Genomic DNA, 72,089 nt, shown 5'->3' on the forward strand with positions numbered 1-72,089 from the left:
TGGTGCATTGAGAAGTGTGTGAAGCTTGTGGTACAGATAGTTGTATGTAGCATTTGTTGAAGCCTTCACTCACCCTGACCACCCGTGTGAGCTCGTTAAAACTTCCTCCTGCACTGGGTGTGGGACCTGGGGAGCACAGTGCTGCCCGTGACGTGGTGTGCCAGCTCCTTCCACATAGTCCAGCAGACTTGTGGCAAGGGCCTCCTGCCAGTTGGTGGGTACAGGACCGCCTGCCTTCTCTCCACCACTAAAACCAATGCCTGTAAAACTTCATCGGAAAACCCCTGGGCTCTTTCTCTGGGGCAGCAATCTGCCATCAGGATATGTAAATAAGTGCTCCTTCTCCTTGTCCTTCTTCTTATGGTTGTTGAGGCAGCTGCACACCCAACAATGCTGAGAATGAGGTGCGGCAGCATCAAAGAACCTTCTCTTTAAGCAGTGAAAAAAGCCTGTGGCAATCATTACTTGAGTTTAGACTGCCCCCGATATTGGTCCATCTTTTCAGTGTAACACCAATGAGCTTGGGTTTTTAGATGAGAATCATGACTGCAATCATTTTAATGAGGCGTGAGGATAAATTTTGCGTGCAGCCTAGATGATTTTCAACTGGCGTTACTTAACCATTTTTAGTCTAAACAATGCCCATTTCTTGGCTTTAACGAATTTCTAGCCATATGATTCTATGGGGGCTAAATTGGGATGCGTAGTTCCCATTTTTTAGGCGCTATGCAGCCACATAAGGATCTAAAATTGGGTCCAAGATGTATGCTCACACATCTTTTTTTATTCGTTCCTGGGATGTGGGAGTTGCTGGCAAGGCCAGCATTTATGCCCATCACTAATTGGTCTTGAGAAGGTGGTGGTGAGCCGCCTTCTTGAACCGCTGCAGTCCGTGTGGTGAAGGCACTCCCACAGTGCTGTTAGGGAGGGAGTTCCAAGACTTTGACCCAGTGACGATGAAGGAACGGCGACATATTTCCAAGTCAGGATGGTGTGTGACTTGAAGGGGAACTTGCAGGTGATGGTGTTCCTATGCGTCTGCTGCCCTTGTCCTTCTAGGTGGAAGAGGTCACGGGTTTGGGAGGTGCTGCCGAAGAAGCCTTGGCAAGTTGCTGCAGTGCATCTTGTAGATGGTACACACTGCAGCCACGGTACGCCGGTGGTGGAGGGAGTGAATGTTTAAGGTGGTGGATGGGGTGCCAATCAAGCGGGCTGCATTGTCCTGGATGGTGTCGAGCTTCTTGAGTGTTGTTGGAGCTGCACTCATCTAGGCAAGTGGAGAATATTCCATCACACTCCTTACTTGTGCCTTGTAGATGGTGGAAAGGCTTTGGGGAGTCAGGAGGTGAGACACTTGCCGCAGAATACCCAGCCTCTGACCTGCTCTTGTTGCCACAGTATTTATGTGGCTGGTCCAGTTAAGTTTCTGGTCAATGGTGACCCCCAGGATGTTGATGGTGAGGGATTCAGTGATGGTAATGCCGTTGAATGTCAAGGGGCGGTGGTTAGACTCTCGCTTGTTGGAGAGAGTCATTGCCTGGCACTTGTGTGAATGTTACCTGCCACTTTTCAGCCCAAGCCTGAACATAAGAACATAACATAAGAAATAGGAGCAGGAGTCGGCCATTCGACCCCCCGAGCCTGCTCCGCCATTCAATAAGATCATGGCTGATCTGATCTTGGCCTCAACTCCACTTTTCTGCTTGTTCCCCCATAACCCTTGACTCTCCTGTAGTTCAACAATCTGTTTATTTCAGCCTTGAATATATTCAATGATTCAGCCTCCACATAGAAACATAGAAGATAGGAGCAGGAATGGGCCATTTGGCCCCTCGAGCCTATTCTGCTATTTAATGAGATCATGGCTGATCATCCAAATTCAGTACCCTGTCCCCGCTTCCTCCCCATATCCCTTGATCCCTTTAGCCTTAAGAAATATATCTAACTCCTTCTTGAATATATTTAATGAATTGGCACCAACTGCCTTCTCTGGTAGAGAATTCCACAGGTTCACCACTCTCTGGGTGAAGAAATTCCTCCTCATCTCAGTCCTAAATGGCCTACCCCTTATCTTTAGACTGTGACCCCTGGTTCTGGACTCCCCCGCCATCGGGAACATCCTTCCTGCATCTAGTCTGTCTAGTCCTGTTAGAATTTTATAAGTTTCAATGAGATCCCCTCTCATTCTTCTAAACTCCAGTGAGTATAAGCCTAATCGACCCAATCTCTCCTCATACATCATTCCTGCCATCCCAGGTATCAGCCTGGTGAATCTTCGCTGCACTCCCTCCATGGCAAGAACATCCTTCCTCAGATAAGGCGACCAAAACTGCACACAATACTCAAGGTGTGGTCTCACCAAGGCCCTGTACAACTGCAGCAAAACATCCTTGCTCCTGTACTCGAATCCTCTCACTATGAAGGCCAACATATCATTTGCCTTCTTAACCGCCTGCTGCACCTGCATGCTTACCTTCAGCGACTGGTGCACAAGGACACCCAGGTCTCGTTGCACTTCCCCTTCTTCCAATCTATTGCCGTTCAGATAATAATCTGCCTTCCTGTTTTTGCCACCAAAGTGGATAACCTCGCATTTATCCACATTATACTGCAATTGCCATGCATCTGCCCAATCACCCAACCTGTCCAAATCATCTTGGTCTTGTTGCATGCGGGCATGGACTGCTTCATTATCTGAGGAATTGTGAATGGCACTGAACACTGTGCAGTCATCAGCAAACATCCCCGTTTCTGACCTTATGTTGGGGGGAAGTGTGCAGGATGCCATCTTGGAATGTGCCTGATATACCTATCAATTCGTCCAATAAAAAGCGACGAGTTAGGAACGTAACTAAAGGTTTTTATTGACTAAATAACAGAGCCCACCCTCGTGGGTGATCGGGTCCAACAAGGAGGAATACCAGCCAGTCGACTACCTTTATACCTGGGCAGGTAGGTGGAGCCATGGGCGGAGTCGGAGGTGGTCAGCCCAGGTATAACAGCGCGACAAGAGGCGACCTCGTATCGTGATACAACAGTGATAACGGTGATAACAATACAACAGTGATAACTATAGTGTAACGATAAAAGTGGTTTACCACAGTGCCTAAGGGCTGCCAACAGCATGCAGAGCAGGAGCGGTGAAATGATGATGCGAATGAGTGTGCAATGCTGATTTGAAGCCACTGCTGCCATTTTCAAACTCCATACTCCAGCCAATGACCTGTCTTAACCTCGCACAGCTGAACATGACTTGAACATGACTTTGAACAGAATGAAGGATCTCCCATCAATGCTATTTTAGGGATCATGAACTATTTACAGGTTAGTTGCTGGATTATTTTTTCTGGCTGTTGTGCAATTGTACACATTTTTAGAGCTTTCCTATACTTGGCTAAAGTTTGAATACTCTTCAGGGCGTGGTGTGGCTGGTCTTGAAGTACTTTGTTTGTCAATTAAAATCTTGTGCTGATGAAGTTGTTTCCAGACATGGGTGGCCTGGTAGGGCTTCCTCTGGTAATTGAACATGACTGGGAGAATGAAGAGAGGCCACGCGGAGCAGGACAAGCTGCGGAGGTGGAGAAGGGCACTCAGCAGGAGGCTATATCCGCCAAGGGTCTTCAGGGACCTTCAATTGAGGAGACTGCAGATGACCTTGGAGGATGACCTCAAGCAGCTCTGGGCCTAGTGGGCTCATCTTAAGACTGCACCATCTCAGCCTTGACTGCAGCAGTCTGGACTGGCTGGTTGACAGGCAACAACAAGGGTGCTAGCAGACTAGCAGGGGTGAGAGCAGGAATGCTGTCATCCTGAGAGAGGATAGCAGGTTTGTGTTCATTGGAGACACTGCCACTTTCCTGGGGCAGTGTCTCAGCAATCCTGCTGATCTGTTGGAGAACAGATTGATGGACTGCTGTGACGACCTGGAAGCCCCTTTGAACAGCGGTATCCAGAGCCATGATGGCAGCAGTCTGAGCTCGCAAGGCAGCAGTCTGAGATTTCACTGCAGCACCTCGACCTTTGATACAAGCTGTTTGTGCTGCAATGGAAGCTGTGACATCAACCATCAGACATTGCATCATGATGGGCTCCACAGGTGTGCTGATGGAGGTGACCACCCGTTCCATATTGGAAAGGATGGGCTCCAAGCTCTGCGCAAAGCTCTGTGCCAAGTTGGTGCTGGACTCCTCCATGCTCCTTGACATTGTGCGCAGGCTTTCTGGCAGGCTTCCCAGTGCACCAAGAATTTGTTGTGTGGTATCTGGTCCATCAAAGTCCTCATCTGAGTCCCCTGCAGCAGAACAAATGTGTAACCTCACCCTCCGGCGAGCTGGCACCTGCGCTTTCCTTTCCACTCACCCTGGCTCCTGCGCACTTGTGCCCGGTGTCTCATTATGTGCAGTTCTCTCCTTTGTCCTAGCATCTAATATATGCGCAGTGTTAGTATCTGAGCTGGTGGCTGTGACTGTAAGATGGAGTGACGGTGTCTCTTCACCTTCAATGTCTTTTCCTCTTTTCCCTCTGACTGGAAGGTTCCAGTTCTTGGGTATCTGAAATGAAAAAGGGACATGTGTTGGGTTGTGGTAAGGAGAGTGGACAAAGTAAGAACTGCATGCTTACACCATCTTCAGCTTGTGAGTCAGTAGAGATTGTGCGATGCCCCTTCTCGTGATGGCCAGCACTGTCTCTTCCATGGGGGTTAAAACATGCTGGCACACTTGTCCTCTTCAAGTTCTATCCTGCTGTCTCCTGTTATGCGCCACCTTCTCCTACAAGAAAGATGGAAGTGTGTCAGTGAGTGTTCTGTAATATGTTTGGGTGATGAGGCTATCATGGTGGAATAGCTGCCAGTGCTTGCGAGCTGTGAGTTGTGGGTGCGAGACTTGCAACAGTGCTAAGTGTGTGAGGGTGAATTCAAGGGTTGAGTACTGATTGATAGAGATTGTTGGTAGGTGGGTAATGGGAGTGTAGTGAATTGAGCAGTGAATGAGCTACTGGTGCAGTTGATAGGATATGCCATTTGAAGATTGAACTTACCTTGACAACTCATGTCTTGGAGCTACATCCCTGGCATTGACCTCTGCTGCTTCTTCTTCCCACTGCCTCCTGAGCATGTCTGGAGGGATGCCTGCCCCTCCTGCAGATACAGGATGTCTCTCCTTCTGCTGCGCCAAGACGTCCAGTGCATTATCGGAAAACTTTAGTGCATGCTCTCTCGCAAGTTCAGCCATTCTTCAGTCTTTCACAGCACTGATTCAGTTCACAAAGGACTCCCAGCACTTCTTCCAGCCACAATGCACCTCTCCTCTAAGAGGTGCAGGCTGCCTTTAAGTCGCACTAGCCACCCGCAATATTGGGCCCCCTGCTGACACGTGCAGCCAATGAATTAGCACTGGTTGCATGCAGCAATTATTTAAAAAAGCAGGCAGCACGAATTTAATGCGCTACCTGCAACGCAATGAATGGGCGCGGGCTAATCGCATGCCCCTTTTCATCGGTTATCCAATTTAATCTCCGCTGATTCTATGAAATTGGATACCACCCCGTGAGACTTATATCCAATTCATTATACAGTTAATGCTCTATCTATGAAGCTAAAAGTTTTGAGAGTGTCAGTTTCACATCAAATGTCACACTTCAAAGTGCTAATAGTATATAAAACAGAGAAAGAAAGGCAATCATTTCATGCTGCTTTTTTTCTAACCTGGAGCTGGAAATTTACCAGAACCTTCCAATCTGTAAACCACCTCTATTAAACAGCAATTAAATATTAATTGCCCTGCGGCTGTGTTTACTTACAGCAATTAGGTTTTGTGGTGTTAAAGGACAGGCCACTTTAAACATACTATACCTCGACTTTAGCAGTTGTGCATTACATGGTGTAATGCCTCTGTTGTTATACAACAGCAAATCCTCTGACTTACCGTGAACAATGCCATGGAAGATCCATTAGTTTTAATCAAATGTTTATTGGCAAACTGCCAGAACACTGGGGCTAGTATATAATAAAACCTCGAGATCCAATGAAGCAGCTGCACCTTATGACATATTTGGTAGCAGCTCCGCTTCAGACCCCACAACCCAGGTGATCAAAGGAGAGTGTGTGCAAAAATCGGGAGCTGCAGCCAAAGTAGCCAGCAAGTTAATAGTCTACTCTTAATTCAACACCATGTATTTCAAATTATCTGATAACTCAATGTATTTAGCACTAAATTCCCACTTTGCTGTGTTACTTACATTGCTTAATTCAAAACGATTGGCTAATTCCATATTTCTTACAGTGCAAAATGTGATTTCTATAATCAGGAGCAGACACCAGGCTGGTGCCAGCATTAGTAAATCCATCAAGTTTCACTTTGGTGTTGTCACTGGCTAGCAGCTAGAGCACCGCAATAGAAAAGTAGCTCTTATTACAACAACATTACAACAGTGACTACACTTCAAAAGTACTTCCTTGGCTGTAAAGCGCTTTGGGATGTCCTGAGGTCGTGAAAGGCGCTACATAAATGCAAGACTTTCTTTTTTTAGAAACAACAACCACTTGCGTTTATGTAGCGCCTTTAACGTAGTAAAACGTCCCAAGGTGCTTCTCCGGAGCGTAATCAGACAAGAATTGACACCGAGCCAAAGAAAGAGACCTTAGGACACGCGATGAAATGCTTGGCCAAAGAAGTAAGTTTTGGGAGGAGGGAGAAATGAAGAGGCAGAGAGGCTTAGGAGAGATTTCAGAGCTTAGGGCCTAGATGGCTGAAGCCATGGCAGCCAATAGTGGAGCAAAGGAAGTGGGAGATGTACAAGGGGCCAGAGTTGGAGGAATGCAGCAGTTGCTTTCAGCTACACCCTAATCTTGTGCAAATTAATTTATAGAAAAAAGATGTTCTTCCAAAAAATTAAGATCCATTCTTGTGACCTACGAACAATAGTCTTCACACATTCCCTCCTTTGTCTGGGCACATTTCAGTTTTACAGTACCAGATAAAGCTTAGCGTTAAACTGAGTTACTCGACAACAAGGCCCTTAAACAACATTCTTTTCATGTCAATAACTCAAGCATCAGTCTTCCTGGTTGGCCTCAGAGAGGGCAAGGGATCTTAACATTTCATTAAAAAAAGCAAATCTGGTATTTACTGAGTTAAATCCTTTATTTAACGGTTGGGAAGGTAAACAACAAAAAGTTGTTTGTGAAATAAGACCATGTTGGAGGACATCAATGGACAATACAGAACATAAAAAACTGCAGGAAAAGATATTGCCACTAAAATAAATGCCCACAAACCTAGAAGAATTTCCTTTTTTCCCCTCTAACTTCAAATAGTAAGGGAATAGGATTCAGCGGGATGCAAATCTCTTGCCTGCACGCATTCATTGCTGTATATAAGCAGAAGGAAGTCATTAACCTTTATGATGGGAGGTTACTGCATTTTATTACTTTGAATATACAAACTATCTTAGATAAAGCTATGATAGCAAAATCATGCACAGGCATGCTAAGTTCATCATAAACAAACTAAGTGCTGCCTGCATTCTGAAATCCTGTAAACAGGCTCACCATACAAGCTAGGTGTCAGCTGTGGCTCAGTGGTAGCACTCTTGCTTCTGAGTCACAAGGTTGTGGGTTTAAGCCCCACTTTGCTACAGGTGTGGTACTGGAGGACTGCTAACGTGGTACCATTATTTAAAAAGGGAGAAAGGGATAGATCAAGTAATTACAGGCCAGTCAGCCTAACCTCGGTGGTGGGAAAATTATTGGAAAAAATTCTGAGGAACAGGATAAATCTTCATTTAGGAAGACACGGATTAATCAGGGACAGTCAGCATGGATTTGTTAAGGGAAGGTCATGTCTGACTAACTTGATTGAATTTTTTGAGGAGGCAACAAGGAGGGTCGATGAGGATAGTGCGTTTGATGTAGTCTATATGGATTTTACAAGGCTTTTGATAAGGTCCCGCATGGCAGACTGGTCACGAAAGTAAAAGCCATGGCAAGGTGACAAGTTGGATCCAAAATTGGCTCAGAGGCAGGAAACAAAGGGTAATGGTCAAAGGATGTTTTTGTGACTGGAAGGCTGTTTCCAGTGGGGTTCCACAGGGCTCTGTATTGGCTCCTTTGTTTTTTGTGGCATATATCAATGATTTGCACTTGAATGTAGGAAGTATGATTAAGAAGTTTGCAGATGATACTAAAATTGGCCGTGTGGTTGATAATGAAGAAGAAAGCTGCAGACTGCAGGAAGATATCAGTGAATTGGTCAGGTGGGCAGAACAGTGGCAAATGGAATTTAATCTGGCAAAGTGTGAGATAATGCATTTGGGGAGGGCTAACAAGGCAAGGGAATACACAATAAATGGTAGGACTCTGAGAAGTGCAGAAGATCAGAGGGACCTTGGAGTGTATGTCCACAGATCCCTGAAGGTATCTGGACATGTAGATAAGGTGGTTAAGAAAGCATATGGGATACTTGCCTTTGTAAACCAAGGCATAGAATACAAGAGCAGGGAGGTTATGCTTGAACTGTATAAAACACTAGTTAGGCCACAGCTGGAATACTGCGTGCAGAGAGGTTTAAGGAGGGAATTTCAGAGCTTAGGGCTTAGGTAGCTGAAGACACGGCCGTCAATGGTGGAGCGATGAAAATCCTAGATACGCAAGGGACCAGAATTGGAAGAGCGCAAAGATCTCGGAGGGTAGTAGGCCAGGAGGACGTCAAAGAGATAGGGAAGGGCGAGGCCACGGAGAGATTTAAAAACAAGGATGAGAATTTTAAAATCCAGACATTGCCAGACCGGGAGCCAATGTAGGTCAGCGAGCACAGGGGTGATTGGTGAACGGGACTTGGTGAGAGTTTGGATATGAGCAGCAGAGATTTAGATGAGCTCAAGTTCACGGAGGGTGGGAGGCGGGAGGCGGGCCAGGAGAGTATTGGAATAGCACATTACAACAGTGACTAAACTTCGAAAGCACTTCATTGGCTGTAAAGCGCTTTGGGACATCTAGAGGTCCTGAAAGGCACTATATAAATGCAAGTCCTTCTTTCTTTTAGTCGAGTCTAGAGGTAACTTTGGCATGGATGAGGGTTTCAGCAGCAGATGATCTGAGGCAGGAGCAGAGACGGGTGATGTTACGAATGTTATGACCTTCAGTGATTTAAAAAAATTGTTAACCAACACAGCATTAGCTGCTTTAGCTGTGAGCCCACTCTGCACCTCATGCTTTTCTAGGGGAAAAATCTTTAATCTCAAGTCATGCTTGAAGTTTGTTAATTTTATATTAATTTCTTCTAGTTCTGTGCTTGAATGTGCTTTATCTGTGTATGTACCATTTCAGAAATCTGAGCTAAAGCTTTAATAACAGCTTGATAATTGGTTGGAACACTGCAGTATTGCTCCTGCCATCTGGGTTCGAATGACTTTGATAAGCTTAAGCAGTCCATGCCAGTTCCTAGTCACCACACAAAACTGCACAAAGTTGGCTATCACGGGGCAATCCTACTCATGTCGTGTTTATATTACAGGATCCCTTCAAAGAAAACAGGTTGTAAAAAGCCTTAGGTTCCCAGTGCTGTGGAATTTGCCTCATTTGTACTGCAGGTTCTAAAGTGTTGGAATAATGTAGTAACTTTGTACGCTGTTTGGAAGTTGTGATTCGGGAGATATCAGAGCTACCCTGAATGGCTGCGGAAGGTCCTTAAGGCCAATGATTGGAAAACACTGATGGCCTATTTGGGCTGAGCACTCAGTTTGCCACAGCCAGAAAAAATGTGGTCAGTGCCAATAGAGGAAGCGCTTACCATGTTGCCCCCAGCAGCAACAACAAAAAGCCACCTCTTCAGGTGGACCTCGGCAGCTCTAGATTTACCTTACAGTGCTGTTATTGGCAGCGGTGCTGTATGGTAATTGCACATTCAGAGAGGCCTTATGAATGGCAGATGTGGGGAATGGAGATGTTACCGCAAGGCATGCTCTGAGATTGTGGGACAAAGTGGAGCTAGGTTTGCTCCACATCCCGTACTATACCTGACCTGAGTGCAAAACTGGGAAAAATGGTCAGGGAACAAAATTTACCAAGATTTATTATGAGGAAAAAGTAATTTAAAAAAAATACACATAAGGAAAAAGAAGGCAGACAGGCAAATTAAATAACTTTATTGGGTGGGGCGACTAATCAGCACCGTAGTTACTGCAACAAAAGAAATAGCCCTTGTACTGGCTGCCGGAGTACCTCAGTGAGCTCGGAGAATCGTATCCTTGTTAGTTGGAAACATAGGTTTTACTTTCTATGCCAGGGAGTGATTGAAAGGATAATACCCACCCTAAGCTGCAAATGCAAGGAAAAATATTTTTTTCAGCATGTTTGGATTAGAATGTCAATAAGCATTCTGTTTTACCAAATTCCCATTAAAAACAGAAATAAAATTGTCTTCCTACAAGATATTATCTTTGGTACAACCTCAAACCATCTTGTTTTCATTGTTTGGATTTTGTCATATTAAGTTGAAAAACAGTCCAAAAGTTAAAACAAATATAAATTCCACAGCACTGGGAGCCTAGGGTATTACAAGCTGTTTTCTTTGTTCCAGAAAATTGGTTAGCTCAACGGGCTAAGATCCTAGACTTGAAAGTGGTTAGTATAATAGTAGATTCACGATCATAGAGTTTTTTTTTTGTTTTCTGTTGTGTTGTGAGATTCTTGCTTCTCAGGGCTCCCAACTCCATCCCTGACAGAGATGTCAGCATGCTGACCAGCATGTCACTTGCTCTCAGGCCTATCCCAATGCTGCTCTGGGACTAGTTGCTCGGCAGTACACAAGAATGATTTACAAATAGTCTTCCTCTGGTTTGCCTTCCTTTCCCATGGGAATGTAGTTGGATTTCACTCCTAACAGGATTTTGATTATGTTATCAAAGATCAGCATCATAGCTGTCACGATGTTTCAGAGTTACAGATTCTGACCCCAGTATTTGGAGTCCTGTGATCTGCTGCTTTAAATTCAGGGGGGTTGTGGCAGGACCTCCACCCTCTTCTTCTTAGGCAGTCCCTCGGAACCGAGGATGACTTGCTTCCACATTAAAAATGAGTTCTCAGGTAACTGATGAGACCTACAGTCTCTGTCACAGGTGGGGCAGATGGTGGTTGCAGGGTCGGGTGCTTGGGTTGACGTGCGCTCCTTGCGCTGCCTGCGCTTGGCTTCCGCTTGCTCTCGGCGAAGAGACTCGAGGTGTTTGGCGCCTTCCCGGATGCTTCTCCTCCACTTTGTGCGGTCTTGAGCCAGGGATTCCCAGGTGTCAGTGGGGATGTTGCACTTTTTCAAGGAGGCTTTGAGGGTGTCCTTGAAGCGTTTCCTCTGCCCACCTGGGGCTCTCTTGCCGCGTCGGAGCTCCGAGTAGAGCGCTTGTTTTGGGAGTCTCGTATCGGGCATGCGGACAATGTGACCCGTCCATCGAAGCTGATCGAGCGTGGTCAAAGCTTCGATGCTGGGGATGTTGGCCTGAGAAAGAACATTGACATTGGTGCACCTATCCTGCCAATGGATTTGCAGGATCCTGCGGAGGCAGCATTGGTGGTACCTCTCCAGTGCTTTGAGGTGCCTGCTGCACATGGTCCATGTCTCTGAGGCATACAGCAAGGCGGGTATCACTACTGCTCTGTAGACCATGAGCTTGGTGCTGGGTTTGAGGTCCTGGTCTTCAAACACTCTCTTCCTCAGGCGATCGAAGGCTGCACTGGCACACTGAAGGCGGTGTTGGACTTCGTCATCGACGTCTGCCCTTGTTGACAGTAGGCTCCCGAGGTATGGAAAGTGGTCCACGTTGTCCAAGGCCTTGTCATGGATTTTGATAATCGGGGGGCAGTACTGTGTGGCGGGGGCAGGTTGGTAGAGGACCTTTGTCTTACGGATGTTTAGTGTAAGGCCCATGCTCTCGTACGCTTCGGTGAAGGTGTTGACGATGGTTTACGAGTTCGACATCTGAGTAAGCGCAGACGCAAGCGTCATCTACATACTGTAATTCGACGACAGATGATGGGACGGCCTTGGATCTGGACTGGAGGCAACGGAGGTTGAACAGGTTCCTGTTTGTTCTGTAAATTAGCTCCACTCCAGCGGGGTGCTTACTGAGGGTGAGATGGAGCATTGCAGCAAGGAAGATCGAGGAGAGCGTTGGTGTGATGACACAGCCTTGCTTGACCCCGGTCCGTACGTGAATTGGGTCTGTGGTGGAACCGTTGATCAGGATCATCCAAAGGCTGTGACACTGACCCTGCCAGAAAATGCAGGGTCACCTAATTTCAGTATAGCCGGGCAGCTCAAAAGCATGTATCTGCCAGCAATTGGTGCACTGTGACTGGGAGGCCCAGATAATTTATGCGGGGGAAGATATTCTGGGGGCACAGCTGCAGATCTTAAAGCTGGCCTGCACTTAAGGCAGAACCAGTGGGTAGCAAGGTGCAGAAATGGCAGCAATAGGAACAACTAAAAGAAGAGCACAGGAGGGTTCTAATAATGGGAATAGGTGGCAATAGACCTGCCATAATAGCAGCCAGAACACTGTGTAAGGAAGTGGCACGGGTAGTGAGTGGCAACTACCTAACCCCCCACCAGGGCTCTGCTCCAGTAGAGGAAGAACTTTAATGACTGTTTTTAGCCATTTATACCATTTCTCTGGGGTTTCTAGAATTATGATGGGTTAGAGATGGTAGCCTTACTGAATCGCAGGGCCTATAACGGTATAATCCTGTGAACTAAATGAACTGTACAGACTCCTTCCCATGGAAGAAGGAAGAAAGAACTTGCATTTATATAGCGCCTTTCATGACTTCAGGATCTCCCAAAGTGTTTTACAACCAACAAAGTGCTTCTGAAGTGTAGTCACTGTTGTAATGTTGGGAAACATGGCAGCAAACAAGGTCCTACAAACAGCAATACGTTAAATGACCAGATCATCGGTTTTAGGTGTTGGTTGAGGAAATAAATGTTGCCAAGACACTGGGCGAACTCCCCTGCTCTTCTTTGAATAATACTATGGGACCTTCTACATTCACCTGCGAGGACTGACGGGTCCTTGGTTTAACATCTCATCTGAAAGACGGTACCTCCAACAGTGCAACACACCCTCAGTACTACACTGGAGTGCCAGCCTAGATTATGTGCACAGGTTTCTGGAATGAGGCTTGAGCTCATGACCTTTTGACTCCAAGTACTACCAGTAAGCTACATCTGACACCAGAAGTAAATTATACAACTGGAGAATCCTGTAATGCATGCATTCCCTTCAAAGAATCGTTGTATCTATGGGAACTCCATAATAGAAGTGATAAGAATCCTCCAATAGTTGTCAAATAAAACAGTCTGTGCCTGAAAGTAACAAACATTCTGTTTTCATGCAGGAAAAAGATTGCCCATAATTCCTACGGACAACAAGCTACAGGAGGAGGATTGATTGACTCAGCAGGAGCAAGAGACCATGGAGAAATTGGAATCCCACTGAGCTGAGGTACTCGGGGAAGGCGATATGGGAGGACCTGCGCCCACAGATGGTTTGTGAAGAATAAGTGCTAAGGTTCAAAGATTAAAAAAAAGTTTTCTGACACTTTGGCCAGGATTTTCCTTACCTCGGCGGTGTGGTGTATGTAACCTGTACCACCTTAAGAGACTACCTTAAGAGATGGACTACTTTCTCTTGGCTACTGTATATTGTAGTACCGGTGGTGACCACACCGGTATATAAACTCTGTGTAGTAATTTGCTAAGCAGTTCAGCCCTGACCTTCGATTAGTAAAGACCTGTTTAAGTTATTCTTGTTGTCTGTGTCCAGTGATTTAGAATAAGCACATCTGGGACACTCAGACTCAACAGGCGGGTCCGGGCGGGCGATGTCGGTGGCGGGTCACTGTAACGTATATATGGAAAGTATATACCTTTAAGGGGGGAACTACTTTTTACAGCTCATGTATACTGCAGTACCGGCAGTGACCACACCTGTATATAGCACTGAGTAGTAATCTGTACAGTTTAGTTCCAGAGTGAGCCACGTTGAGTAAACACCTGTTGTACCGTTCTCCTGCAGTCTTGTGTCTTACTACTGACGGACACAACATTGGCGACGAGAAAAATTCGATCCTACCTGCAACTCTGCATCACCTCCCAGGGATTCGTTCCTGGAGACCAGAAGATTGGAGGTCAAGGCCAGAGACACGGGCGTCGACCACGGGCAACCGCCCAGTCATCCATCAGAGCAGCAGAGACTCGAGAATTGCGGGGGAGGCTGTTGAGAGCCAGGCTTGGCTTTCCAGTTGTGGTGGTCCAGCGAAACGGGCTGGCAACAGGTAGTGCGCAGACCCTTCCCGGACAGCGGCGGGCTAAAGCCCGACCGAGCGGCACAGCAAAGGGCCGAGCAGCGTCGACGGGGGAGAGAGAGAGAGGGCAGAGTGCACAGAGCGCAGCCGGTGTTCAGGGGCCGAGCAGCGTCGAGGAGAGGGAGTGAGATGCGCAGAAACCCGCGAGGCGCCGCCATTGCCACGAGGATCGCCGAGAGCAGCATTGGTAGCAGCGTAGGAAGGCCCGCGGAAAACTCGTTGGCAGCAGCGGGGAGGAAGGAAAGCGCGGGAGACGCCATTTTAAGCCATTTTAAACCACACCCAAAATGCCGAAGAGTGGCAGTATCACCGCATTTGACAATGAAGTCGAAGATTGGACTACATATGTCGAACGAATAGAGGTATACTGCAAGGCAAATGAGGTGCCAGATGACAAAGCGCTGGTATTGTTAAACTTAATGGGTGCAAAGACGTATGTCTTATTACGAAATCTAGTAACCCCAGCGAAGCCAGTGGAAAAGAGTTTTGGAGACATAGTGATGATACTACAGGAACATTTAAACCCCACACCGCTGCTGATAGCAGAAAGATTCAAGTTTCACAAACGGAACCAGCATAAGGATGAAAGCAATGCTGAATATTTAACAGAACTGCGCAAACTATCGAAACACTGCCAGTTTGGAATGGGACTGGCAGATACCTTAAGGGACAAGTTTGTGTGTGGGCTTCAAAGTGAAGGAACCCAGAAACGGCTTTTACCTGAAAAGGACCTTACGCTGCACAAGGCTTTCATCATTGCGGTATCATATGAAGCAGCAGCACGGGGCGCTGCAGAGATACAACAGAGACCGCAAGAATATGGCACAAACGAAATGTCATACAGAACAGAGAAGTGCTATCGCTGCGGCAGAACACACGACCACAATGATTGCTGGTTCAAAGACAAAGGCCTAGAAATTCATTATAGCCACTTTTGGGGCGGTAAAGTCGGGCGGCCGCTAAAGTTTGCGCCCGGCGCAAAGTCGAGGCCACTTCGCCGATATTCAGTAGCTTCGCCCTAAGAGTTTGCTCGAGCGCTAAAACTGGCGATGCACGACTATCTTTAGGCGCTAAGCCAGCGGTGCTGAGCGATACCGCCGAGGCCGGGCGCAGCGCAGGTGCGGTCATTTCTTGATTGACAGCAGACACCCTGGCGCCGGCCAGCTCTTAAGGGGGAAGGGTCGAGTTGGTCTGCTGCCATGCCCTGGACACTGCAGCCCTCCAGCTAGGCCTGAACACTGCTGCTGGACCCAAATAGCGCCTGAAAGGATGGAGAAGGCCCGTGAACGAGTGCAGCGCTTCTCAGAGCATGATCTGAGGGTGCTGGTTGGCGCTGTGGAGAAGAGACGCCATATCTTGTTTCCGGACAATGGGAAGAAGCCGGCGGCCCGCGTCTACCAGAAAGCCTGGAGGCATGTCGCCACCAGGGTGACATCCAACAGTGAGGTCCCCAGGAGCTCTGTACAATGCCGCAAAAAGCTAAATGACCTCGCCAGGATTGTCAGGGTGAGTACCCTTTCCAGTGTCCTCCTCATCCTTGCATGTGCACCTCACATTATGGGCAAAGGGACCTGAAAGCCCTAATGGCCAGCCCTCATGCAGCAGCTATGGGACAGTCATGAACATCAATTGCACATTCTGCACTTAACACACTGGCCAAGCTATTCGACCATGGGAGGCAGTGCACACAAGATCAGGGCTACACACTGGCCAGGCTATTCCACCATGGGAGGCAGTGCACACAAGATCAGGGCTACACACTGGCCAGGCTATTCGACCATGGGAGGCAGTGCACACAAGATCAGGGCTACACACTGGCCAGGCTATTCGACCATGGGAGGCAGTGCACACAAGATCAGGGCTACACACTGGCCAGGTTATTCCACCATGGGAGGCAGTGCACACAAGATCAGGGCTACACACTGTACTTAGAGGCCGTCCTTTCTCTTGCAGGCCAAGCTGGCCAATAATAAGAGGAGCCGGACTGAGACCGGGGGAGGCGGACCCCAGATCCAGCAGCTCACCGAGCTGCAACAGCGCGTGGAGCACATCATGGGTGCCCGGATGATTGGCCCCGTTGCATCTGGAGATGCCGATCCTGTTCTGGGCACCAATGGTAAGGACATCACCTTTTGGACCTCTCTCGTCCCACTTGCGCATCAGATCTACATCCTTTGCCACTGTCCGACCAATGCGCTGAATGCCACCACTCATGCATCCCTCGCTGACGCCCTCTCCTCACTCTAAAGCTACTCTTGTGCCTTCCTGCCTTCAGATGGTGAGGAGGAGGTCCCTGAAGTTGCCAGTGACAGCCCCTCAGAAGAGGAGGAGGAGGAGGAGGAAGAGGAAGGCGGCCCATCAGGGGAACCGTCAGCCGCGGCAAGCCATGCCAATGTAGGGGACACGTCTTCCCTGGAAGGGAGCCTGGGGGAAGTGTCGGAGGGGAGTGTAGCTCCTGGGACCAGCGGCCTGCAGCGACGCGGGAGGGGGGTGGAAGCTCAGCGGCCTTCTCCCCAGAGGGGGGAAGGTTCAGAGGGGAGTCCAATTGCTGGGCCCAGCGGCGTCCAGCAACGCAGGAAGGGTCGGGCAGCTCGGCGGCCTTCTCCCCAGAGGGAGAGTCTGGCCTCCAGTCCGGAGACGGTCACCGCCGAGGAGCTGCGCCTCCTCGAGGACATGTCCGCGGACTCGGGGCGCCGGCACACGGAGCTCATGGGGGTAGTGGCACGGATGCCTGAGGCCATCGAGTCCCTGTCTCGGAGTGTGACCAAATTCGGGGCCTCACAGGCCACGAGTTTGGCGGAATTCGGGGCAGATCAGGCAGCGAGTCGGGCGGAATTCGGGGCAGCTCAGGCAGCGAGTGGCCAGGTGATCAGTGGTGCCATGCAGTCATTGGCTGCTCTGATGCGGTCACAGAACAGGGCAACACGGGCACTCACTGCTGCCACACTCGCTGCGTCAGCCAGGCATCGCCAGGGCACCCGCCGCGCTGCAGCAGCACAGCGGTCTGTCCCTCGGCAGATTGCTGCGCATGCTGCAGTGCTGGCCCGGGCGAGTGCCAGTGTCTCAGGCGACCAGCGAGCGCCTGCCATCCGCCAGCTTGCCCCCATTCTTCCAGCCGCCACTGCCACTCCCCCAGTGGAGCTGCCACGAGCTGCTGCAGCGACTGATGCTGCCCAGCCACAGCTGCAGCATTCACCAGCCGGCCCCTCGAGGGCCAGATCTCGTCTAGGCCGACCCCCAAGGGCATCTGCCGTCACGACATGTGCCCCTCAGGAGCCTTCCCCCAGCCTTGCAGCAGCCACTGGCCTCACTTTGAGGAGGAGCAGCAGGGCGTGCAGGGCCGCCAAAGTTTGCAGAAGGCATCGCCCTCGCGGGCCACAAAGTAGAGGGTGTGGGCAAATGTTTTGTTTTTTGGAATGGGTGTTTTGTGAAGGCCGAGGATGAAGGCTATTTTTGTCTACATCTTTTGTTAATCCTCCCCAGGTTGTGGGAGTGAGTCATGTGTGTAAGTGTTTTTTGGGGGTTTCGTCTGTTTTTGGTTTTCATGTGGGAAGGGCCCTGAGTTTGTACAATAAACCATTTTATTTATTCAGATTGTCCATGTTTGATCTTTGAAGTGTTTGTTGCCTTAACCGGCTGAGGGCTTGCGGAGCGGCTGCAATCATGTTCTTTCATTGGCACAAGCCATTCCCTGACAGGGGGCCTAGAAGTGACGTTCAATAAGCCGCCGACGGGCGGCCCTTGGACCTTCTGCCTCCCTCCTGGGCTGGTACTCCTCCTCCTCCTCCTCCTCCTCATGCTCCTCCTGCTCCTCCTCCTGAGGTGGTGGTCCAACGTGAGGTGGCAGTGCCTGAGTCCTGCAGATAGTCAGGTTGTGCAGCATGCAGCAAACGACGACGAATTGGGAGACTCGCTCCTGCGAATACTGGAGGGCTCCACTGGAGCGATCCAGACAGCGGAACCGTTGCTTCAGGACGCCGATTGTTTGTTCGATGATGTTCCTGGTCGCTTGATGGCTCTCGTTGTATGCCTCTTCAGCAGGGGTCCTGGGCGCGCGGAGCGGGGTCATGAGCCAGGTACACAAAGGATAGCCTTTGTCCCCGATAAGCCATCCTCTTGGGTGAGGCTGTGCCTGGAACATGTCAGCCACAGTTGTCTGTCGCAGGATAAAGGCATCGTGGCTGCTGCCTGGAAAGCGGGCATTGACAGCTAGGATGCGCTGCCTGTGGTCACACACCAGCTGTACGTTGAGGGAATGGTAGCCCTTCCGGTTGCAGTAATCCTCGACATGCTCCAGAGGTGCCCGCAAAGCCACATGCATGCAGTCAATGGCGCCCTGCACCATGGGGAAGCCCGCTATTCTTGCAAATCCCACTGCACGCTGCTGCTGCTTGTCCAGGGTCATGGGGAAGGAGATGAATTGACGTCTCCTTCTGAAAAGGGCATTGGTCACCTGGCGGATGCAGCAATGCACGGCGAACTGGGAGATGTTAGCGATGTCCCCAGCAGCGGATTGGAAGGAGCCGGTGGCATAGAAGTTCAGAGCCACCGTCACCTTCACTGCCACCGACAGAGACGTCCTGCGCCTCAGCTGTGGATGCAGATCTCTGTGAAGCAGCTGGCAAATCTCTGCAACCACCTCCCTTCTGAATCGCAGCCTCCTAACACACTGCGCGGCAGACATGTTGAGATAGGAGAACTGCTGGCGGTATTCCCTGAGTGGGTAAGGCCTCCGTTGCCGACGCCTGTTGCCCCCTCTGCGTCTAGCCAGGGCTGCCACTCTCTCACGGCGTCTGTGAGCCCTTCGGACATAATGCTGAAACTCAGCGTTGGCACCCAATGCAGCCCCCATAATATGCTGGCAAACACTGAGATCTCAATGAAGGCAAAGAGAATTGCAAAGCTCTGGCCTGAAGCCAAAAATACCTGTCCTAGTGTTGGCCCAAAGCAGTAAGCTCTCTTCCTTGGTCTCTCTCCAAAAATCCGTTGCACAAGAGTGAGTGCTGCAAAATGGCTGCCCTTTATAGTGCAGGGTAAGTGCCCTTTAATTTGCGCTCCCCGCGGCCCGCCTCGGCTGTGTACCGTTCCACTTCACAGTCGTTCGGGCCGCCAGGCGCACAATGGGGCAGCGCGAGTGAAGTTCCGGTTCCGGGCGCACAAAGGGCGTTGCACGACGAAATGACGTCATGATCTGCGCGCGCAGATGAGCGCGCGCAATGACTTTGCGCCGGCGCTAAATGTCTACTGAAGTTGGGGCGAGGCGCAGATCGCGCTGCGCCCGGGCGCTAAGCGCCTAGCGCTCGAGATCTACTCCTCCTAAGGCGCTATCGGCTGGCGCAGCCAACTGAATTTCTAGGCCAAAGAGTGCAGACTGTGTGGAAAAGTAGGACACATAGCACGAGTCTGCAGGTCGGGAAAGAAAACCAGCAATAAGAAATCTCCAAAAGAAAAGTACAAGAAGGTACATAAGGTGATGGAGAATAGTTCAGACGAACAAAAGAGTGATACCGACTCCGAAAGCAGGGAGCTGAGTTGTCTGAAACTACATAATGTGATCAAAACAGAGGATCACTGAACCATTTGGGTCACTCTCAAGATAGCAGGAGTCCAGGTAAAAATGGAATTGGACACAGGATCAGCCCTAACAGTCATAAACCGATGGGACTACGAACGGCTATTCTCACACATACCCTTGAGAGACACAAAAATTATTTTGAAGACGTACACGGGGCAAAAAGTCTACCCCAAAGGAAAAATGTGGGTGACCGTTATATATAACGGTAAGGAAACACCAAAACTAGACCTGTATGTATTGCAAGATGGAGGACCACCATTACTGAGACGTGAATGGATCCGGAAAATACAGCTAGATTGGCATTCCATACAAGCACTGACTGTGGCTGCCAAAAAGGATGACGACGTCACACCTGGACGACTGTCAAAGATCCTAACCGACGCGCAAGAAGTGTTCCAGCAAGGACTCGGAACACTAAAAGGCATGACAGCAACAATTAAAATCGAAGAAAACGCAAGCCCAAAATTTTTTAAGGCCAGACCTTATGCGATCCGCCCAGCCGTCGAAGCAGAGCTGGAGAGTTTGGAACGTTCAGGAGTACTGTCCAAGGTAGACTGGAGCGAGTGGGCTACGCCCATCATCCCTGTGATGAAAAAGTCATTGAGCAGCACGCCTGGGGAACCAAGGAAGGTTCGCATCTGTGGGGACTTTAAGGTAACAGTGAACCCAGTCCTTCACACCGTACAATATCCACTTCCGCGGATTGAAGATATTTTCGCCTCGCTATCTGGAGGGAAACGCTTCACTAAGATTGATCTGGCCCAGGCGTATCTGCAAATGGAGGTAGAAGAAGCATCAAAAAAATACCTCACAATCAACACCCATAAAGGTCTCTACCAATACAACCGGCTGGTATTCGGGGTAGCATTAGCTCCGGCTATTTGGCAAAGGGCAAGGGAACAAGTCCTGCAAGGGATCCCAGGGACCCATTGTTATTTGGACGACATCCTGGTCACAGGCGAAAATGACAGTGATCACCTCACCAACCTGGAGCAGGTGCTCACTAGATTGAAGGAATATGGGCTCCGAGCTAACCGCCACAAATGCGAGTTTTTTAAAAAACAGATCTCGTATTGTGGCCACGTTATCGATAAAGAGGGGTTACATAAGTCCCCAGAAAAGATTGAGGCAGTAGTCAAGGCTCCAGCACCGGAAAACGTGTCACAACTGAGGTCGTTCCTCGGGCTGGTAAACTACTACCATAAGTTCTTGCCAAATTTGTCTACAATACTACACCCACTGAACACCCTACTGCAAACTGGGGTGCCATGGAAATGGAGTGACGAATGTAAACGAGCTTTCCAGAAGAGCAAAACACTAATCACATCGAAAGAGGTATTGGCCCATTTCAACTCAGCACTACCAATTTGGTTGGCGTGTGATGCGTCACCCTACGGCATTGGAGCGGTGCTGTCGCACAAATTCTCAGACGGCTCAGAGAGGCCAATAGCCTTTGCGTCACGATCACGAACCTCAGCCAAGCGTAACTACGCCCAGATTGACAGGGAGGCCCTCAGCCTAGTGTGGGGAGTGAAAAAGTTCAATCACTATCTGCACGGGCAGAAGTTCACCTTGCTGACTGACCACCAGCCCCTTGTCTCCATTTTTAATCCGAAGAAGGGCGTTCCGGTGATGAATGCGCAATGACTACAAAGATGGTCACTCTTTCCAGGGGCGCACCACTATGAGATTGAATATAAAGGCACGAAACAGCATGGAAATGCTGATGGGCTATCGCGCCTGCCACTGCCTACTGCGGAGGAAGCACCAGCAGTGGATCCTGTCGAAATATTTCATTCGACTATAGTTGAATACCTACCGGTAACAAACGCTCGTATAGAAAAGGAGACCCGAAATGACCCGACACTGTCTCGGGTATATGATTTGACGGTGAAGGGATGGCCAGCACATGGCGACTCACTATTGCCAGCATTCTCGTCAAGAAGAGAACAGCTGTCAGTGTGCCGGGGGACCTTGATGTGTGGATCCCGAGTGGTAATTCCACCCAAGTTAAGGTATAGAGTGCTCAATGAGCTTCATGAGGGTCATCTGGGAGGGGTAAAAATGAAAAGCCTTGCCAGGGCTTATGTGTGGTGGCCGGGAATCGATAAACAAATTGAGGACCTGACCAAGAGCTGCTCAGGATGCCAGAAAGTCCAAAATGCACCACCACATGCCCCTCTACACCCATGGGAGTGGCCCTCATCTCCATGGCAACGGGTGCATATTGATTTTGCTGGTCCATTCATGGACTCAATGTTTTTAATAGCCGTGGATGCGCACTCAAAATGGCCTGAGGTCATCAAAATGTCCTCCACCACCACGGAGAAAACTATTGCAGTCCTACGGACCATTTTTGCCAGGAACAGCTTGCCAGAACAGATTTGCTCCGATAACGGACCACAGTTTGTGTCCGAAGAGTCCCAGAAGTTTATGAAGAAGAATGGGGTAAGGCATTACACATCCGCCCCGTATCATCCAGCCACAAATGGATTGGCTGAGAGGTTCATACAAACCTTTAAGAAGGCAATAAAGGCTATGTACAATGACAACATTCCGCTGCAGCATAAGGTGGACAATTTCCTGTTCGCCTACCGGAATGCGACACATGCAGTCACCAACCAGGCCCCGGCCATGATGTTCTTTAACCGAAGGTTAAGATCTCGCCTGGATTTGCTCAGACCAAACGTACGAAGAGATGTTGAGAGTAAGCAATTACTGGAAAATGAATTTACGTTGATGGGGCTTGTTAAGCCAGCCCAGCATGTTTGCTGGCCCAATTAGAGGAAGCGGGACTGGTAACATCATTCATGACGCATCATAGAGTCATGGGGGAAAAATTAGCGCCCCTGCGGCCGAAAATGAGTGGTAGTGCCCCAAGAGGGAAGCGGGGCGCTACTGAAAGCGCCCCGTTTCCCTCTTGGGGCACTGTGAGGGAATATCTCGGCGCTACGTGCCGTGGTATTGCAGGCCTTCCTCCCCTTCTTAAAGTGGAGGGGCCTTGCGCAGCGCGACCCGGGGCCCAGCTGGGCCACCGGAGATTGGAGTGCTGGCAAAAGAGCCCAGCAATCAAGAGAAGTGCCGGGCTTATGGAGCGCAGCTGGCACTCCGCGGGGGGGGGCGGGGCAGGAGGCCGGGACGGCAGCGGAGGCAGGTGCTGGCAGGGGGCCAGCAACAAAAATGGCTGCCCAGCAACTCGCCTTTAAATAGCACCGCCCCGGCCGCAGGTAGGCCCCCCTGACCCCGTCGGACATAGCATCCGGCGGTAAGTCAGGGGGCGATACCGAAGATCGCGGCCGGGCGCGAGCGGGGTGCTGCGCACAGCGATGACGTCATTGTCGGTGGCGCTAACGGGTGGCGCAAAGCAACCAGAATTTTCCCCCATAGCGTCATAATGGCACAGAAGGAGCCCATTCAGCCCATCAAGTCCGTGCCGGCTCTCTGTAGAGCAACCCAGTCAGTCCCATTCCCCCGCTCTAGCCCTGCAAATTTATTTCTCTCAAGTGCCTATCCAATCTCCCCTTGAAAACATTCAGGCCTAGAAATTCAGTGGGCTTTGCGCCCAGTGACCGCCCAAAGAGGGCTTCTGCGCCAGTCTGCAAACTTCGGACGAACTTCATTGACGCACTAATTGCGGCGGTAGCCGTTAGCGCTGCACCGCCACCGATGACGTCATCGGTGTGCGCAGTGCCCCGGTTCCGCCCCGACACCGGCCCGATCCCCATCTTCAGTAGCGGCCGCCTCTTCCGTGGCGGCCGCTAATAACATCCGGAGACTGGGTCCTTACTGCAGCCTTAGTGGGGCGCTTTAAGGTGGAGGTGCGGCCGGCCGCTTTTTCGGCGGCCGCCTGCCTGCACCTCCTTCCCCGGCCTCCTCCACCCCCCCCCCCCGCGGCATTGCCAGCTGGTTTCCGGGAGCCCGGCACTTCTCCGTTGTGCCGGGCTCTTTTGCCGGCACTCGCGATCGGGGCTCCGGCTGTTGCAGGCACCTCCCCCTTAAGAGAGGGAGGAAGGCCTGCAGTACCGCAGCCTGCCGCTCCGCTGCGGGTGGCGCTGCGGCAACTAGCGCGCCGATATTCAGTTTCAGCGCCCCAAGCAGGGGCGGCCACACCCTTGAATAGCAGCCGGCTTCGACTTGGGGCGCTGAAACTGAATATCGGTTGGGCGCGAGTGGCTCCGCGCCCAGCGGTAAATTCTGGGCGCCAGCGAGCTGGCGGGGCTATACCTAATTTCTAGGCCTCAGTGTCTCCGCTTCCACCACTTCCGTCAGCAGCGAATTCCAGGTCCTCACCACTCGCTGCGTAAAAAAGTTTTTCCTCACATCCCCCCTGCATCTCTTGCCCAAAACCTTAAATCTGTGTCCCATAGTCCTTGTACCATCAACTAGTTGGAACAGCCTTCCCCGTCCAGCCTATTCAAACCTGTCATAATCTTGTACACCTCTATCAAATCACCCCGCAACTAATGAAAACAAATCCAGCTTCTCCAACCTGTCCTTGTGGCTAAGATCCCCCATCCCCGGAACCATTCTGGTAAATCTCCTCTGCACCTTCTCAAGTGCCTTCACATCCTTCCTAAAGTGTGGTGACCAGAACTGGACGCAATACTCCAGTTGTGGCCTAACCAGCGCTTTATAAAGGTTCAGCATTACTTCTCTACTTTCGTACTCAGTACAGGAAACTTTCTGGTATCCGGCACTGACAGGACCGAGCTGTTGCCATTCCATCAAAACTGCCGGAGAAACCAGCGCTAATGTTAAAACATACGGAGCTTCTGAGCTCCGTGTGAAGCAACAAACCCTGTTGCTTAGCAACAGCTTCAAAACAGTCGGCGTAGCTTGCAAGCGTCTCTGTAGCTAAGCAACAGCTTCAGCTAGACCTTGCAGAGCCACGACTGGAGAAAAAAAGCAACGAGAAGTAAAAAAACTTATCTGAACCGACTCCTGAATTTTGCCAGTCGATAGAGCTTTCCGGACATTTAACCTCCGGTTAAACGAAAGTTTCCTGTACCTCTATTTATGAAGCCCAAGATCCTATATGCTTTGTTAACCACTCTCTCAATATTTCCTGCCACCTTCAGGGACCTATGCACATTAACTCCCAGGTCTCTCTGTCCCTGCACACTCTTTAAAATTGTGCCATTAAGTGTATATTGCCTCTCCCTGTTCCTTCCGCCAAAATGCATCACCTCACACTTCTTTGTATTAAATTCCATCGCCACTTGTCTGCCCATTCTGCTAGCCTTTCTATGTCCTGTTGCAGTCGATTGCTATCTTCATCACTGTTTGCATCAGTCGGTTTCCTTAAAGGGACCATGACCAACTTTCTTTTGACATTTGGGCTGTCAGTGTTCTACAGCATTGAAGTGCTGCAAATATTGACAATCACTGCACAGAGGTGCAGGGCTGCACCCAGATTATAGAGGGAGTCACAGCATGCAGGGAGGTTCTTTTCCCTTCCGATGGGCGGAAGAGACCGCCCGGGGAGAACAAAACAGCCTGGTTGCACATTGCACAGAAGGGCACAAGCAGGGGTGTGATCAGGAGGATCTGGATGCAGTGCCGCAAACGTTTCAATGATCTCAGTCGATCACAAAATGCTACTGCAAAGCCGCACTCAACCTCATCCTGCTGTGCCTCTCATCACATCCACATCACTCTGCCTTCCCTACCCTACTCCTGCACATCCTTACTCACACCAACTTACCTTGCACCTCCACCCATCCCTCTCCATCGACATTATCACATTCTGATCTCACTAGCCACCCCTCACCCTCACCCTCATCCTAGTGCAGTCATACCAACTAACAACACACAAGGGTAGGCACTTGGGTGTTTTATGCAATGTTTATGTAAAGTTTCTGTTCATGTGCTGTCAAAGATTGAAACCTTTATTTTGAGCACTTTGCGTTCTTGGACAGATTTGTGTGCACCTTTGGAAGTGACTCAGTGAGCTGCAGTAAATGGTGAGACATAACGGTACCCCCCGCAATGGTGGTGAGTGTGAAAGGAATGGCTAGGGCATTGTAGGGATGTTTTATGGTGTTAAATGACAAAAGACCGACCACCGGACATCTCAAATCACTTTACAGCCAATGAAGTACTTTTGAAGTGGAGTCACTGTTGGAATGTGGGAAATGCGGCAGCCAATTTGCGCACAGCAAGATCCCATAAACAGCAATGTCCTAATGACCAGATAATCTGTTTTTGTTATGCTGGCTGAGGGATAAATATTGGCCAGGACACCGGGGATAACTCCCCTGCACTCCCTCAGCACTGCACTGGAGTGTCAGCCTAGCTTTATGTGCTCAAGTCCCTGGAGTGGGACTTGAATCCACAACCTTCTGACTCAGGGGCGAGTGTACTACCAACTGAGCCACAACTGACACCTGTGGTGGTGTGGGGTGGTGCCAACCTGGCACATTATGTGGCTGCCAGGATGTACAGCGTCAAGTGTAGTAAATCTGGACATGATGAGGCCATCCCTGCCCTCCAGCCAACAATGTGCTTGGGTACTGATGCCCTATGTCCTGTGCAGCATCAGGTGATTGCAGAGAAGGTTGGTGTTGTTGTTGGTGCTGCTGGTGTGCCTGGTGCTGCTAGTGTTGGGGCTGATCGTGGTGGGATTCTGAGGACCAAGGTGAGACAGTATAAAGGGCATCCATGTTGATGAAATAGATGGCAGGTGAAGTAGAGATGATAGAAGAATTCTGTCAATGGTGAGAGAGTTCTTCCAATGAGGTGAGAGTAGATGGAGAGTGGAAAGCCTGCAGAATCTGTGCTGGAAATGGACTGAGAAACAGCTTGTGTCTGTGGAAAGTGATGATCTGTCAGGTGGGAGCTTTTACTGTACATTTGAAGCTGTCAAGTAATCAGCTGATTCAATGGCCAGGTTCACAGCCGTGGTCCCCGAGCAGCGTGGACACCGTGGGCGAGAAGTTAAAGTGAAAAGGTAAGGTTAAAAGCATTATTAAGGGTCTGTTAACAACCCAATAATTGGTTTAATTGGGTCACCCGCCTCTGCGGGTCGGGTTGGATCGGAGATCACACACGCGCCTGTGGGAAAGGCGTGTTGAGGAGTGTTGACAACGGGGTCCTGACCCGCTGTCAAAAAAAATCAAATTTCCCACCCGACCTGCCACCGATCCCGCCTGCTGAACCCCCGGAAAATTCCCCCCTGACACTCTGATGAAATCCTTATGTGAGCAGAACAGTAAAGAAGAAGTGGATAGTAGGAATCACAGTGGATTTCTGTGTTTTTTCTATCCACAAGAACTGGAAGCAAGAAAAAGAAGAAGCAACAAGAGACAGGGGTAGAAATTGGTATGTGTTGTGCCCATTTTACACCCAAAAAAGTATAACAATTGAGCAGTGGGATGGCCTACGTCACTGCTAAGTTTGTGGGGCCTAATTTTTTAAGCATCCTGGGAAGACATCTAAAACAGGCATTGGGCCCCTAGAATATGTTAATGAAGGGCCTAACACCTTTTGAAGGACCCTCAAGACTGCTCCCCCCCACCCCCACGCCGGCTCCACCGTACTTCCACCGACAGCTGCCGGCAGCGATTGGCCCCCCTCCTGCTGTCCTCTCCCCCTCTGCTGAGACTTAACTGAGGGCCAGTGAGGCCAGTGGCCCTAAATTTAATCCTGCAGAAGGCCAAGGTGCCTGTGAAAACACCGCCAGCTCTTCCAGAATATTTAGGATACCAAGGGGCAGAAAACGTTAGTGGGAGTGGTATATAGACCTCCAAACAGTAATGCGGAGGTTGGGGATGGTATTAGAAGGGAAATTAGAGAGGCGTGCAATAAGGGCACAGCAGTCATCATGGGTGACTTTAATCTACATATAGATTGGGCTAACCAAATTAGTAACAATACAGTGGAGGAGGAATTCCTGGAGTGTATACGGGATGGTTTCCTGGACCAATATGTCAAGGAACCAACCAGAGATCGGGCTATCTTAGACTGGGTATTATGTAACGAGAAAGGATTAATTAGCAATCTTGTTGTACGAGGCCCCTTGGGTCGGAGCGATCATAATATGATCGAATTCTTCATTAAGATGGAGAATGAAGTAGTTGACTCAGAGACTAGGGTCCTGAATTTAAATAAAGGAAACTACGATGGTCTGAGGCGTGAGTTGGGTAGGATTGATTGGGGAATGTCACTCAAAGGGTTAACGGTGGATAGGCAATGGCAAACATTCAAAGACCGCATGGATGAACTACAGAATTTGTTCATCCCAGTTTGGCATAAAAATAAAACAAAAAAGGTGACTCAACCGTGGCTAACAAGGGAAATTAGGGATAGCATAAGATCCAAGGAGAGGACATAAAAATTGGCCAGAAAAAGCAGTAAACCTGAGGATTGGGAGCAGTTTAGGATTCAACAAAGGAGGACAAAGGGATTAATTAAGAAGGGAAAATAGAATATGAGAGTAAACTTGCAGAGAACATAAAAACTGACTGTAAAAGCTTTTATAGATATGTGAAGAGAAAAAGATTGGTGAAGTCAAGCGTAGGTCCCTTGCAGTCAGAATCAGGGGAATTTATAATGGGGAACAAAGAAATGGCAGACCAATTAAATACATACTTTGGTTCTGTCTTCACAAAGGAGGACACAAATAACCTCCCAGAGATGTCGGGGAACATAGGGTCTGATGAAAGGGAGGAACTGAAAGAAATCAGTATTTGTAGGGAAATGGTGTTAGGGAAATTGATGGGATTGAAGGCCGATAAATCCCCAGGGCCTGATAATCTACATCCTAGGGTACTTAAGGAAGTGGCCCTAGAAATAGTAGATGCATTGCTGATCATCTTCCAACATTCGATGGAATCTGGAACAGTACCCATGGATTGGAGGGTAGCTAATGTTACCCCACTATTCAAAAAAGGTGGTAGAGAGAAAATGGGGAATTACAGACCGGTAAGCCTGATATCGGTAGTGGGGAAAATGCTAGAGTCCATTATAAAAGATGTAATAGCAGAGCACTTGGAAAACAGTGACAGGATCGGACAAAGTCAACATGGATTTACGAAAGGTAAATCCTGCTTGACTAATCTACTGGAATTTTTTGAGGATGTAACTGGTAAAATAGATAAGGGAGAACCAGTGGATGTGGTGTATTTGGACTTTCAGAAGGCTTTCGATAGGGTCCCGCATAAGAGATTAGCATGTAAAGTGAAGGCACATGGGATTGGGGGCAAGGTATTGACTTGGATAGAGAACTGGTTGGCAGACAGAAAGCAAAGAGTTGGAATAAACGGGTCTTTTTTCGAGTGGCAGGCAGTGACTCGTGGGGTACCGCAGGGATCGGTCCTTGGACCCCAGCTATTCACAATATATATTAATGATCTAGACAAGGGAACTAGATGTAATGGCCTAGAAATTCAGTATAGCCACGTTTGGGGCGCTACAGTCGGGCGGCCGCTAAAGTTTGCGCCCGGCGCAAGTTCGCGCCACCTTCGCCGATATTCAGTCGCATCGCCCCAAGAGGTTGCTGCTGCGCTAAAACAGGCGATGCATGACTATCATTAGGCGCTAAGCCGGCGGCCCGGGGCGATACCCCCGAGGGCGGGCGCAGCGCAGGTGCGGCGAGTTGCTGATTGACGGCAGACACTCTGGCGCCGGTGAGCTCTTAAAGGGGGAGGGTGGATTTGTTTGCCTGCCACGCCCTACACACTGCAGCCCTGAAGCAAGGTCTGACCACTGCTGCTTCATCTGTACAACGCCCAGGACTATGGAGAAGGCCAATGTTTGCACCCATTGCAGCCCCCATTATATGTTTCCAATCAATGCTATGGCTCTGAAGTTAAAGACAAGTGCAAAGCTGTGGCCTGAAGCCACAAGTACCTGTGCGAGTGTTGAGCCAAACCAGAAAGCTCTCTACCTTTGTCTCTCTGCAAAGATCCGTCTCTCACAAAGAAGGAGTGTTGCAAAAAGGCTGCCTTTTCTACTGCAGGAGGAGTGCCCTTTAATTTGCGCCCCCCGCGCCCCGCATCAACTGAGAACCGTTCCCCTCTACCAGTCGCTAGGGGCACCAGGCGCACAATAGGGCGGCGCCACTGAATTTCCGGTTTGGGGCGCACAAAGGGCGTTGCACGATGAAATGACGTCAGGATCTGCGCGCGCAGCTGAGCGCGCGCAAAGGCTTTGCGCCGCCGCTAAATCTTTACTGAAGTTGGGGAGAGGCGCAGATTGCGCTGCGCCCGGCCGCTAGCCGCCTAGCGCCCAACATCTCCTCCTCCTAAGGCGCTAGCGGCTGGCGCAAACAACTGAATTTCTAGGCCAATATCTCCAAATTTGCAGACGACACAAAGCTGGGTGGGCATGTGTGCAGTGAGGTGGATGCCGAGAAACTCCAGGATGATTTGGACAGGTTGGGTGATTGGGCAGAAGCATGGCAGATGCAATATAACGTGGATAAATGTGAGTTTATCCACTTTGGTGGCAAAAACAGGAAGGCAGATTATTATCTGAATGGCAATAGATTGGGAGAAGGGGAAGTGCAACGAGACCTGGGTGTCCTTGTACACCAGTCACTGAAGGTAAGCATGCAGGTGCAGCAGGCGGTTAAGAAGGCAAATGGTATGTTGGCCTTCGTAGCGAGAGGGTTTGAGTACAGGAACAAGGATGTCTTGCTGCAGTTGTACAGGGCCTTGGTGAGACCACATCTTGAGTATTGTTTGCAGTTTTGGTCGCCTTATCTGAGGAAGGATGTTCTTGCCATGGAAAGAGTTCAGCGAAGATTCACCAGGCTGATACCTGGGATGGCAGGAATGACGTATGAGGAGAGATTGGGGCGATTGGGCTTGTACTCGTTGGAGTTTAGAAGAATGAGAGGGGATCTCATTGAAACTTATAAAATTCTGACGGGACTGGACAGACTACATGCAGGAAGGATGTTCCCGATGGTCGGGGAGTCCAGAACCAGGGGTCACAGTCTAAGGATAAGGGGTAGGCCATTTAGGACAGAAATGAGGAGGAATTTCTTCACCCAGAGAGTGGTGAACCTGTGGAATTCTCTACCACAGAAGGCAGTAGAGGCCAATTCATTAAATATATTCAAGAAGGAGTTGGATATATTTCTTAAGGCTAAAGGGATCAAGGGGTATGGGGAGAAAGCAGGGACAGGGTACTGAATTTGGATGATCAGCCATGATCGCATTGAATGGCGGAGCAGGCTCGAGGGGCCGAATGGCCTACTCCTGCTCCTATCTTCTATGTTTCTATGTTTCTAGATGAGGCCTGTGGCCCAATCTTGGCCTGGCCTCGGGACTCCCTGTTTGGGTGCATGCAGCTCACGTAGCGCCATGTCTGGGTGCAAAAAAGCCCAAGAAAGAAAGAAAGAACTTGCATTTATATAGCGCCTTGACGTGTAGAAACCTGTGCCTGCAGTTGGACGCTATTTAACTATTAAAGGGGAAATTTTAACTCTTGTGATCAGGGGCAGGTGGGGGGCACGGGGTGCGGGGCGGGGGTGGCTGAAAGAGTAGTGAAGGATTTAAAATGGAGTGGCTCCATTTCCCGCTCCGATCTCACCGAGTCTGCATTTTACCGCCACTGGTTGTGCCACTGGACTAAGGTTTTTAAAACTTATCTTAACGGGCCTCACTGGCTTCCGAACAGCTTTACCCAATGGGGTGGCCGTGGCGGATGCCTGCTCAGGAGTGGGTTAAAATACCATCGGGGTCAAACGGATGTCATGGGAACCTATTTGCATATATTAATGAGGCCCCTGCTGCTGTCCGGTGGAAGCCCCATCCGCCACCAAAAACCAGCGCTGTTAAAATGGGGGATCAGCAGGAAGGGAGCAGCTGCACTTTAACTGCTCCACCACTCCTTCCCCGCCGATCAGGGAGAATTCAAACTCCCCACGAGATTTTAGCAATTACTAATACTTTCGTAGTTCAGCTAACGCTTTATGGCAAATGATAAATTTTCTAAAACATTTCACTTTTTCCAGCTAGCAGCTTTGCAGCTCTGTTTAATATAATCAAGATTTTATTTATGAAACAGTGACTTTCACTGTTTTGGCTGCATTAAATATATTTAAAAAGATGAAACAGACTCACTGAGGACATATTCCAGCCTCCTTCAAAGGCAAGATTCATATAAGGGAACATCATGAGAAAGATATCCTTCTCATTACATCACTGCCTGCTAAGTAGCAGATATGCGTCGTAAAAATATTTCACTCTCCCCATTAATGATTGCATGGGATTTTTCTACTAGCTTGCTGTGGAGATGAGAGGTAGGAAAAGAACCTTTAATGTGGCACAAATATAGGGGAATAGACCTGGAATTAATTGTGCACAGAAGTTAACTCAAAACCTCTACAGGCAAGGAATTTTGCCTTGTGATACTGCGGATATTTTAATTCCTAATTGTCCCATTGTTACTGTAACATACAGTGCAATGAGATAGGATGGAAGTTTGTGCCTGCAGTTTTTCACACAGTGATCTCAATTTTCCACACTGTGATCCTGATCTCCAACATACAATCATGAGGAAACACCAGTCATTCCCCAAAAGGGAGAACGTAATATCAAAGGGACAGTCACTTCAGGCCACTCTCGCACACACCTCAGCTGTTAACTATAAAGAGACACAGGCCTGTGGGCAAGTTTCCAGTCTGGACCCTTAGCTAGGAAAGATGTGAGTCATGAAGAGACATCAATGTGGAAAAAGGGCAGAAAATCAATTGAGTTCCCCAAAAAAATGCCACCTAGCAGGAAAGGAAAAAAAACGTTCACTTTTCAAAGCCACTCATGATCCCTAGGAGCATGGAAATCTCCCCAAAAGCTCCTTTGAAGACCAAACCAGCTTCACGGATCAGCTTTGATGCTACCCATTTTCACGAGACAAAAGTAACAGTTTTCCCCAGTGGCTGAATGTAAAATAGCCCTTGATCAAAGAGACCACATACAGTATGGAAACACAGATTATGGAAATCCCTTTCCTAATGCAAAAGTATTCTCTTCTAGTAGCATATAATATCCAAGTTAAAACATTATCACTTTAATATTACCCTGGTGATTCAAATATTTTCCCCATCTGCGCTTTGTTATGGAAATGTTAATGAAATGCGATATTTTGATGAATCATTGAAGCAGATTTCACAGCTAAAGAAAGTTGGGTATGGGCCAAGGAAAACAAAAAAAATTAGGAACCATGCTGCTGGTACAACTTGCTTAAGATCGTTCTCATCAATATCAAACCCAAAATAATACTGTGGTACAGGCCGAATATTTTTTGAGGCAAATTGACAGGGTAATAGGTATGGGTGATTAAGTAAGTACACATTTCCAGGTAGAACTGAGTCCTGCTCTTGTGTGCACAGGATGCCGCTTTGGCCCTTATTGTTCTTTTTTATGGTTGACATGATAATATTTACGTTAACTTGTTGGGCCCTAATGACACTGAACACTGTTGTAGAATTATTAGAAATTGTCCATGGCAAGTCTATGTTTACAAAAGGGACCAATCAGGAGATCATTACCTAATAAGGCTTTTTTCAAGCTCAAATATTGCCATAATAGCCAAAGTCACCAGAGCTGTGGAATCCTTTTCTTCCGACATCTATTTACACAGATTAGAACAGCCATGTTTATCTAACATTTCAGAAGGAATTTGTCAATACATAAGAACGCCATCTTTCAAATAGTTATTTAATCTACAAGAACTGTGATTATGTGTAGAAAAATATATTTGTATCTGGGCTTAATCACATTCATATCTCCTGGAAACAATCCACCAATAATGGCTGTATTAAAGCTAAAACAAGTGCATAAAAATCATATCCCACAGATCCTCAGAACATATTTTATTTGTTTTAGCCTCAGAATTGCTTGGGGCCGATTACACAAAAATTGCGCCTGACAGATGCTGCCTGCTGGTGATGTGCACCATTAACCCCACCGTAATTCATGAGGTCAGCTCACTTGCAAATTGCATGGCATGCCACAGATGCAAATTCTATGTAAAACAGGAGTAAAGCGCTGGGGGAAAGGAAAAAACTTGTTGCTGCAGGATTTAAAAGCCTGTAATCAATAACACACTCCTGACTAACTAACAACTTATAAATTCAGGCGATGTGTCAAATGAAAATGATGAAATTTGCAGTAGCAAATGGAAGTGACATTTGAAAAGCTAGCCTATTTGAATTCAAAATAATGTCATAAATACACCACATGATGAACTTTAATATAAAGTTTAGTCATACAATTTATATAATGTATTACAGGAAACTCTCATTTAAACGGCACCTAAATAACCGGAATTCTCTATTAACCGGCAAAATTCATACTCCGAAAACAACACCTCAATAACCGGAAATGTTGCCGAGTTTCCCGTGGTGGCCGAGTTAGTCAGTGGGGGTAGTTCTCCAAACTGCCACTACGCGGCTTACATAAGAAATAGGAGCAGGAATAGGCCAATCGGCCCCTCGAGCCTGCTCCGCCATTCAATAAGATCATGGCTGATCTGATCCTAACCGCCAATCTACTATCACAGAACCATCTCCTGAATCTAACAGAATTAGACACACAAAATAGGAGCAGGATCAGGTGACACGGCCCCTGGGCCCGCTCCGCTACCCACAGGGCCATGACCGATCCGAACCTAGACTCATGTCCAAATTCCTGCCCGCTCCCCGTAACCCTTAATTCCCTTTACTTTTAGGAAACTGTCTATTTCTGTTTTAAATTTATGTAATGATGTAGCTTCTACAGCTTTTTGGGGCAGCATATTCCATGGACCTACCACCCTCTGAGTGAAATAGTTCCTCCTCATCTCAGTTTTGAAAGACCAGCCCCTTATTCTAAGACTATGCCCCCTAGTTCTAGTTTCCCGCGCTGCCGGTAGGCTCTTCCGATCCGCCATTTTTAATTAAAGAGTTATGGATTACCCTCAACTTGCAGTACTGTACTTAATCAAGCATCTTCCACCATCCATTTAACACAACATTCTGTAGGTGAGTACCCAATTATACTGTACATTTCTTGATTTTTTAATTTTTGTTTGTTAAAAATAGCCTCGGTAGATAACCCTCTCCGTCATCCGGAATTTTTAATCAACCGGCACCATCCCGGTCCCGTCGGTGCTGGATACCAAAGAGTTTCCTGTATATAGATTAGTTAAATAGATGCAGTTTCTTGCTGGTTTGCATGTGTTTCAACCCTCACCATGTATGAGCCAGCTGATCATAGTGTGCAAGGTGAAAGGAAGAAGCACTAAATGTGGCCAAGAGGGAGAAGTAGTTGTGAGAGCAGTAGTAGCTTTTGAGGGCGAGAGTGAGAGCAGAAAGGAAATGCTGCCCTGAGGACTTATGGACAACCATGGGATGCAGGGAAAGGAAGGATTGATACTGCGATGGCAAAGGTAGGTTCCTTCAGGGCTGTGTAGAAAATATGAGAGATGTGAAGGGGAGTTTTACCTTGGCACTCCTGGTGAGATCATTACATTTCTTTCTGCACTGCAGGCAGATGCTGGAGATAAAGCTGCTCACATGGGCATATTATGCCACCTCTTGTTGTGCTCGATTACCAACCATGGAACTTTCCTCCTCTCACAAATTTGCTTCACCAGCATCTCCACAAAAATATCCAAAAACCTTGGGACCAATGTTCCCTGTAAGCTGCGCTTTGTTCTGTGCAGCCTGTTTCTTTTACTGCGCGGTTCCTTTAAATTTCTGCGCATGCGTGGTATTTACAGGAAACTTTTTTTTATCCGGCACCGACGTGAGGAGTGGCGTTAGTAGCAGTACACAGTAGCAACCTTATCGAGTGGAGTACGTCTGGGAGGACCTCTTGCCAGCGGGAGGTAGGGAGGCCTTTAGACCTTAGTGCTAAGGTGACCGCCTTCCACACCGTCGCGTTCTCCCTCTCCACTTGCCCATTACCCCGGGGGTTATAACTAGTGGTCCGACTCGTGGCTATTCCCTTCGACAGCAGGTATTGGTGCAGTTCGTCGCTCATGAACGACGCCCCCCTGTCAGTGTGGATGTAGTTCGGCATGCCGAACGTGCAAAACAGGCTGCCGAGGCACTTGATGACCGTGGCACTGGTCATGTCTGGGCAGGGGTAGGCGAATGGAAAGCGGGAGTACTCGTCCACAATGTTGAGAAAGTACACATTGCGGTCGGTGGAGGGGAGTGGTCCCTTGAAATCTAAGCTCAGGCGCTCGAATGGCCATGTAGCTTTGATCAGGTGGGCTCGGTCGGGCCTGTAAAAACGGGGCTTGCATTCCGCACAGGTGCGGCAGTCCCTGGTCATAGACCGGACCTCCTCGATGGAATAGGGCAGGTTACGGGATTTTATAAAGTGAAATAGCCGGGTGACCCCCGGGTGGCAGAGGCCATTGTGGAGGCCCTGTAGCCTGTACCCCTGGATGCTGGCACACATCCCTCGTGATAGGGCGTCGGGGGATTCGTTGAGGGCCCCCGGCCTATATATTATGTCGTACTCAAACGTGGAGAGTTCGATCCGCCACCTGAGAATTTTGTCGTTCTTGATCTTCCCCCTCTGTTTGTTGTTAAACATGAAGGCTACCGACCGCTGGTCGGTAAGCAGGGTGAAGCGTTTGCCGGCTAGGTAGTGCCTCCAGTGCCGCACTGCCTCCACTATGGCCTGGGCCTCCTTCTCTACCGAGGCGTGCCTGATCTCGGGCCCTTGGAGGGTTCTTGAGAAAAAGGCTACGGGCCGCCCATCCTGGTTGAGGGTGGCTGCTAAAGCGAAGCCGGACGCATCGCTTTCGACCTGGAAAGGGATGTTTTCGTCCACTGCCCGCAGCGCGGCCTTCTCAATGTCGTGTTTAATGCTGTTGAAGGTGGCGTGGGCCTCGGCCGTGAGCGGGAAGGACGTTGATTTCAGGAGGGGACGGGCCTTGTCGGAATAATTGGGGACCCATTGGGCGTAATAGGAGAAAAACCCCAGGCACCTTTTCAGGGCCTTGGGAGTGTTTGGTAGGGGTAGCTCCCATAGGGGGCGCAATCGGTCGGGGTCCGGACCGATTTCCCCGTTTTCCATCACGCAGCCCAGGATACAGAGGCGCGTGGTGCTAAAGACACACTTATCCTCGTTGTAGGTGAGATTGAGTCTGAGGGCGGTTTTCAGAAATCTCGCGAGGTTCGAGTCGTGGTCTTGCTGGTCGTGGCCGCAGATGGTGACGTTGTCTAGATATGGATAGGTGGCTGTTAGCTGGTTCTCATCGACCATGCAGTCCATCTCCCGCTGGAAGACCGAGACCCCATTCGTTACCCCAAAGGGGACTCTGAGGAAGTGGTAGAGGCGTCCGTTCGCCTCGAAGGCGGTGTATGGACGGTCCTCCGCCCTAATGGGGAGCTGGTGGTATGCCGATTTTAGGTCGATGGTGGAAAACACCCGGTATTGTGCAATTTGGTTAACCATATCCGCTATGCGGGGCAGAGGGTAGGCGTCTAGCTGGGTGTATAGATTAACCGTCTGGCTATAATCTATCACTATCCGCGCTACCCTTAACCACTACTACCTGGGCGCGCCACGGGCTGGTACTGCATTCGATGATACCCTCCCGCTTGAGTCTTTCTACTTCAGACTCAATGAACCATCTGTCCTCCCAGCTGTACCGCCTACTCTTGGTCGCTATGGGTCGACAGTTGGGTGCGAGGTTGGCGAACAGAGAGGGCGGCTTGACCTTCAGGGTAGCCAGACCGCACACTGTGAGGGGCGGCTGGGACCCACCGTAGGTAAGCGTGATACTTTGGTGGTGGCACTGGAAGTCCAGACCCAAGATCACACTCACACAGAGATCTGGCATTATCAACAGTTTAAAATCTCTGTAATCAGTGCCTTTTACCGACAACATAACCGCGCAGAAACCTGTAATTTTTGAGGTATGAGTCTTATCAGCCATGGCGATTTTGCCCTGTGTAGGGACTATCGTTAGTGAAAGTCGTTTTACCAGGCTAGGATGAATAAAGCTTTCGGTGCTCCCGCAGTCAATCAAGCACTTAACCTTGTTCCCGTTTACCTCTATGTCCATCATCGATCTAGACAACGGATGCGGCCTGGATTGATCCACTGTGATTGAGGCCACCAGTGGGTCCTGGGGGTCCGTGTAGTCGGGACAAGATGGTGGACTCCATGAGGGTGGACAAGATGGCATCCAAGATGGCCGCCCCCATGGCGCGCACGCGGCAGTGGCGGAGTTGGAGGCGGGGTTCCCTCTGCAGACTTTGCTGAAATGTCCTTTCTTCCCGCATTTAAAACAGGTGGTGCCCTTCGCTGGGCACAGATGCCTGGAGTGTTTGTCCTGGCCGCAGAAGTAGCATTTCGGGCCCCGATGCATCGCGGCAGTAGTGGGGCTCCTGGGTGGAGGCTGGGGCTCCGACGGTGCTGGGCTGGCCTGAGACCTGGGAGGTGAAGATGGCTTCCAAGATGGCGGCCCCCACGGTGTGCACGAGGCGGAGTGGGCCGCGTGGCCTGAGGAACAGGATTCAGAGTTCCTCTGGGCCATATCCAGCGATCGCGCTATGCCCATAGCCTGTTTTAAGTCCAGTCCCTCCTTTTCAAACAGTTTCTGCCGAATGTAATTTGAACTGAGGCCCGCAATAAAGGAGTCTCGGATCAGCTCCTCCGTGTACACGGTGGCAGACACGGCCTTACAGTTACAGTCTCTGCCCAGTACTTTTAGGCTTAGCATGAAGTCCTCTAGTGACTCACCATGCTGCTGCGTGCGAGTAGTCAGAAGATGCCTGGCGTACACCTCGTTTATTGGCCGCACGTAGTGGGCCTTCAGAATGGTGCAGGCATTCTCGTAGCTGGTGGCATCTCGGATGAGAGGGGAGACCCGATGACTCACCCGGTTTCGCAGGATTCCCAGTTTCACGTCTCCGGTGGCGGTCGCGGTTGCTATGGCGGTGGCTGAGGTTTCGATGAAAAATTCGAAGCATTGGAACCAGTGTCCGAACTGTGTGGCTGCATCTGTGGCATGGGGGTCCAGATCCAAGCGCTCTGGTTTCAGGAGTCGATCCATCTTGGTGTTTTAGCGATTAAAATTGATGTGCCATCAATAACTCAAAGACAAGAAGTTAAAGGATTCAACTGAAGGCTTTTAATCGCTAAGAACATTGCACGTCATTCCACATCGGATTCGTCTGGCAGAATGACTCATACAGCTCTTGAGACCTTTATATGACAAAAGACAGGGGCGGAGCCAATACACACAATAGGGGAAAAGGGGGGGCGGTACACACAATACAATGCAGGTAAAACACAGGGGCTGATGAAGGCATATATTTCATCACAGAAGGCAAGTACAATATGAAGTAAAACTTACCTGAACCTACTCCTGAATTTTGCCGGTTAACCGAGTTTTCTGGTTATTTAGGTGCCGGTAAATCGAAAGTTTCCTGTACAGTGTAAAAGCTGGTGAGAGGCCTGCACGGGAACTTGCAGATGACTGCGCGCCGTGCGTAGCTTAATGGGAACATTGCTTGGGACCCTGCTGGAACTCTTCTTTCCCCTCTGCAGCTCCACAGTGTTACTTCCCTGTTTTGGTCACAAAAAAATAATCCTCCCCTTTAAGCTGCTGCAGAGCTTTAAGAACTTGCAGCAGCATCCGATTTTCCATTTCCTAATTGGTGAACTGCCCACGGGAAGTGCTTTACTTATGGCAGCTGGCCTGCCGCATGTGAATGAGTGGCTACCCGAAAATGAAATGGGTCTCCCAATGACACCTCTGGATGCCCGTTGATCTTGCTCCACCCACCTCCCACCGACGTCATGCTGGGAGACCTAAATTGACTCCTGGGTCTCCGTTTTCCAAATTCACTTCCAATATACTCAAAGGCAATCAGAGAAATAACGAAGTCTATAGGACTTTCTAATATGAAAAACAATTTATTTCAATATTAAAAAATATCATGTCACAATCCTTTGAACTGAACTGGCCCAGTACATCATATATGCTCGCGAGATGGTGCAATTTTATGTTTCAATGCAAACATTCCTGATGTGCTGAACTGCCTTGGTGTGTTTACAAGGCTATTGTAGGAGCTTACACCTTGGCGTTGTATTAATTTGAAATCATAAGAGTGTGTCATGAGGTGACTTCCTGACCTCAGGACATCCCAAAGTGTTTCACAACCAAGGAAGCACTTTTGGAAGTGTGGTCACTTTTGTAATGTAGGACAATGTCACCAAATTAATAACATTTTTAGAAGTATGACAGAATATGCACAGCTCAGAGTGTTGTCAATACTCAGAGGGTTAAAGTGCTGAACTGTAATGCAGTACCTCAGGGACAGGCATTTATACTGCTGAAACCAGCTCCCTTATCACAGCGGGAGAATTGTACACTCAATACTTTATGAGTTGACAATTCTACTGATGCGATAAAGGAGCAACTTTTAACAGTGTGAATATCATGAGTGGGTCAATGCATGCCTCTCTTTTATAGGCTAAACTAAGCAAGCTCCAATGTAAAAGAAACCTGTGGAAGGGCAGGGTGGTGGAATAGTGGTTAGCACTGTTGCCTCACAGCGCCAGGGACCCGGGTTCAAATCCGGCCTTGGGTGACTGTCTGTGTGGAGTTTGCACATTCTCCCCGTGTTTGCGTGGGTTTTCTCCGGGTGCTCCGGTTCCTCCCACAGTCCAAAGATGTGCAGGTTAGGTTGATTGGCCATGATAAAAATTGACCCTTAGTGTTAGGGGGGATCAAATACGTGGGGTTACGGGGATAGGGCTTGGGTGGGATGGCTGTCGGTGTAGGGACCGGGTGCTAGGGTTTGGATGATCAGCCATGATCTCGTTGAATGGTGGAGCAGGCTCGAAGGGCCGAATGGCCTACTCCTGCTCCTGTCTTCTATGTTTCTATGTAAGACCCATAAGAAAGTGTATCTCCATTGCCAGCGGCTTCACATTCTGCATGTTAGGAGTCAATGGTATTGCAATTATGTTCAAGATGGCATGCGGTCAATTTTCACTGGCTTTCGAAAGGGGCCAGGTATCCAAAGTGCATGCCTGTTTCAGGCGATAGGCCTCTTTTAATATGGAAATCAGGGTCCTATGATGTAAATAGGAGCCCGATTGCTATTTTAGCTTGGAAATGGTCGGAGCCTGTGCCACACACCCTCCGACAAGTTCCACGGGCGTTACAACCAAAGGGGCCCGCCAAAGGTAAGTGCCGAATTATTATTGTAGGACCCGGAAGACAAAAATAATGTGGGCCGCTGCCGCTCCGGGACCCCCACCCTCACGATCATGGTCCCACCCCCCGAACTTACCTTGCTGGCAGCTGCCCCAGTTTGATCCTGAGGCTTCCCACCGGCAAGCTGCACCGAGACGCTTGTTTGGAATTGCGCAGCTCACCTGCCAAATTTAAATGGGGCCGGGGCCTCAAAATTGCAGGGGCCGCTGGAACGGGCAGCCGGCCGGTGTAGATGTGTCTGTTCAGTGTACACAGTATGTTTTATACTGGAGTCTGCATTGAAATGTAAATGGTTGCCATTATACTTGTTAAATCTAAAAGCAAAATAAACCAAGGCCGGAATTTTGCGGGGTGTCAGCAGGCGCGATCGGTGGCGGGTCGGGTGGGAAAGTGCTTTTTTTTTCCACAGTAGGTCGGGAGCCCACTGTGAACCCGTCACCATGTGCCTTTCCCCAATGTCTGGTCTGTCAGCGCTGAGCAGACCCAACACGCAGCGGCGGGGGATCCAATTCAGGTAATTAGTGGCTTGTTTACAGCCACTTAAGAATGATTTTCAGCTTACCTTTTGCAATTGACAGCTCGCCCACAGGGTCCACGCTGGTTGCGGACCACGTCTGTCAAGCTGAGGCGGGATTTCAGTGGCCATTGAATCAGCTGTTGAGTTGACAGCTTCAAATGTAACGTAAAAGCTCCCACCTTAGAGATATCTTCCCTCAGCCACAAGCTCTTCCTCACCGCATTTCCACAACAGATTCACCATGCTGCAAGTATTTACAGAAGTTTCCATCCAGTCTGACCTCATTACTTCTCTCACCATTGACAGATTGTTTCTGTCATCTCTACTTCACCTGACATCTATTCCATCAGCATGGGTGCCCTTTATACTCTCTCATCTTGGTCCTCAGAATCCCACCACGATCAGCCCCAACAGCAGCATCACCAGGTACACCAGCAGCACCAACATCAACACCTTCTCCGCAATCAACTGATGCTGCACAGAACAGAGGGCATCAGCACCCGAGCACATTGCTGCCTGGGAGGCCAGGGATGGCCTCACCATGGCCAGATTTACATCACTTGACGCTGCACACCCTGGCTGCCACATGATGCGCCAGGTTGGCACCACCCCACACCAACACCATAAAGCATCCCTACAATGCCCAAGCCATTCCTTTCACACTCATCACCATTGCGGGGGGAACCGTTATGTCTCACCATTTACTGCAACTCACTAAGCCACTTCCAAAGGTGCACACAAATCCGTCCAAGAACGCAAAGTGTTGAAAATAAAGGTTTCAATGTTTGACAGCACATTAACAGAAACTTTACATGAACATTGGCTAAAACACCCAAGTGCCTACCCTTGTGTGTTGTTAGTTGGTATGATTGCATTAGAATGAGGGTGTGTGGGGGTTGGGGGGTGGGGGTGGCTAGTGAGATGGGGATGTGATAATATAGAGAGAGAGGGATGGGTGGAGGTGCAAGGTAATTTGGTGTGAGTAAGGATGTGCAGGAGTAGGGTAGGGAAGGCAGAATGATGGAGATGTGATGAGAGGCACAGCAGGATGAGGTTGAGTGTGGCTTTGCAGTAACGTTTTGTGATCTACTGAGATCATTGAAACGTTTGTGGCACTCCAACCAGGTCCTCCTGACCACATCCCACTTGTGCCCTCCTGTGCAATGTGCAACCAGGCTGCGTTGATCTCCTGGGGAGGTCTCTTCTGCCCATAGGAAGGGAAGAGGACCTCCCTGCATGCTGTGATTCCTTCCGTACGCATATGGAGGGAGTCATGGGAGAGCCTGGGTACAGCCCTGTACCTTTGTGCAGTGATTGTCGGTGTTTGCAGTGCTGTAGAACACTGACAGCACAAATGCCAAAATAAATTTGGACATGGTCCCTTTAAGGAAACTGGCTGATGACGCGTCATCAAATGACGTCACTAGACCGGCTTCCTCTAATTGGCTGGGAAACGCGCTGGGCGGGCTTAACAAGCCCTATCAAGGGAAATTAATTTCACAGAGCGGGCTTGAGCCAGCAGCGGGGTCGGAGCCCGCCACCAACGTCGCCCGCCACGTACCCGTCGAGCTGAGCAAAATTGCGGCCCAAATGTCCTCTCACTGCTGACCTTTGCAAATCCTTATCGATACCTTACATAAGGGCCTTGTTCCTAAATGCAAAGCAAGAAAGAACTTGCATTCAGACAGTACCTTTCATGACCTGAGGACTCTCAAAGCGCTTCACAACCAATGCAACACGTTTGGAAGTGTAGTCACTGTCATAATGTAGGGCAATGCCACCAAAGTAATACAGTTTTTAGAAGTATGACAGAATGGCCAGGAATTTGTGGTCAATGGCGAAGTGACGGCACTCGCCCCTGACCTCAAAGAAAGCTGCCCACGAAGATCTAGTGATCTTTGTGGCTTGAATTTCAGCTCGTCCAACCTTTGTTTGAATCTGGTGCCAAATTAAGCGAATCGTAAGCGTCCAGCAACAGTGATGTCATCAGAATTCTCAGACAGCAAACCAGGAGGTAAAATGCACAGATTCTAATTTATAAATTTTACAGAGAGCGAAATAAAGATTGGGACATACATGTATGATTAAGGTAGAAGCTGAAATATCATAAATAAACTTTAAAAAATATATATTATATTGAAAACTTGTAATTCTTAACCATATTAATGGAAAAATTTGACATTTCACAAAAATAAAATTAGTTTTTCAGGGCCAGAAAGGTTGTTCAGTAGTCAGTACATAGTTAAAACCCCTCTTTCAACAAGGCTTAAATTTATAGTGGTTTTTAACAGCGATATTACTTCATAAAAGGGGAGGTTTTCATCCTGAGATGTGATTTCAACTGATTGCCGCCTCTGGGGAGTTCCACAGCACAACCTGACGGCAACTTCAGGATTTCCGCGTTTATCTGCGCATGCACTAAATCTCTGACGTTGCGGTCAGTTTCAGAGGGGCAATGACGGCGAACGCTGACAGTTAGCACGGTGGCATAGTGGTTAGCACTGTTGTCTCACAGCGCCAGAGACCTGGGTTCGAATCCGGCCTCGGGCGACTGTCTGTGTGGAGTTTGCACATTCTCCCCGTGTTTGCGTGGGTTTTCTCCGGGTGCTCCGGTTTCCTCCCACAGTCCAAAGATGTGCGGGTTAGGTTGATTGGCTATGGTAAATTGACCCTTAGTATTAGGGGGATACGTGGGATTACAGGGATAGGGTGGGATATGTGTTGGTGTAGGGGTTACGGGGATCGGGTGGGATATGTGTCGGTGCAGGCTCGATGGGCTGAAATGGCCTCTATCTGCACTGTGGGGTTTCTGTGATTCTATGATTACCACCGCAAAATCCAGACCAATATGTACAGCTCAGAGTGTAGTCAATACTCAGAGGGTCAAAGTGCTGGGCTGTAATGCAGTACTTCAGGGACAGGCAGCCCCCTCAACCACAGTTATGTAACAGATTGAAAACACTGCCATTTGAAAATACTTTTGCAATGCTTGAAATCAACCATTCATTATTTGGCAGTGGCTTTGGAACTGGATATTTTACTCAGTGACTGGGATGCATTTATGTGTCACTGGGCCACAGCCTCATCTGGTGGATGAGCCAGTGTGTGCTCAGATACCTTATATGGTCCCAATAGTTGTGTAAGTCACACTGACATTGGGACTGTATATAGTAAGAACAAGTACTTAATGACAGCTCGATGGGCCGAAATGGCCTCTATCTGCACTGTGGGGTTTCTGTGATTCTGTGATTCTGTGATTACTCAGTTACACCTTTGAATCAGTCACACAGTCTATATTGCATCTTCCTGGTATATTCAATTTCTTTAATAGTTAAGGTAAATTGTTACTATGAAGTCAAAGTTAAGATTTTGGAGGTCTTAAAAAGAAATCTAATTTTCTTTGTAGTGTTTTCTCACAAAATGGTAAACAAAAGGGGTAGTGTAATATTTAAACAGTTTTCAAATTATAATTCCCTTATTGTGTTTCACTTGTCAGAGCTAATACACAGGCCGAACACAATGTGTAATCTGACATAAAATAAGATATGTTGACTTTGAGCAGTCTGGAAATCTGCCAAATGACATAATAATAGTGGCAAAATCCCCTTCATAAGCTGTAGGGTTAGGTCAGAGCTCATTTTACATTGAACCATAACCCTGGATTAATTTTGTTTAACAAACCGTTTGTGGTGTTAGCCATCCTTATGCATTTTAGTAATTGTTTTCTCCTTTCAAAGGGCTATAGATGATTAGAATTTACGTTATACTTCACCAGTCAGATGCTGCACATAAAGTTGTGTCATAGCACACACTGCATCCACTTAGATAAGACATTCAATGTGTCTCTTAGTGTTTGTGCACTGAATGTCCAACAGTAATTACAGCCTGTGGCAAAATGTTTTATTGCAGCATTGCCGGTTCTGTTATAATGTGCAATTCCAAGGAGCGTGAAGGAAGCAGATAAGGAAATGGACTTATAAAATGACTTCTATTCTTTTAACAGCATTGTCTTTTGGAAGTCTTGTGAACAATTCTGAGTAATGTAAAAGACAAGTGAGTTTTCATTGTCCGAAGTGTTACGTGTTTGTCTTACTTTGTGTATTATGCTTTACTTGATATGATTTGTGAGATCAGAGTTTATAAATGAGTTTTATGTCCTGTTGGTTCCATGGCAATGAATAGTTGATTACTGACATATATAGGATAATGGATATGTGGAGAAAGTTATACAGAGAATAAATTATAAAAGCACAACATGTAGATATACTTCTTATGACGTTACAAACTATTAGAATATTTCCATCTAAATTATATATGACTTTAATACTATCTGGTTTCAGGGTAAAAGTAACAGTTTTGTAACTGATACAACTCAAACCCAAATATGTGGGCCTCTGTGCTTGGGCAGGGCATACTAAAATTGCACTATTATTACTAGAGAAATGATATGAGATAACCTCTCTTCAACATGCTTTAGGTGACTCCCAAAGACAGTGGATCTACTGTACATAATCCTCACAACTGCATGAATAATGAATATCGGCAATGATGGCAGTCTGCAACAAAATGCTTTATCACACAATATATAGCTGTGTTATAATGTGAGAAACAAGAATAAGAAACACAAGGGGAATGGATTATGAAGCATATGGGTAAAATTACTCTTATTTTGCGATAAGAATATTTGGGCAGAAATCCCGTGGGGGGTTGGCCAATCTCCCACCATCAAGAGGGTGGAAGATCATGTAGGAGGGCTATGGGATAATCGAGTCTCTAGAGGTGACAAAAGCATGGATAAGGGTTTTAGCGGGAGAGGGACTGAGTTAGTTGTGGAGGCAGATGAAAATAGGTAGTCCTGGTAATTGATAGGGTACGGGGTTTAAAGTTCAGTTCAGGATCAAACAGGATGCAAGGTTTTGGGCAGTATGTTTCAGTCTGAGTGAGTGACAAGCCACGTGATCATGCCCACATGCTCTCAGCAGTTTTTAATCACAAGGAAGTTCAAGCTTCATAATATTGTTTCGATTTGTCAGTTTTTTTTTTACAAAACCCTACTCTACTAGTTTATCATCTAACCTGCTGTCAACTAATCTTCAAACCACAAGCTGTTGATTGAGTTTGGAGTGCTGCCTAATTCTAGAATAAAGCAACATTCACTACGTATACATGCAGCCAAGATTTTAGCAAATTGATCAGTAGCAGATCAAGTGATAATTGTCCTTATGACATAGGAACGGGAGTAGGCCGTTCAGACACTCAATTAGATCATGGCTGATCTGTACCTCAACTCCATTTACCCACCTTAGCTCCATATCCCTTCATACCCTTGCCAACAAAAATCTATTGCTCTCCGTCTTGAAAGCTACAATTGTCCCAGCATCCACAGCCTTTTGGGGGTGAGAATTCCAGCCTTCTACTAACTTTTGTGTGAAAAAGTGCTTCCTGATTTCCCTCCTAAATGGCCGAGCTCTAATTTTAAAGTTATGTCCCCTCGTTCTTGATTCCCCCATCAGAGGAAATAATTTCTCTGTGTCTACCCAATCGAACCCTTTTAACATTTTAAACACCTCGATCAGATCACCCCTCAATCTTCTATACTCAGGAGAATTCAAGTCAAGTTTATGCAACGTGTCCTCATAATTTAACCCTCTTTGCCCTGGTTTCATTCTGTTGAATCTGTGCTGCACCCCCTCCAAGGCCAATATGTCCTTCCTGAGGTGTGGTGCCCAAAACTAAATGCAGTTTCCAGACGGGGTCTGACTAAGGCCCTGTACAACTGAAGCATAACTTTCTCCCTTTCATATTCTAGCCCCTGAGGCAATATATTACATTACCAAATGATTCATTGAAAGCTCAGCCATCATCAATATGAATTCACTTGAGGATATTGTTCAGCAATAAATCCTCAGTATCAGACATCTGTCATCAGCTTTGGCTGTGTGTGCTTTAACAAAGGGAAAACCATTCGGGTTATGTGTTTTCACACGGCTTAGCAATTCAAGATGTCTGGTTCAATGCGGCTAGGCAATGATCGCATCCAAATATCAAGAATAGAAGCTGTAGAAACCCGGAGAGATATCGTCCATGCCAGGTCCCTGATCTACCTTCTGGCGAAGGGTCAACGACCTGAAACGTTAACTCTGTTTCTCTCTCTACAGATGCTGCCTGACCTGCTGAGTATTTCCAGCATTTTCGGTATTTATCCCTGATCAACCTTATTAGATAGCAGCCTGTTACGATGGGTGTGGTGACTCATCAACCCCTAGGTCCTGAAGACATCCGTTGTAGGAGGATAGAAGTTGAAGCCCTCATTCTGAATCTCTCCTTGGAAGAAGGTTTGGAAAAGCACCATCAACCAGATACTGAAGTTGGTGAGTGTTGACATGATTAGAGCCAAGACTAGGTCAGAGTTCCATCCCCTTTGTGAAGAACAATGACATGCCTCTTGTCTGATCATGTAGAGTAATATTAAATTAGCTCATCATCCACAACATCATTTCAAAAATGTTTTGAAGATACTCTATAATTCATTAATCTCATTACTCCTAAACAGATGAGGATGAGGATTATAGAGTAGTTCTGTGTTTTAAGAAAAGTTTGCTTCTCCCTCAGGATCCTGGTTGGCATATGGATGGTATGGATGGTTATCATAGTTCCTAGATATTGGGAATTGGATAAATATTGAAGGAAAAAAATTGCAGGGATATGGGGAAAGAGCGAGGGCAGTGGGACTAACTGGATTGCTCTTCGAAAGAGCCAGCGCAGATTTGATGGGTCGAATGGCCTCCTTCTGTGCTGTACTATTCTATGATTCTGTGATATAAGGCTGTAATTTCCTGTGAGGGGAAGCGTAGTTGTGCACCTGCCGCCCCCCCCGACTCCCTGGATTGGGGGTAATTTCCCACACATGATGGGTTCCCGGTGTGATTCCCACCAACAAGAAGGGGTCCCCCAACAGTCCTGAGGTCCTTAATGCTGCTGGTGCTATAGAGGGAATACTGTGCAGTGCCACAAGAGAAGGGAATGGCCTTAAAGGAGCAGAAATGTTCCAAAAACTGATGAAGCTGCAAACTTACAGGCCTCGGCAAAGACTAAGGTGGTAATTTTAACCCCTCCCCCCCCCCCCAATGGGGGGGGGGAGAGGGGTGGGGTGGGGGAGGGGGTAGGGTAAAATTTCAGAAATCTGAAACTCAACGCCAACCCGCCCCCAATGTGTCCACTTGCGGTTTTATCAGAGGCGGGTTGTGGGGCGGGTGGCTAACATACTCTCAAGGGGCAGGTCCATTTTTTAAAATTCGCTTCTGGGATGTGGGCATCACTGGCAAGGCCAGCATTTATTGCCCATCCCTAATTGCCTTTGAGAAGGTGGTGGTGAGCTGCCTTCTTGAACCCCTGCAATCCATGCGGTGAAAGTACTCCCACAGTGCTGTTAGGGAGGGAGTTCCATAATTTTGACCCAGCGACGATGAAGAAACGGTGATATATTTCCAAGTCAGGATGGTATGTGACTTGGAGGAGAACTTGGAGGTGATGGTGTTCCCATGTGCCTGCTGCCCTTGTCCTTCTAGGTGGAAGAGGTCGGCGTTTGGGATCTCTGTTTAAATATGTTAATAAGGCTGAGTGCCTCAGATTTTAACAGCCTTTCAGATTGAACTGATGCAGTCTGGGTTTCCCAGGGCTCTGGAAACCTGGCAGCTGAATGGAGGCGAGAAGGGTCGGATCCATCAAGTAAGAGATTTTCCAGAATTGCTTATGGGCCAGGAGGAGCAGGAGTACTTTCCCAGCCCATCAAGCAAACCTGCTTCCCGTCCCACTCTCCGATCACCCCCTCCCCCCAACTAACATTCTGATCTCCCTCCACTGACCCACGCTCTGATCTGCCCCCGGTCCATGATCTCTCCCTCCCTCCTCTCTGCTCCTCGGCTGTGGGCTTCCAGCTCAGACCTTCCCGCCCGACAGCCAGTGAGCCTCTCAATGTGGCTGGCTGCCAACCCGGAAACGGGAAACAAAATTCAAATGAGGTCCTGCCACTATATTCGGAAGGACCTCTGCGCTACCACATTTACGTGTTTCTTGGCCAGTATAAACCACCATCCCCCCACTCCCCCCTTCCCGCACCTCCGTAAATATCATGGCCGAAGGCTCACACAGGTAAGTAACTGGCGTGCCAGATTGGATGAAGAGGAAACAGCTACAGGCCCTCCCCCTCCTCAGGAGGACCTCAGGGCCATTACTGCCACTTCCAAGGGCCGACCACCACCTTCCTCCCAGGGAAGCTGCACTAACAGTGAAGGATGGGAGGGAACTCCACTGTGGACCTGGGCTCACCAGCGCAGTCTTTGCGGGGGCGGGGAAGCGAAATGTAAATCAGGTGGTGCGGCACCAATAAGACTCACTGCCCAAATTTTCCATTATTATTCACTACTATCCTGCCCGAAATCAGAGGAGAATCCAACCTATAGAATCATAAAATGTTATAGCATAGCAACAGGCCCCTTAGCACATCAAGTATGTGTTGGTGTTATTCTTCACACTAGCCACCTAGTCCAATCCCATGCCTTGCTCACTCTCCCCAACCTTTAATATTCCTCTACTTCAAGCAAGCATCTAAATTCCTTTTAAAAGAATTTATGGACTCTGCTTCAACCTAGCACAGAGGAAGATGGTTGTGGTTGTTGGAGTTCAATCATCACAGCCCCAGGACATTGCTGCAGGAGTTCCTCAGGGTAGTGTCCATCTTCAGCTACTTCATCAATGACCTTTCCTCCAACATAAGGTCAGAAATGGGAATGTTCGCTGATGACTGCACAGTGTTCAGCACCATTCACAACTCCTCAGATAATGAAGCAGTCCATGCCTGGATGCAACAAGACCTGGATGACATTCAGGCTTGGGCTGAAAAGTGGCAGGTAACATTCGTGCCACACAAGTGCCAGGCAATGACTATCTCCAACAAGCGAGAGTCTAACCACTGCCCCTTGACATTCAATGGCATTACCATTGCCAAATCCCCCACCATCAACATCCTGAGGGTCACCATTGATCAGAAACTTAACTGGACCAGCCACATAAATATTGTGGCAACAAGAGCAGGTCAGAGGTTAGGTGTTCTGCGGCGAGTGTCTCACCTCCTGACTCCCCAAAGCCTTTCCACCATCTACAAGGCACAAGTAAGGAGATGATGGAATACTCTCCACTTGCCTGGATAAGTGCAGCTCCAACAACACTCAAGAAGCTCGACACCATCCAGGACAAATCAGCCCGCTTGATTGGCATCCCATCCACCACCTTAAACATTCACTCCCTCCACCACCGGCGTACCGTGGCTGCAGTGTGTACCATCTACAAGATGCATTTGCAGCAGCTCACCAAGGCTTCTTCGGCAGCATCTCCCAAACCCTCAACCTCTACCACCTAGAAGGACAAGGGCAGCAGGTGCATGGGAACACCACCACCTCCAAGTTCCCCTCCAAGTCACACACCATCCTGACTTGGAAATATATCGCCGATCCTTCATCGTCGCTGGGTCAAAATCCTGGAACTCCCTCCCTAACAGCACTGTGGGAGTACCTTCACCACACGGACTGCTGCGGTTCAAGAAGGCGGCTCACCACCACCTTCTCAAGGACAATTAGGGATGGGCAATAAATGCTGGCCTTGCCAGCGACGCCCACATCCCACGAATGAATTAAAAAAAAATTGTGTCAGTGAATTCCACATTATAACCACCCTCTCTTTAATTCTTTTGTAATTATTTCAACTATGTGCCCTTATATTACTCTCATATCAACCAGTGGAAATAATCTGTCACTATTCACTTTATCATAACTCTATATTGAGCATCCTCATAACCTCATGGTCTTGCAGAAGGTTGTGGCATCTTTGGAAGCCAAAGATGAGAAAAAAGAGGCGAGTCAATTTTAGGAGTAGTGCCCAAATATACACGAAAATAACATGCATATTCTGTCACAGCACACTAAGGGGTAGAAATTCGTGGCCTTAACGCCACTCCTTAGCACCATTTAATGGCGCTAAAACAGTAGTTGCCGCTCTTTCGTCAGCTGCTGGCGGGTCCCCTTGGCGGACGCTGTTTTCGTCCTTACCTTTGCACTGCTGGTAATTGGCAGCGACATCCAGAACAAAATGGCGGCATTGTGACGTAAATCGGCATGCAACACCGACTTAACTTCACAAGCATGAACTTCAACCCTAGCACTGAATTTAGCACTGAGTCCTAAGCACGCCAGGTTAACCTGTGCAAGCAGGCTGACTGGCGATGTCTGCACCTCTTAAAGGGACACAAACATTGTTCAGGTGAGTTTGGATTTAAGGTTTTGGATTATTTAAAAAAATTTATTGAAGTGGTGTCTTGCTGCAATAGATGTGAAAAGTTTTTTAAATGTGTAGGGAGTGCTGCTGGACACTTGCAAGGGCTCAGATGGTAAATGAAGGCCTTTGAGAAGGCAGAACATGCTGCAAATACTCAGCAGGTCACACAACATCTGTGGAGAGAAAAACAGAGTTCACATCTCAGGTTAAGATGCTGCCAAACCAGTTGAGTATTTCCAGCATTTTATGCTGTCATTTCACATTTACAGCATCCGCTTGCAGAGGGAAGAGGAAGGCACAGAAGAGGAGGAAGCCGAAGAGGAGGAAGCAGAAGAAGAGGAAGCAGACAGAAGGATGCATCCCTGACAGCTCCTTTGTGGCCGGGATATCCGGATGGAATCATCCACCTGCGGCCTCAGTGACCCCCCAACCCCAATTCCCCTTTCAACATTAGTCCCACACCTTACCTTCCCTCTGTTACTGATGATCACAATGTTCTATTGGCGATGATGCTGAAATAAAAGCCACCACCAAGCAAACTTTCCATTCCACCTATATACATCTATCCATCCAATGTGACACCAAGAAATCAACTCATCATCCATATGCATTCCCATAGTGAGTGTCTTGTGTGTGCCTTTGTCTACCCTACTGATGTCACGCAGTGCTACCCCAGTGGCTGCAGCATGGCTGGTGGAATTCTGCTGACTTTCAGTGGGGGACACTGCAAATGGCCTTGCTGGTTGACCTTGAGGAGCTGGTGGCTGGGAGTGTCAAATCAATCTTCTTCTTCTTGTTCTTCTTTACTCTCCTCTCGCTCTACTTGGTCACCCACTGGCTGGGCAGCTGCATTTCTTGGGTGTGTGAAATGAGGAAGGCACAGGGTGGAGTTGTGGTGGTGGGAGGGCGGGAAAGTCAGAGTGGTCTGCACAGAGTGATCTGAAATGGAGTGCTTCTAAACAGAATGTTAAACTTGGGAATTTGGAGAGAGTGGGAGTCTCCGGTAAGGTCTGGGTGAGTATTAGCTGTAAAAAGTGAAATTTCGTTTAACATTTTGAATTTAACTTAGAACTTTAAAAACTGTAGTTAACAGAAACTAAGGGCATGATCTTGCCAGCCCTGGGGAGGCGGGTATGGAGGCGGGACTGCTGAGAAAATGGCAGAATTTGGGGGTGGGTGCCCAACCCGCCCCCAACCTGCCTCCGTGCCATCTTGCCAGGAGGCGGGTAGCCGTCCTGCGCCGGGTCCCGTCTTGTTGGAGGCGGGAAGGGATTACATCTACTTAACTGCCTGTTAACAGATAGATAACAGGCAAAAATAGGATTATACCCTTTTTGCCCACACAAGTGTGGGCTTCCCGAAGGCTCTGAACCCCGCCAGGTCACCGAGGCGAGTAGGGGGTCTGCGGGAGTAGGAGGGGTCCAAAAGTGTGCTGTGGAGGTGAGTGATGGGTGCAGGTGTGGAGAGGTGAGTATCTGAGGTAAGTGCAAAGTGTTAGTAAAAGTGTACTTACCTTTGTTTCTTCCTGCAGGCTTCAATCGGTGGGTATGCGAAGAGTCTCGCACCTCCGCGGTAGAGATGACAGAGGGCTGTTGCATTCTCCAATGCAATAACCATCTCATTTCTGCAAAAGAAAGATGTTTGATGAGGTCTTGAATTCAAGACCTCATCAAACTACAGAGAATGTCAATGTTTAACAGCTTCACAGAGCTGTCAAACGATGACAATTCAACCTCATATGTTGACGTTCTCTGTAACCGGCTTCCCCTTAATTGGCCTGCTACACCCACTGGATGGTCTTAACAAGGTCAATCAAGGGAAAATAGCCAGAAGTTGATGGAGGTGGGACTGAAACCCGACAAGTGGGAGTCCCGCCTCCAAAAGCTCCCCATTGAGAAAATCACCCCCTATCTGTCAGAGGCAGTTAACTGTCAGTCAGCTGTAAGTGTTTGTCTTGAATAGGTGCTAATTCCGTTTTGGTGAGATCAACTAAACTGTAACTTAACAAAAAACACAACAAATGAAACTTAACAAATTAAATTAAAATATTGTTTCCGGTGGTGCTGAAGCACTCCAGTCCCTGTGGTACCCACCGGTCATGGAAGGCCTTGAGCGTGCCAGCAGACACCGCATGCTCTATCTCCAGGGTCACCCGGGCGTGAACATGGCTGCGGAAGAGAGGCAGGCAGTAGAGCCGAATGACCCCCTCGACCGCCCGCTGCCTGGACTAGTTAATGGCCACTTTGGCCAGGCCCAGGAGCAGTCCCATGAGGAGAATAGGTACTAATTACAGGGAGCTGAGACAGCACTTGGAGCTTGGGTTTGGCTCAAAAGATATAAAAGTAAACACTATCTGCTGACGCACAGAGTGGTCTGAAATAGAGTGCTTCTTAACAGAGTGTTAAACTTGGGAATTTGGAGAGAGTGGGAATTCGGAGCAGCGGGGGAAGGTGGTGCTGATTTTTGCCTCCAGTACTTGGAGAGCTTTGTGTTACAGGTAAATATTTAATTTAATCTACCTAGCACTTAAACTAGATCTAGTAATTAGCTAAAAACTAAACTATTGGAAACACTTTTTTATCCGGCACCGACGGGACCGGCGTGGTGCCGGTTCATCAAAAAGTCCGGATTACAGAGAGGTATAGTAAAATGTACGAGAACCCCCTACACAGCAACAGATCCAGGCTTCCCTGTTGCTTAGCAACAGGTGCAGGAACCCTGGCCACAAGATCCAGGCGCCCCTGCTGCTTAGCAACAGGTGCAGGAACCCCGGTTACACAGCCACAGATCCAGGAACGGCCACTAATATGAAGTAAAACTTATCTGAACCTACTCCTGAATTTTGCCGGTTAACAGAGATTTCCGGTTATTTAGGTGCCGGTAAATCGAGAGTTTCCTGTATAAGCTAAGTTAATTAAATGCATACATTTTATTTAACTAAATAAATAAAACAAGGTTATAAAGGTATGGCAGTGCGGGTGGTGTGCCGCAACTGCAGCATATGGGAGTTTGTGGAAAGTATTGCGATCCTGGACGACCATGTCTGCAGTAAGTGTCTGCATCTCGAGGAACTTCAGTTCAGAGTTGTTGAGTTGGAGTCTGAGGTGCAGACATTGTAGGACATCAGGGAGGGGGAGAGTTATTGGGACTCTTTGATCCAGGAAGCAGTCATGCCCCTTAGGTTAGGTAACGGTACAGGTCTGTTTAGTGGTCAGGGACAGGAGGGTGTGACTGCAACTCAGGCAGGTAAGGGAGTGCCAGGTGCAGTGCTGGAGGAGCCTCAGCCTTTGCCCTTGTCCAACGGGTATGAGGTTCTTGCTGTCTGTGTGGATGAGGGCAATGTCTGCAGGGTGGATGAGCAAACTAACCACAGCACCGTGGTACAGGTGGTAATTCAAGCTGGGGGAGTGAAAAGGAATGTTGTAGTAGTAGGGGACAGTATAGTTAGGGGGATAAATACTGTTTTCTGCAACCGTGACTGGGAGTTCCGAAGGCTGTGTTGCCTGCCCGGTTAAGGATATCACCTTGCAGCTGGAGGAGAATTTGGAGAGGGAGGGGAAGGATCCAGTTGCCGTGGTCCACGTAGGAACCAACGACATAGGTAGAACTAGGAATGAGGTTCTGCTGAGGGAGTTTGAGGAACTAGGATCCAAATTAAAAAGCAGAACCTCAAAGGTAATAATCTCTGGATTGTTACCTGAGCCACGTGCAAAATTGGCATAGGGACAAACAGATTAGAGGTTTAAATGCATGGCTTAAAGAGTAGTGTGGGAGGAGGAGGTTTCGATTCATGGGGCACTGGCACCAGTATTGGGGAAAGAGGGAGCTGTTCCGTTGGGACGGGCTCCACTTAAACTGGGCTGGGACCAGTGTCCTGGCGAATTGAATAACTAGGGCTGTAGATAGGGCTTTAAACTAAAAAGTAGGGGGGGGCGGGGCTGAGGGGTCAGGTGAGGGGAAATTTATAAATCTAAAGAGAAAAGTCAAAGCAATGGAGCAGTGTAGCAAATAGGGTAAAGATAAGCAGAGTGTGACAGGAAGGATCAGAGTGTTTAATGGTAAAAGTGCATCAGCCTATAAGGTGAAAGCAGGGAGTAATGATAAATTAAAATTAAAGGCTCTTTATGAATGTACAAAGCATTCGTAACAAGATAGATGAATTAGTGGCACAAATAGAGATAAGTGGGTTTGATCTAATAACCATTACAGAGACGTGGTTGCAAGATAACCAAGGTTGGGAGCTAAATATTCCAGGGTAGTTGACATTTAGAAAAGAGAGGCAGCATGGAACAGGAGATAGGGTAGCTCTGATAATAAAGGATGACATAAGGACAGTAGTGAGAAACGATCTTGACCGGAAGATCAGGAAGTAGAATCAGTATGGGTGGAGATAAGAAATAACAAGGGGCAGAAAACATTGGTGGCCGTTGTTTATCAGCCCCCAAACAGTAGCTATACCGTTGGACAGAGTATTAATCAACAAATAATAGGAGCTTGTAACAAAGCTAATACAATAATCATGGGGGACTTTAATCTTTATATAGACTGCACAAATCAAATTGGCAAAGGTAGTCTGGAGAACAAGTTCATGGAATGCATTTGAGACAGTTTCCTAGTGCAATATGTTATGGAACCAACCAGGGAACAAGCTATTTTAGATCTTGCATTGTGTAATGAGACAGGGTTCATTAGTAATCTCATAGTAAAGGATCCTCTGTGGAAGAGTAATCATAATCTGATAAAATCTCACATTGAGTTTGAGAGTGAAATACTTCAATCGGAAACAAGAGTCTTAACCTTAAATAAAGTCAATTACATAGGTATAAGGGGCGAGTTAGCTAAAGTAGATTGGGAAATTGGATTAAAAGGTATGACAGTAGATAAGCAGTGGCAAACATTTAAAGAAATATTTCAAAATTCTCAACGAATATACATTCGATTGAGAAATAAAAACTCCATGGGAAAAGTGATCCATCCGTGGCTAACTAAAGAAGTTAAGGATAGTATTAGATTAAAAGAAGAAGCTTATAATGTTGTGACGAATAATAGTAAGCCTGAGGATTGGAAGAGCTATAGAAACCAGCAAAGGCTGACCAAAAAAATTGATAAAAAGGGTGAAAATAGAATATGGGAGTAAACTAGCAAGATATATAAAAACAGATTGTAAGAGCTTCTACAAGTACATAAAAAGGAAGAGAGTAGCAAAAGTAAGCGTTGGTCCCTTAGAGGCCGAGACAGGTGAAATTATAATGGGGAATAAGGAAATGGCAGAGACTTTAAACAAATATTTTGTATATGTCTTCACAGTAGAAGACACAAAAAGCATACCAAAATAGTGGGGAACTAAGGGGCTAATAAGAATGAGGAACTTAAACTAATTAATATCAGTAGAGAAAAAGTACTTGAGAAAGTAATGGGACTAAAAGCTGACAAATCCCCTGGACCTGATGGCCTATATCCTAGGGTTCTAAAAGAGGTGGCTGCAGAGATAGTGGATGCATTGGTTGTGATCTTCCAAGATTTCCTAGATTCTAGATAGGTCCCAGCACATTGGAAGGTAGCAAATGTAACCCTGCTATTCAATAAAGGAGGGAGAGAGAAAACAGGGAAGTATAGGCCAGTTAGCTTGACATCAGTCATCGGGAAAATGCTGGAATCCATTATTAAGGAAGTGGTAACAGGGCACTTAGAAAATCATAGCATGATTAGGCAGAGTCAACATGGTTTTATGAAAGGGAAATTGTGTTTAACAAATTTATTACAGTTTCTTGAGGATGTAACAAGCAGGGTAGATAAAGGGGAACCAGTGGATGTAGTATATTCGGATTTCCAAAAGGCATTCGATAAGCTGCCACATAAAAGATTGCTGCTCATGGGGTTGGGGGTAATATATTAGCATGGATAGAGGACAGAAAACAGAGAGTAGGGATAAATGGGTCATTTTCTGGTTGGCAGGCTGTAACTAGTGGGGTGCCGCAAGGATCATTGCTTGGGCCTCAGCTATTTACAATTTATATTCATGACTTAGATGAAGGGACCGAGTGCAATGTATTCAAGTTTGCTGATGATACAAAGCTAGCTGGGAAAGTAAGTTGTGAGGAGGACACAAAGGGCTGGATTTTGATACTGGAGGCGTGTAGGAGGCGGGACTACAACTTTTGGGGTTGTAGTCCCGCTTCCATTGAGTTGTGGCCAACCCACGCGATTTTCACTTGATTGACCTTGTTGAGCCCGCCCAGTGGGCTCAGCAGGCCAATTAAGGGCCACCCGGCAACAGGTGATGTCACAGATTGACATTTCATCTGTCAAGAGCTTTTGACAGATGAAATATCAGCGTTTGACAGCTCTGTGAAGCTGTCAAACACTGACAATCTATACACTAAGTTAATTCCTTCCTCGCAGGCTAATTTAGAGATCTCTCCAGAACAGAAAACTGAATGCTACAGCTTTTGACAGCTTGCGGCCATTCTGCTTTCTGTGCCGGTGAGATGAGGGACTCCCGAGACCTGAAGGAAGGAAGGCTGTAAAGGTAAGAAAAGGTAACTAAACTTATTTAAACACTTTACACGCACCAAACACACTTACCTCTGCACTCATGCACCCATCACTCACCTAAACACCGGACATCTCGAACCCTCCAAGCCCTTCAGCCCGATGGTCCGCCTCACTAACTTGGCGTGGTTTGAAGCCATCGGGAATCCCACACTTCAGGAATAAAAATAGGGATTAGGCTAAAGACTGCCTGTTAACTACCTGTTAACAGGCAATTAATTGGCACTAATCCCCTTCCCGCCTTGGGGAGGCGGCTCCCAGCACAGGTCGGGTATCCGCCTCCTTTGAAACTGGCATGGAGGCGGGTTGGGGGCGGGATGGGTTCGTGCCCCCCGATTTCGCGATTTTAACCCCCCACATGCCTTCAATCCAGCCTCCACGGCCTAATGAAAATCCTGCCCAAAGAGCCTGCAAAGGGATATGGACAGGGTAAGTGAGTGGGCAATATGGTGGTAGATGGAATATAATGTGAGGAAATGTGAAGTTATTCACTTTGGTAGGAAGAATAGAAAAACACAATGGCCTAGAAATTCAGTATAGCCACTTTTGGGGCGGTAAAGTCGGGCGGCCGCTAAAGTTTGCGCCCGCCGGAAAGTGGAGGCCACTTCGCCGATATTCAGTAGCTTTGGCCAAGGAGTTTGCTCAAGCGCTAAAACTGGCGATGCACGGCTATCTTTAGGCGCTAAGCCGGCGGTGCAGACTGATACCGCCGAGGCCGGGCGCAGCGCAGGTGCGGTCATGTCTTGATTGACAGCAGACATCCTGGCGCCGGCCAGCTCTTAAAGGGGGAAGGGTCGACTTGGTCTGCTGCCACGCCCTGGATACTGCAGTCCTCCAGCTAGGCCTAAACACTGCTGCTGGAGAGAAATAGCGCCAGGAAGGATGCAGAGGGCCCGTGAGCGAGTGCAGCGCTTCTCTGCCCATGATTTAAAGGTGCTGGTTAGGGCTTTGGAGAGGAGACGCCGTATCTTGTTCCCGGACAGTGGCAAGAAGCCTGCCACCAGGGTCTACAGGAGAGCCTGGAGGGATATCGCCCAGAGGGTCACAGCCACCTGCGATGTCCCCAGGACTGGTGTCCAATGCCGGAAAAAGTTTAACGACCTCACTCGGATTGTCAGGGTGAGTACCCTTTCCAGTGTCCTCCTCATCCTTGCATGTGTACCTCACATTATGGGCAAAGGGACCTCAAAGCCCTAATGGCCAGCCCTCATCCAGCAGCTATGGCACTGGCATGAACATCCATTGCACTTTCTGCACTTTACACACTGGCCAAGCTATTCGACCATGGGAGGCAGTGCACACAACAACAGGGCACCACACTGTACTTAGAGGCCGTCCTTTCTCTTGCAGGCCAAGCTGGCCCAGAATCTGAAGAGCCGGACTGTCACCGGGGGAGGCCGTGCCCAGTTCCAGCAGCTCAGTGACCTGGAGGAGCGCGTGGGTCGACTCATGGGTGGCCGGCTGATTGGCCCCGTTGCATGTGGAGATGCCGACCCTGTGCTGGGCCCCAATGGTAAGGACATGACCTTTTGGACCTCTCTCGTTCCCCTTGCGCTTCAGATCTACATCCTTTGCCACTGTCCGACCAATGCGCTGAATGCCACCACTCATGCCTCCCTCGCTGACGCCCTGTCCTCACTCTAAAGCTACTCTTGTGCCTTCCTGCTTTCAGCTGGTGAGGAGGAGGTACCTGAAGCTGCCACTGACAGTCCCTCGGAAGAGGAGGACGAGGAGGAGCAAGAGAAAGGCGGCCCATCGGGGGAACCCTCATCCGCGCCAGGGGATGGCAATGGAGGGGAGACGTCTTCCCTGGAGGAGAGCCAGGGGGAAGTGTTGCAGGGGGGTGTAGCTCCTGTGCCCAGTGGCATCGAGCCACGCGGGAAGGGTCGGGCAGCTCGGCTGCCTTCTCCCCAGAGGGGGGAAGTGTTGCAGGGGAGTGTAGTTGCTGGGCCCAGTGGCGTCGAGCCACGCGGGAAGGGTCGGGCAGCTCGGCTGCCTTCTCCCCAGAGGGGGGAAGTGTTGCAGGGGAGTGTAGTTGCTGGGCCCAGTGGCGTCCAGCCACGCGGGAAGGGTCGGCCAGGTCGGCGGCCTTCTCCCCAGAGGGAGGGTCCGGCCTCCAGTCCGGAGACGGTCCTCGCCCAGGAGGTGCGCCTCCTCGATCAAATGTCCGCGGACTCGGATCGCCGGCACACCGAGTTCATGGGGGTTGTGGCACGGTTGCCTGAGGTCATCGAGTCCCTGGCTCATAGTGTGTCCGATTTCGGGGCCTCGCAGGCCAGGGGTTTCGAACAACTCGGGGCAGCACAGGCCAGGGGTCTCGAACAATTTGGCGCAGCACAGGACGCGAGTCGGGCCGAATTCAGGGCAGCACAGGCAGCGAGTGGCCAGTTGATCAGTGGTGCCGTGCAGTCACTGGCTGGTCTGATGCGGGCACAGACCAGGGCAGTGCGGGCACTCACTGCTGCCACACTCGCTGTCTCAGCCAGGCATCGCCAGGGCACCCGCCGCGCTGCATCAGCACAGCGGTCTGGCCTTCAGCAGATTGCTGCACTTGCTGCAGTGCCAGCCCGGCCGAGTGCCAGTGTCTCAGGCGAGCAGCGAGCGCCTGGCATCAGCTAGCTTGCCCCCATTGCTGCTGCCGCCACTGCCACTCCCCCAGCGAAGCTGCCACGAGCTGCTGGAGAGACTGATGCTGCCCAGCCACAGCTGCAGCAGTCAGCAGCCGGCCCCTCGAGGGCCAGAGCTCGTCTAGGCCGACCCCCAAGGGCATCTGCCGTCACGCAATGTGCCCCTCAGGGGCCTTCCCCCAGCCTTGCAGCACCCACAGGGCCCAGGTTGAGGCGGAGCAGCAGGTCGGCCAGGGGCCGGAAAAGGCTGGACAGGGACTCGCCCTCTCGGCACACAAAGTAGAGTGTGTTGCCAAATGTTTTTTTATATGGGGGTGGTTGTGTTGTATAGGGGGGGGGTTCTTTTGGTAAGGCCGAGGATGAAGGCCATTTGGATGGAAAAGTTTTGTTATTCCTCCCCAGGTTGTGGGAGTGAGATATGTTTTTGACTGTTTTTTGGGGGTGTTGCCTGTTTTTGGGTTTCATGTGGGAAGGGCCCTGAGTTTGTTCAATAAAGCTTTTTCTTTATTCAGCTTGTCCATGTGTAATGTTTGAAGTGGTTGTTGCGTTAACCGGCTGAGGGCTTGCGGAGCGGCTGCATTCATGTCCCTTCATTGCCACAAGCCATTCCCTGACAGGGGGCCTAGAAGTGTCGTTCAATAAGCCGCCGACGGACGGCCCTTGGACCTTGTGGCTCCCTCCTGGGCTGGTACTCCTCCTCCTCCTCCTCCTCCTCCTCATGGTCCTCCTGCTTGTCCTCCTGAGGTGGTGGTCCAACGTGAGGTGGCAGTGCCTGAGTCCTGCGGATAGCCAGGTTGTGCAGCATGCAGCAAACGACGACGAACTGGGAGACTCTATCCGGCGAATACTGCAGAGATCTGCCGGAGCGATCCAGGCAGCGGAACCGTTGCTTGAGGACGCCAATCGTTTGCTCTATGATGTTCCTTGTGGCTTGATGGCTTTCGTTGTATGCCTCCTCAGCAGGGGTCCTGGGCGCGCGGAGCGGGGTCATGAGCCATGTACACAAAGGATAGCCTTTGTCCCTGATAAGCCATCCTCTTGGGGGAGGCTGTGCCTGGAACATGTCAGCCACAGTAGTCTGGCGCAGGATAAATGCATCGTGGCTGCTGCCTGGAAAGCAGGCACTGACAGCTAGGATGCGCTGCCTATGGTCACACACCAGCTGTACATTGAGGGAATGGTAGCCCTTCCGGTTGCGGTAATCCTCGGCATTGTCGATAGGTGCCCGCAAAGCCACATGCGTGCAGTCAATGGCGCCCTGCACCATGGGGAAGTCCGTGATCCTCGCAAATCCGACTGCACGCTGCTCCTGCCTCTCCAGGGTCATGGGGAAGGAGATGAATTGGTGTCTCCTTGTGAAAAGGGCATCGGTGACCTGCCGGATGCAGCGATGCACGGCGAACTGGGATATGTTAGCTATGTCCCCAGCAGCGGCTTGGAAGGAGCCGCTTGCATAAAAGTTCAGAGCCACCGTGACCTTCACTTCCACCGACAGAGACGTCCTGCACATCAGCTGTGGACGCAGATCTCTGTGAAGCAGCTGGCAGATCTCTGCAACCACCTCCCTTCTGAAGCGCAGCCTCTTAACACACTGCGCGGCAGTCATGGTGAGATAGGACACCTGCTGGCGGTATTCCCTGAGCGGGTAAGGCCTACGTTGCCGACGCCTGATGCCCCCTCTGCGTCTAGGCATGGCTGCCCCTCTCACACAGCGTCTGCGAGCCCTTCGCACATAATGCTGGAACTGAGGGTTGGAACCCCATGCAGCCCCCATAATATACTTGCAAACAATGGGCCAGAAATTCGTGAACGGGGCTTGCCGCGCGTGCAAGGTCCAGATTTGCACTTACACGACGCGCCTGCCGATCACCTCCAGGGACGCCTGGAATTCGTGTTTCAAAAAGAAGAATCCCGGGCAGCGTATGACGTCACGCCGCCCAGGAGTACAGCCAGCGCGAAGCCTGTAGCGCGCTGTGCAACTGAGACACGCCCCTTGAGGTCTCAGTTTCACAGGACACGCCCCCAATGTTTCTGCCAAGCTGCTAAGCATTTTTACATGCAAAGCAGCAGTTTAAATAGGTTTTTGGAAGTTTTTTGAAGATTTTGGTAACTTTTATAAACTTTAAAAAATGTTTACATTATTTTGAAGAATCTGAAGTAGTTTTAAACAGAATTAAAGCAATTTAAAGACTTTTAAAAGCCCTAAAAGAATTTTTTAAATTCCATTTATTTATTTAGCAATGTCGTCGTCATACGTGTCTTCACACTGTTCCCTTTGGGGAACTGTATGAAGTGGTGGAAGGATTTATGGCCATGATTAACGCTCATTCCGTGACCGTAACCATCTTTGAGCCAGCCATTAGGGCGGTTAGTCCTATGGCGGGAGGGTTTTACGGGCTCCCACAAGCTATACAAGGAGGGGGGGCCACCCACACCCACGGACGCAAATATCCCACTGGATGTCAACCCAGAATTTAGAGCCGGAGCTCCGACTCCACTTGCCGGGACTGTCTGGAGCGGGGTTCGAAACCCTACCCTGATCTGGCCCAGCGGCGGGGATCCTACCGCTATGCCAAAGGCCCAATCCGATTAGCAACGTGAAATGGCTGGAATGAGCACAATTCACGGCATTAAAAGAACTCACAATTGAACTGATGATGACCTCAGCAATCTCCTCAAGGAGGTGGAGGCACAGCGCCTGCTCATCATTGGTCATGAGAAGTCAAAGGCGCCGCAAAAAGGGCAGATGATAGCTTGGTCTTTCAAGTGGCAGCATAGGGCTCCAGTCACGGGGAGGGAAAAGGCGCAGGAAACGTATGGGTGTCACCTTTTGTGCGGAGTGGGCCTTTTGCGTAGCAGTAAGCATCCCCGCCGCTGGGCCAGAAGGAGTAGGGTTTCGAACCCCACTCCAGACAGTCCCGGCAAGTGGAGTCGGAGCTCCAACTATAAATTCTGGGTGGACATCCAGCGGGATACTTGCGTCCGTGGGTGTGGGTGGCCCCCCCCCCTCAGATGGGTTGTGGGAGCCCGTAAAACCCTCACGCCATAGGACTAAACACCCTAATGGCTGGTTCAAAGATGGTTATGGTCACGGAATGAGCGTTAATCACGGCCATAAATCCTTCCACCACTTCATACAGTTCCCGAAAGGGAACAGTGTGAGGATATGTACGACGATGACCTCTTGCGCAATGCACCTCCTTGGACCCTCAGTCGCAGATGCGAGGGGGCAAATCGTGCAATTGTTAAATTTTTCATTTTATTGACATGTAAAATGTTGGCCCAGTAATTCCCTTCCAAATGCACGAGTACGGTCGGGGTACTTACGCGTCTGGCCGGAGGAAATGCCGGTTTTCAGCATGCACAGCGCATGCGGGGAAAACCGGCATTTCCTGTCCTCTGAACGAAGGGGTTCAGAGGCAGAACGCGTGCGCAGTAAAATTCGCCGCTTTCATTCATGCTTTCAGTGAGGTCAAGTCCTTACAACTTACACATGAAAAAAGCATGGGTACAGTTGCTCCAGAGGCTGCGGAGGAAGATATTTCTTATCGTGGAGCTTCTGAAAGTATGTATGTCTGTATATATTCCTTTGCGTGTTATGTATATATTCCTTTACTTATGTGTATGAATGTATTATTTAATTATGACTTTCAGAGAAAGTAACTTATTGGAAAATCATAATTAAAAACATACATTCATACACATAAGTAAAGGAATATAAAACATACATACATATACGTAAAGGAATATATGCGGACATACATACATAATTACTTATTACTGATGAAAAGTTTCTTTCTTTAAAGTGATGGAAATGTTACATTACTCATTTTAGAACACTCATTTTCACATTCCATTCACACAGCCACAATTGCTCCTTCTACCTACCGTTCTGAAAACCCGTTTAAAAAAAAAAATTTAAACTTTAAAACTTACTTAAAATTTCTTAAAATAACTTCCCTCCCTTTCCCAAACAAAAATATTGCCTTTCAGAAGCTCCACGATAAAATATATCTTCCTCCGCAGCCTTGGAACAACTTTACACCTGCTTTTTTCAAGTGTAACTTGTAAGGACTTACCCTCACTGAATCCATGAATGAAATCTACGAAGTTCACTGCGCAAGCGCTGCCTGTGCAGTCGCACGCGCTGTGCCTATGAACCCCTTCGTTCTGAGGACTGGAAATGCCGGCGTTCCCCGCATGCGCTGTGCATGCTGAACGCCAGCATTTCCAACGGCCAGATGCGTGAGTACCCCGACCGTACTCACGCATTTGGTCACGAATTTCTGGCCCAATGAAATCACAATGAGGCAAATTTCCAAGCTCTGGCCAGAAGCCAAAAATACCTCTCCTATGTTGGGCCAAATCAGTAAGGTCTCTTCCTTGGTCTCTGTCCAGAAATCCGTTGCACAAAAGTCATTGCAGCAAAATGGCTGGCCTTTATAGTTCAGTGTAAGTGCCCTTTAATTAGCACTCCCCGAGGCCCGCAGGGCCTCTGCTGCGTTCCACTTCACAGTTCTTAGCACCGCCACGCCCACATTGGGCGGGCGCGACTGAAGTTCCGGTTTGGGGCGCACAAAGGGCGTTGCACGACGAAATGACGTCATAAGCTGCGCGCGCATCTGAGCGCGCGCAAACACTTTGCGCCGGCGCTAAATGTCTACTGAAGTTGGGCGTAGGCGCAGATCGCCCTGCGCCCGGCCGCTAAGTGCCTAGCGCTCGAGATCTACTCCTCCTAAGGCGCTAACGGCTGGCGCACGCAACTGAATTTCTAGGCCAATATTTCTTAAATGGTGGGTAACTATTAAATGTTGGTGTTCAGAGAGATTTAGGTGCCCTTGTACAAGAAACACAGAAAGTTAGCATGCAGGTACAGCAAGCAATTAGGAAGACAAATGGCCTGTTGGCCTCTTATTGCATAGAAACATAGAAACATAGAGATAGGAGCAGGAGTAGGCCATTCGGCCCCTCAAGCCTCCTCCGCCATTTAATGAGATCATGGCTGATCATCCAAATTCAGTACCCTGTTCCTGCTTTCCCCCCATATCGCTTGATCCCCTTAGCCTTAAGAAATATATCTAACTCCTTCTTGAATATATTTAATGAATTGGCCTCAACTGCCTTCTGTGGAAGAGAATTCTACAGGCTCACCACTCTCTGGGTGAAGAAATTCCTCCTCATCTCAGTCCTAAATGGCTTACCCCTTATCCTTAGACTGTGACCCCTGGTTCTGGACTCCCCCGCCATTGGGAACATCTTTCCTGCATCTAGTCTGTCTAGTCCTTGTGCTCCAACCCCCTATTGCAAGGGGGTTGGAGTACGAGAGTAAGGAAGTTTTGCTACAATTGTACAGGGCTTTGGTGAGACCACACCTGGAGCACTGTGTACAGTTTTGGTCTCCTTATCTGAGGAAGGATATACTTGCCTTAGAGGCAGTGCAATGAAGGTTCACTAGATAGATTCCTGGGATGAGAGGGTTATTCTATGAGGATTGGGCCTATACTCTCTGGAGTTTAGAAGAATGAGAGGTGATCTCATTGAAACATATAAGATTCCGAGGGGGATTGACAGGGTAGATGTTGAGAGGTTGTTTCCCCTGGCTGGAGAGTCTAGAACTAGGGGGCCTAGTCTCAGGATAAGGGGTCAGCCATTTGAGACTGAGATGAGGAGGAATTTCTTCACTCAGAGGGTTGTGAATCTTTGGAATTCTCTACTCCAAAGGGCTGTGGATGCTGAGTCGTTGAGCATATTCAAGGCTGAGATAGGTAGATTTTTGGACTCCAGGGGAATCAAGGGATGTGGAGATCGGGCGGGAAAGTGGAGTTGAAGTCGAAGATCAGCCATGAACTGCTTGAATGACGGAGCAGGCTCGAAAGGCCGTATGGCCTACTCCTGCTCCTAATTCCTATGTTCTTATGAGGTGCATGCCAGAAGGAGGATAACATATGAGGGTACCAGCATCTTGTATCCTTTCAGCCCCGCCGCTGGCCAAGGGCTCAGCCATGCTCCTGCTAAGAATGGCCTGCACTGTCTCCTCCAAGGAGGTGAGGCGAGGCTAGGAAAGGGACATGTGCCTTGTGATTGGTGCAGATTGTTGGTAATTGAGTGATTGGGGGTGGGGGTCATGCATTGTGCAGTGTGAGAGGCTAGTGGTGCAGTTGGTAGGAGATGGCTTTTGAAGATGCATTCACTGACCTTGACCAGTGGTCTGAGCGCATGAAGCTTCTTTGGGCACTGGAGCCAGGTGGTGGGGGCGACACTGCTGGCAGTGATGGCCTCTGTGATGTACTCCCACATCGTTCTTTCTGGAGGGCGTCCTGGCCCCTGTGGGTAGAGGGCCTGTCTTGCAGCGTTCACCCCTGCACAAAGATGGAGTGCTGCGTGTGAGACCCTGGGTGCCCCTTCCCTGGCTTGCTGAACCATTTGTGTTAGTGCTGATGCATTTTTTCCATTTTTTGAGGTTAGGAAGGGAATTCAGCTTTAAGAGCTGAATATTCACATTTGGGACTTCTTTTTAACGTTAAATATTTTTTTAAAAGGCAGAAAGGGCTGAATACTGCATTTTTTCACTTCACTTTACTGTAATTTGTATTGCTTCAGTGTGCATGGCCCCATTAATTCTCAAACCTCTTCATTGCCCACAATTCCTTGCGAGCTTCACAGTCTCGCTTCTAGAGACTGTGTGAAGCTCCAACGCCGCTCCTGCACACGAACTTCGGGTCGGATGCCTCCAGTAATGCCACCAGGACAGCGTTGCACTGCAGGTAAGCGCTGCGCCAACAATCTCCATTCCTCCCAGATGAATTTTGCTCTGTTAGCGTTGCGGCCATTTTCAGCGGATGTTAACTCCAGTTGCCGGTGACACCAGCAACTTTACTGGCCAAAACTAACTTCTCCCCCTCAGTCTTTATAAGCACACAGGAAGCTATAAAGTAACTTGTATTTATGAGCATATCATCGATCATGAGTTACCAATATGTTGATGTTCCCGGTGAAAATATAAATCATAGTTAGCTAATATGCATAAAATATATACAGGTAGACTATCCTTTATCCGAAAACCTCGGGACCAGCCGTGTTTCGGTTTTAGGAAAATTTCGGTTTTCGGAAGGTGCGCGAAAACACTTCGGTTTTCAGAGGTAATTCGGTTTTCGGGAGTGCGGATAAAGGATACACTATCCCTTATCCGAAAATAACGACTATAAATACTATAGTTACAGGGATAAATACTGTAGTACAGTTTATTTGTAAGGAAAACATTCAGTAAAACTTCAAACATGTACAGGTACAAACTAAGCTAAATACCTGTACATAAACATGCAATAAAGGTACATTACATCTGGCTTGAGGATCTTGGAGAAGATGGTACATCAGTGTTGTCATCATTGTCATTAGGTTGGAGTTGGACATCTGAAGATGGGCCAGGAACAGGATTCTCAAGTGATGAAGCATGACTACGACAGACGGCCTTTTTAAAGACTTCTTCCAGTGTCATCTGTCTCATTAACATTGGTTTCTGTCTAAGCAGTCTCTCTTTAATTGAGTAAACTTGCATAATCTCTTGCTCACTGATAAATGCACGTTTTTCAAGGCCAGCAATTAACTGATCACACATTGTCACCATATCGTCTATGGGGATTTTTTCACCTGTGTTCACAATGTCATCATCATCATCACTACTGTCCTCATGCTTGTCTTTATTTAACACCATTTCAGCAATTTCCCCATCACTCAACGAATTCACAACAGGTGCATCATTGTCAATGTTCAGCACTTCTTCGATGTCAGCTTCCTCTAACGTATTTACACTTTCGGATGATAAACCTTTGGCGTAAGTGAGGAGGTTTGATATCATCATCTTCTCCTGACTGACAGGAAATCCTTCAAACTCGTCATCTGCAGGTCCATCTTCATGAAACATTGTTGAAGGCCAAAGTCTGTGCCAAGCATTTTTTAATGTTGGTTTGTCAACATCGTTCCAAGCATTAGCAACTGCATAAATGGCATCCTTAACATTGAATTCTTTCAGGAAGCTTTGGATTCCTTCGCCTCTGTTGATTGCATCAAGCATAGAGTTCAAAAAAACGTCTTTATACTTGCTCTTCATGGAGCGTAAAATTCCTTGGTCACAAGGCTGTATTAAAGATGTCACATTAGGGGGAAAGTTAATGCCGAAAACATAACTTTTCACAAGAAGTTCAGGAGGGGGATGTGCGGAGCAGTTGTCCAGGAACAATAAAATTTTGCAGTTTTCTTCCAGTCCAACTTGCCTGCAATGAGCTCGTGTCGCTGGTATGAAGTGGTTATTGAACCAGTGAGAAAATATTCCTCTGGTTACCCATGCTTTCCTGCTCGCATAATAATGCACAGGTAAATTGCATACACCTTTCAAACATCTCGGATGTTGGCTTTTTCCAATCACTACCAACTTTAACTTGTGTGTGCCTGCAGCATTGGCACACCCAACAACAGTCAACCTGTCCTTAGCATCCTTAAAACCTGCTGGTGCACTCTCATCAGCCGTTGCTAATGTTTTTCTAGGAACGTAGCGCCAGAACAGAGCTGTTTCATCAGCATTGTAAATTTGTTCAGGACCGAGGTTTTCATCCGATATTATTTTTGCAAACACATCTATGTAATTTTCAGCTGCTTTATGATCAGCAGAAGCTTTTTCACCACAGATTTTCAGATATCTTATACCATGACGCTTCTTAAATTTATGCAGCCAACCTTCTGAATATTCACACTCAACTTCAATGTTCAGTTCTTCATGGTATATTCTAGCTTGCTTCATGACCATCAAACCAGTCAGTGGCACACGTTCACCTCTGCGTTGTCGAATCCACTCAATCAGCACACGGTCAAGATCTTCATTTTTTGCCCTATGCAATGTTTTCCTAATTTTCATTAGTTTATGGTCATCACTGTCAGTGTAAAATTTCAACAACTTGTCTTTCTGTTTCTTTAAGTCATATACGGTGGTACTTCCCACAAAGCATATTCTTCAGTAAGATGTCGCACAGACACACCACGATCAAGCTTCTGCAATAACTCCACTTTCTGCGATATCGATAATGAGTGACGCTTCCTTCTCTGCTTCTCACTGTTACCCATTGGGGTATCTGCAGCTCTTTTTAGCATTTTCACAAATTGTTAAAAGCCAGCAAATATCTAAGAGAGCAGCAAATATCTAAGAGAGCTGCAAATATCTAAGAGAGCTGCAAATATCTAAGAGAGCAGCAAATATCTAAGAGAGCTGCAAATATCTAAGAGAGCTGCAAATATCTAAGAGAGCAGCAAATATCTAAGAGAGCAGCAAATATCTAAGAGAGCAGCAAATAGCAGCAAATATCTAAGAGAGCAGCAAATATCACACAGAGCAGCATAACACCTGCGTGGGTCAAGCATCGGCAGCGTCGGGTCATGCTATGCGCCACTTTCGGCTTTCAGAGGTTTTCTGGTTTCGGATGTGTGGATAAAGGATGGTACACTATCTCTTATCCGAAATTGGGTGGGGTTCGGCGGGGGTGGGGTACGGCGGGGGGGTCGGGGGTCGGGGGTCGGTGGGGGTCGGGGGTCGGTGGGGGTCGGGTTCGGCCGGGGGGTCAGGGGTGGGGGTCGGCGGGGGTCGTGGTCATGCGCATTTCGGTTTTCAGAAGTCATGCTTTGCTCCACTTTCGGCTTTCAGAGGTTTACTGGTTTCGGATGTGCGGATAAAGATTTCGGTTTTCAGAAGTGCGGAAAAATGCTACACTATCCCTTATCCGGCTAGGCCTGTAAGTCGTGCGCCACTCTGGTCATGTCGTGCGCACGACTTATGCTGACCGAAAAAACCTTCGGTTTTTAGAGGGTTTCGGTTTTCGGAAGTCCGGATAAAGGGTAGTCTACCTATATTTGTTATAACTGATTGTCTTTGGAGCAATTAATCCAGTTGCCAGTCATTTTGGAACTATTTAGTTATAAATCAGTGCTTTTTTAGGGTTGACTATACTCTTTATTAAATCATGGACTGTTCTCAGCTGAGTGTAGGATGGGACCAGTCTACCACTTCCAGATCGTAGCAGTTTGGATTTTACATGTATTACCTGAATGGAATTTAATTAATTTATGTAGCACTTATAATCCAAAATTAACTAGCAGACATGAAAATAAACTGGTGGTCTTCATAATTTGAAGTGTTAATTAGCTACCCAAAGAGAGATGTGTCAGCCACAAAACTGTTTATCGAGTTAAGTTGCTGTAAGCTTTCAGACTATTGGAAAGCCCAGGGGTCAGTCAGTTACAACAGCCCATCACTGACAGACATTGTCTGTCAGCAAGGATGGTTTCTACTCGGTGTTGATGGTTGTCTACTCTAGTTTAATTGAACAATGAAAGACATCTTGTTTCTAAGAGTGGGCCCAATTCGGAGCTCTTGGTGATTGACAACGCCTGATCACACAAAGTTAAGGCAGAGGTCAAATGACTCTCTCTCTCTCAGACACAAGAAATGTGTATGTGAACCCAAGCAGCCTGTGACAGTAAAAAAAAGGCAAAGCAGCTTGGGGTTAGCGAGCTTGAAAGTGGGTTACGCCTAGGGTATCATTAGAGTTACATATTTATTGTTTTTCATGGAACAAAGAATATAGGGACTGGATGGATCTCACTGTGGAAAATGTGTATATTTCATTTACATAGTTTATGTAAAATAAATCAGTTTGTTGTTTTGCAAGCATGCCTCATGTTGCTCGAGTGCTTTTCAATGCAGCTTCTGTAAGCATGTGGCAAGATGTGTGGTATTACAGTAGTTGGTATATGCAGCTCGAATTCTATGTTATAATCCCTGGGTCACATTATTATTTAACTAGATATTGGGCAGTAAAAGGTGCACTCCTGACCATAAGGGATCCGCTTGTATGAATGACCAGTGACGCTAAACTTGAGAATTTATAACACAGGCCTTCAGCCATA

The sequence above is a fragment of the Somniosus microcephalus genome, chromosome 5 (genome assembly GCF_052327205.1).
Source record: "Somniosus microcephalus isolate GS21.2 chromosome 5, FLI_Smic_1.0, whole genome shotgun sequence".
Lineage (NCBI taxonomy): Eukaryota > Metazoa > Chordata > Chondrichthyes > Squaliformes > Somniosidae > Somniosus > Somniosus microcephalus.